The sequence below is a fragment of the Haliotis rubra genome, unplaced genomic scaffold (genome assembly GCF_003918875.1).
Source record: "Haliotis rubra isolate DU_JTF1 unplaced genomic scaffold, ASM391887v1 Scf1997, whole genome shotgun sequence".
Lineage (NCBI taxonomy): Eukaryota > Metazoa > Mollusca > Gastropoda > Lepetellida > Haliotidae > Haliotis > Haliotis rubra.
Genome location: NW_025765999.1, coordinates 1 through 72,089, shown reverse-complemented (window position 1 = coordinate 72,089; position 72,089 = coordinate 1). Strand labels below are relative to the sequence as shown.

General features: G+C 41.0%; 2 protein-coding genes across 3 annotated transcripts; both read right to left on the bottom strand.

Annotated features, from left to right (window-relative positions):
* Positions 1-16,065: 16,065 nt before the first annotated feature.
* LOC124275207 lies at positions 16,066-23,071 on the bottom strand. 2 transcript variants are annotated; one of them, XM_046710695.1, is made up of 11 exons: positions 22,690-23,071; positions 21,918-22,168; positions 21,347-21,611; positions 20,886-20,948; positions 20,434-20,484; positions 20,074-20,141; positions 19,879-19,928; positions 19,209-19,311; positions 16,736-16,800; positions 16,391-16,477; positions 16,066-16,249 (listed from the first exon to the last, which is right to left on the bottom strand). In XM_046710695.1, exons 1-11 carry the CDS (start codon positions 22,964-22,966, stop codon positions 16,129-16,131), a joined length of 1,401 nt encoding a protein of 466 aa, XP_046566651.1. In that variant the 5' UTR covers positions 22,967-23,071; the 3' UTR covers positions 16,066-16,128. The 2 variants fall into 2 exon arrangements, with proteins under 2 accessions (XP_046566651.1, XP_046566652.1); XM_046710696.1 differs by lacking the exon at positions 16,736-16,800 and having other exon boundaries at positions 16,088-16,249.
* Positions 23,072-40,613: 17,542 nt separating this feature from the next.
* LOC124275208 (protein-glutamine gamma-glutamyltransferase K-like) lies at positions 40,614-65,021 on the bottom strand. Its single transcript, XM_046710697.1, has 17 exons — positions 64,832-65,021; positions 59,791-59,891; positions 58,758-58,927; positions 58,076-58,333; positions 56,398-56,667; positions 55,177-55,295; positions 49,063-49,176; positions 48,365-48,539; positions 47,290-47,434; positions 46,639-46,742; positions 45,886-46,051; positions 45,286-45,380; positions 44,514-44,608; positions 43,939-44,134; positions 42,336-42,496; positions 41,758-41,903; positions 40,614-41,251 (listed from the first exon to the last, which is right to left on the bottom strand). The coding sequence occupies exons 2-17, from the start codon at positions 59,814-59,816 to the stop codon at positions 41,101-41,103; spliced, it is 2,391 nt and encodes a 796-aa protein (XP_046566653.1). The 5' UTR covers positions 59,817-59,891; positions 64,832-65,021; the 3' UTR covers positions 40,614-41,100.
* Between the last annotated feature and the right edge of the window lie 7,068 nt (positions 65,022-72,089).

Sequence of the window (72,089 nt, the reverse complement as noted above, 5' to 3'; positions counted from 1 at the left end):
CACCAACACACTGGCTCAAAGTCAATAACATTCCCACATCTTTGCCGAATGGAAACTGCGCCGACGAGCTTTCGCACCGACAGTAAACAATATTCACGCGCCACCGGCGATCATGTTAGCAATAGCGAATTAATCGAAACCACCATTCGATGGCAAGTTCAAAACAAAATGCGAGAAGACGAATAAAATGCCTGCTTTAAATGCTCTGCCGCATTAAAGATGACCATTCACCAAAGCGACGATTTCAAAACATGCAGCCCATGACGCCGGTTCTTCAGCCTATTTCATTGCTTCAACATCAAAGAGCCGAAGAAAGCGCATACAGTCAGCGCATTACATCATGCGGCGACGATGATGCAGTAAATTATCGTTAGTAAACAAACAGAATTACGCATCATCATTGAACAATAGCCATCATCGATTCGTTAAAACCATCGACAATCCGTTAAAATCGCGTCATACCGCCCAGCGTTGTTTACCGTTATCATAAGCATGCCAACAATATCAACGAAAGTAAAGTCACGATAAGTCACGCCATATATGACCGATCGAAGTGAAAATAAGTATCAGCACTTCGAAACTGGTTCCCCAGTAGTCCCATTTTGCCATCTTTCATAGCATGGTGGGTAGGAATGCTAAACACACGATCATAATGAAGCTTCCACCAAAGCACGATACCAACCGTTACGTATAATATTCACGACCGCACCAGCCTGATCGACAAAATCACGTGCGAATCAGTCTTCACAAACCAAAACGATCGATCAGTAACGACACCAAGATTCTTTAAAGGTGTTATTTCGTTCGTTCCTCAACATCATCAAAGAACATGATATGGTCGTTGAAAGTCAACCGATGATCATCGTCTTCAGTCATTAACCAATGGCAATCGCTATCATTTATCATCATTAAAACCTTCATCTGGTCGTCCGTCCATTAAAACATATGCCGCACAAGGTTCGCAACCAGATCATTGACCGAGTTCATTTCATATCACCGCCGGAAAGTCGACAATGACTTAGTTATTACATTATTCAATCAAACCGACTGATTTGCCGCCAATAAAGCATTATTATCTTCCATCAAAACCATGAAGTTGAACACCTGCTCAAATAACAGAAACAGCCTGTGGTCAAAGTCCTTTCGAATTGCTATACCGAATAGATGCGCGCAGATTCGGTCAATGAACAGCAAAGGTCAGAAAGAGTCAATGATACATGTTTATGGAAGTTGCGACCATCAGTGCCAATAGAAACAACGAAATCTTCAGCTTAACCAGAATTTCGGTTCAATTCTGTTCGAAGCGTCACCAACCAAAGATGGACGGCCATTTAAATTACGTCGCGATCGAACAATCATCCTCGTATTTAATGTTCAGTCGACGATATTAGCCGATATTTTCAAAATCAATCGTTGTGAAAGAAGAATATTTAGCGAATTCGTGTTCATGTCGCCATATGATTCCATCGAATACGAACAGAGAAATTTTCTCCAACGGGTTATTGGCGGTTATCCGCAGTAACGTGAGAATGGTTCTGTATAATGACACTGCCGATATCGAATATGTTGGCGAAAGCATTTTCTTGGTGGGGATGATTCTTTCGTTACAGCCAATCATCATAAAATAAACCATCACCCGTTTCATCAAAAGTCAGTTTGTCATGGCGTACATCAAATGTAAGAAACGCCATAAACAATTTTCGATGTCCAGAATATATTTGTATTAAAGCATTGCGGTTAACTAAATTAAATGTAGCGCAGCAAAGTTAAATCCCGATATACATTGTCATCTAAACCAAACCGATGACCATGAAATCCGCCATTCGCGTTTACAGCCGTAAACACCGCATCAGCAGCCATCGTCATGTCATAACGAACGTGCCTTCAATCACCGAATCAAAGTTGCGAATCGCCGCGCTCTCCCTTCGTCACGTCAGTTATTCTCCTTCACATCTCAGCAGCAAACAAGTGTTCAATCGGTACTGTTGCCGAACACTAACAGCGTGATTCGGCATAAAATCAAACTATCAATCGTCGACAGCAATAAAGTTTTCTTTTCTTCAAGAAACGTCGTTGCGATATTGGCGTTGTTCTGATCGAAGTCTCGAAAACCGGTGCGCAGAAGAAGAAGAATACCTCGAATCGCATCGCAGTAATAACTGTCATCGACCGCGCCGTGGGTCATCAACTTCGTTACCAGGTTAGCGCTTTGTCAGACAGCCCATCGTCACAATATTTCCCGGAGAAGCGACGCCGTACACTTACATATTTGCAATTTATAATAGTTATCGTATCATCTCCGGCCGAGGGCGATATATAAAAACCGGCCCAGTTTACTTCCGTGTTTGTTCGATGAGTTGCCGATATATACCTATTTCAGATGCAGACCTGGTCACAGAACGAGTCAGTGATAGTAAAGAGCGACGATCGAACTTACCGCATTCTCACAACGATTTGAAGCAACACAAGACAAATAATCATAGTCCAGAAATGAAAGGAGACGAGAATCACCAACCCCGAAGGATAATCGTTAACTTCAAACAAAACAGACAAACACGCGTTGACCAGCGAATCATATGCCGAGCAAGAGAGAAATCTATCTTCAACATAATGAAAATTTCCGATGACGCCGAATATTTCAGCGGAAACATTTGGCGAAAGCCAGAACAATGTAAATGTCAGAAAGTAGCAAGAAGAAAACCTTAAAGTATATGAATGCGTCATCGCTACCATCGGCCCGAAGAGTACGGTCATGAAACATGACGTTGATGGAATTCACCAGAATCGAAGAAACAAACATGAAGCACGTGCGACAACAAAATCACAAATTCATTAGCGGGGAACGTACGGCAACCGATGAATGGTTCACGGAACAGCCGAAGTAATCAACACCGAAAGATAAAAATGAAATAGCTAATATCGTCCGAAATCGGCGAATCTGTTACGCCGATACGGCGAACGAATACAGCGATATTAACAGATTATCTGATTTTCACTATAAAATAACATGCCGTTATCGATTTGCAAAATAGTCAATGCAATCAAACGATCGAAATGTCATTAAAGATGCACCAAATTGCCCAAGCGTGAACATAACATTATTCATAAACCGTCCTTTCGGTATTGTGTCGTCGAAGGGCGCTAACTGCAGTTTAAATCACTTTGCACCAGTCACTATCAGACAGTGCCGTAATACGACAGATACCAGTATTACCCGGCATTGTATCAGCGGGTGATTAGCCCGTTCGCAGCTTCGATCGGCAAGCGCTGTGAAGGTGTTTTGACATAAAATCACAGCATCACCGGTGAAAATCGATTAATAAATACCATAAGAATATCGTATGGAAGAAAGAAACGCATTCTTTGTTTCGTACCAAACCTTCAAAGTACATGGCGTCAGATCGACGGGGACAATATCATATATTTTCGGCGTTATCACCATACCTGTTTTCGGTATAAGTGGTCTTCGACAAATGCGCCATAAAGTCTGTGACGAATAAACCATGCCATTGCCATATTGAAAATCAACGAATGCTTCAGCCCTTATTGAGCCTATCATGTAAAAGTGAACAATAACATATCGACAATAATCGAAAATAGCACAAATAAAGACGTCATTCTTTCGAGCCAAAGCGAAAGGGTCCCAAATACGCGGTCATCGAAGTTAAATTCTTTCCTTCCTTCAGACGCAGCTAAAACAGAAGCTTCACACCAGCTTTCCGCAGCATCATACAGCGAAAGCCATATTCACAGCCCGGCATTACGTTGAAAACCGAAGAACATAGTCCTTGAACCAAAGATATTCACACCAGTTTCGGTGAAACAGTCAGAGAATACGCGTCAAACGACGGGCGGAGTTCATTGAACTCAATATTCAAAGAGGCCGAATAAAGAGTTCAAATAACGTTACGCCCGCATAGTATAGACCAACCTTCCAAAATAAGGCACTCCTTACCCGCTGAAAGTTAACAGTTCGACTTCGCAGATAGCACAGAAATCAAGAGCTATTTCAGTTACCCATACCGACGTTTTTCTGTAGTTTTCTTTATGGTTAGCCACTGGCGTGACAAACATCACAGAAAGCGCCGTTGTGCGTTTATGCAGACGGAATATCAGCAATGGCGTATTCCAAATTAATCCGAACAGTGCTTAAAGTTTACGATCACCTGCCCGGTCATTCACAGTTCAGAAAGCGCAATAGTTCGTTCAATAATAACAGGCAGAAAGCCCGTTTCTCTCGGCCGTAAGTTTAATGCTCGGCATGGTGTCCTTATGATTTCGTAGTATGGACCCGCCCGATAACTTACGGCTGCGGGGCGGGCAAGTGCACGGATAAAATGACGTCAATGAGGACAGTCGCTCGTAAATGATGAAACAAATAATGGAACTGAACCTTCAATATCTTCAGCGAAGCCTTCGCGATAAAGCAAACTTCCATCACCGAACGATGCATGATGAAGCCCACATATCATCAGCATACGTACCGCGAATCATCATCGTCAGCGATGATAACAGTGCGAAAGGTGATAAAGCGGCATCTTTCGCACCATTGGTGAAGCGTTCGCTCAAGCCGTTAAATTACGGGAACAGCGACAAAGTCAAAATAGGTATTGCTATTTTATCGTCAGATCGCCAGCGAAAGCCTTTAATGAAGAAAGATATTTTCAAACAGCAAACGAATTTTCATACTCAGATGAAATGTCATTAGAGCGTGGAGTTGAGCCAGCGCCGCGTATCTTCAGCAATGAGATATCGTAAACAGCCCGACACGACACACGCATTCGGTCAACTCAGCACTGGCAAGATATTTTGTTTACCCACGTCTTCATCCCCACGTGTCACTTCCGAAACGTATCGGCAAAGCGTGCTTAAACTGCATGGGGATGCCACAGCCATCTCCATTCAACAGCGACAATGGTGAGAAAGCATGATGATTACGTGAAGTTATAACGGCATCAGTAAAACTGGCCGTTAAATATCTGAAGTATCGAATCGTATTACAGCGGTATGCAGGCGATACGGCATGGCAGCAGATGGTTTGAAAGCATCTTATATGCCAGCGTTACAGCATGGCATTACAGCGGTGTTGATGCAGCATGCAGCGGCATGATGGGCACAGCATTTGTGGCGCGAAAGTGGTGGTATGCAGCATAAGATGGAGTTGGCGATAGCGGCATTATTACATTACGGCATGGCATAAGCGGGCGATATGGTATATGGCATTACGGCATGGCATGTAGGCATTGCAGAGGTAAGCGGTGGTTGGCATGACATGATAAGATACATACGAGCTACAGCATACATGGGCGAGCGGCAGTATGGGTATTGTATCGCACATGGCAGTATTGTGGCGGCATGCAGTGGCGAGCGTATGTAAGACAGGCGGTGAAGTGGCATGCAGCATTACATGGTATGTTATAGCGGCATGGCATGGCGATGGTATAAGCATGATATGGCATGGCATGACATGACATGGGGAGCGGCATTACATAGCGGTGGCGTGGTGCATGGCATTACATGCAGTATGCAGCGGCATACATGGCATGGCATATGATATGGCATGGCATATGCATGGCGGTGGCGGTATTAGCGCCGCATGTATGGCAGGAAGCGGTTATTAAGATAGCCGCAGGCAATATTTGCTGGCGATAGTGGTATGATAGCGATAGTTACATGGCAGTAAAAGCATTGCATGGTATGGCACATATGAGTTGCGTTACGACAGGTATGGCATATGATACGCAGCAAGCGATGGCGGTATGGTGGCGAAGTGCGCGGTTATTGGCAGGACATGAGCGCACGCATGGCTTATGATGGTGCGGCATAATATAGCGGCATGCTGGCGCTGGCGGTATGAGCAACATATGGCATGTCATATGTCGGGACGTGGGTGGTTGTGCGCTTGGAAGACAACATGCCAGCCACAGACGGCGCTTCATGCCAAGATCACTGGATACCCGGTTCACACCAGACCAGTTTGACGCCAGCATAAAGCTGGAATAGTTGCCGAAAAGCGTAAAATTCAAACTGTCACTGGTCATCACCATATGCAGTGGTCATAATATGCGTAGTGGTTGCAGGCGGTATGGTATATGGTATGTAAATATGGGCGGTATGCAGCACGGTATGGCATACGGTAGCGGGGAAGCATATGTATGGTGGCGGCATATGATAGCAGCGGTACATGGTATGTAGTAGTATGAAGTAGCGCAGGTATGGAGCAGCGGTGGTACGGCATATGGCGAGATAGTGGTTATGGCATATGATGCGGTATGGTGGCTGGCATATGCAGGCGGTAGGCGAAATGGCATGGTGAGCGCAGCAGCCGAGCGGCGTAGGCGTAGCTGGTTATTTGCGATAGCATGGTGTTGCAATGGTGGCGGTAAAGATGTATGAACAATATTAAGATGGTATGATTGAGCGTAGTATATGTTACCGGTATGGCGGCGATGCATTTTACGTACGGTTCATTCATTAGGTTATAGTGAATCCAAACGAAGAACCGCAAGATATCATATAGCGTCCGGCTTCATTGATGCCGGTTCGAACTATAGCGAAAGCAACCAACGATTTTAACATCATTGCAAAGCGTTAAAATGAAAGCAGTGTTCGAAAGGTTCATTGCTTCGTTCGCCCCGAAATCTCCGACATAACAGATATTCATTATATCGGAACAGTTATTCGCCAAAACAAATGACTGTTAATTGTTCATGATCGTCTTCCAGAAATCAGAAGATCGAAGCCCAGAAACGAAACCGCATGTCTTCGTCCCTCGAGTTTATCAGATTACCGCGTGCTTAACTTCCGAAATTTAGTCGCCTGGACAGATACCAGTCATTCGAGATCATCGACCGACAAAACATTGACGTTTTGCAGAAAACGAAGACCATTTCATCAGTATGACAAAGTGCAGTTTTGTATGACACGTCATCTGTTCGAGCAAGTTCGTTTGATTCGCGACATATGATTCGGGGACTAGAGATGTGGTTTCACCATTTCGTCAACGATAACAGATTTGGAGGTTCGTAGATATGAATACCGCGACGTCAATCGGTCAGCAGTATTAAAACCGTCTGGCGAGTCTTTAAATAATAACACGATATTTTGCATTACGAGACGAGCGAACAATCAATTTATCAGTTTCAACCGCAACAACAGCAAAACATGGAATATCGTTTCTTCGTCGATGAAGTTATCACTAAAGTTTCCGGTGCCGCACATTCAGCCGACACCGAGGTAATCATCACATCGAAACATAAACACCAGTAAACGAGCGTTGAATGTATCATATCGTTCGAATGAACCAGGTGAAGCGAAATTGACAGATAATCATCAATTACAAACAATTTTCAAATATGAATCGTTGAAGATCAGCGGAAGCCGATCAGTCATGACAAATATCAGTGATCCCCTGATAACATAGTTGAAGGAACTATTCAATGTGGAAACTGATGTTTTCGACAAAATAACGGCGTCAAAAATTGCATGCATCGATCATTATATCATATTATCGAACACAACGCAGCGTTCATGGCTTCCGAATATCGTTTCTGGAATATTACCAGAATACTAGTTAATTGTCTTTAATATCGCCTGCTCAAACATCTCTCTTCATGACAAAGTTTTCGTAGGACGTTCACCATCGCTGTACCACGCGATCAACATTAATGGCATATCTATTAATGCAGTACTTCAGGAATGTCCTTCAACCCTCACAGTGCAAGGGAATCGTTGTAGCATCGAAGACGATTACGCCCGCATGCAGCAATCGTGTTAAATCACTTCCTCGTCAGCGTTCAACATATTGGGGTTATCTGCTCGAAATATTAATCATTATCGTTGAAGACGCATTTTCCACAATCGCATGCGCAATCATTGTAATGGCAGTTGGTTCGACCATATTGTTTTCTTTCGTTACGAACATTATTATGAATTCGCCTCGCAATCGTTGGTTAATATGTCATTCATAAAGTATCATCAAAGATCGGTTACGGTAGCGACATTCATTATATTGCCGAGTGACAGTTAAAGATGAAATAGAAAGACGACAACATGTGACCGTCGACGTTGGTCGGGTTCATTCCCGGAAAGTCGTCGAAGACGAACTTTCATTCACGAAGATAACGAAGCTTTATGCTTCGAATCCTACGACTGCCGCCTGGTTATGTAAGATATTCTGATGGAGTTACCATCATAAATTCCAAAGTACAATATTACCAAGCGATTCTTTGAGAAGAGGCAGCAATAAATGATATATTTGATATCGATTTGGTTTCATAATATTTGAAGATACCGCAAGCGAGTCCACAATAACCGGTTTAGTATTACATTTCTTTCAGAGATCTGTTCGACGTGATAGCGAATTCCGACTAGAAATCAGGCAAGAATGTATCGTTCGTTCATATCCAATTACGTGATTTCAACTAGCCAACCTGAAAGTCAATACATTTAGGCGTTAAAAATAACCCATATTGATGAAGTCATCCATTGCAACGGTAATTGCCATTCCTGTATATTCCATGTACGACTTCATTGTCCATGCCTTCAAAGAAAGTCTACAGTGTGGTATGTCCACGCAGATACAAGGTGGTCGGTTCATGTTAAAATATGAATAGAAAAATGGGTATGTTAGTTGAATTTTGCTCCATCGTCACAGGACGAAGTTCGTATCGACACATGTCGTTGCATCTTCTGAATAGCAGATCATGTCGATGATCACGAATTACCAGTCCAGACTCGAATATTGAAGATCAATCAATCAGCTGGCGGCCAGAATATGTTGAATGCAAAGCATTAAATAGTATTACGATAGAATAGGAGAGAGGTTATCGAATAATGTCGTTAGATCAAGATCGAAGATGATGAAGGCAGTACGCAGCGAAGTCATTATCAGTAGAGGTATCCGCAGTAATGATACGCGCCATTAAGTTTATCGTTGATTGAGAAGTTCATTAAATACGATGATAGCTGCACAACGAAACATCCAAACAGACACACACCCACCGGGTCGTCATCGACTTCACCTCCATTAACAACCACACCCAATAATCAATAATCACCACAACCACACCATCCATACCTCAAATGCCCATCATTCAATTCATCCACAAATCATTGTTCCATGACCAATACCCCTCATTCATCAATCACACCACCATGTCAATAACACCCACCAATAAATCACTATTCATGCCGAACTGTCACTATTCACCATCATCACAACCACATTTATCATTCATCCGTCAATTGTTCAACACCATCCACACCAATATCCAATAATCATCGAAATTATTCAATAACTATCAATAACACACCAATACCAGCCAATCCGAATCATCAACTCAATTACGCCCGTCACCATCAACAGGCCGATTCGGTACACTCATCTACAATCATAATTAATAATTAGCCCAGTTCGATACCATATCCACACCAGTCGAATCACCAGTCATCCATCAACTGCTCATTCAGACCAGTTCAACCGTTGATTCAATTGTTCATTTACGCCATATCCGTCTTCACCACTTCACCATTCATTAATATCAATACCATACATTCGTCATCATCACTGTTCATCAATCAAAAGATACCAGATCATGCCAAACACCGCCCACCACGACTTCATCCACTGTCGTAATCATCAATACTATCAAATACCGTACCAGATCACGCCGACATCAACAGAACCGGTCATTCAGTATATTCAGCCACAATCAATTCGTCAGCATTGTCAATAATCGCGTTCAGACCACGCCCACTTCCGTCATTCAGTATTCACCATCATTGGTTCATCAATAGCCACCACAACAACATCCGTCTGTTACCAACTCAATACCCGTCATCATTGGTCAGTCGTTCATTCACAATCATCACCACCGTTACCACACACCACACCATTCAGACACCATACCATTCCGTTCGTATTCGCATTCACGTTACCATATCGAATTAATAACCATACTTCCGGCAATAACACAATTACTCATGCTCGTCATTCCGTCATTCACCGTCACCATTCAGCATTTCGCCATACCGTTCATCATGTCACTACAATATTCGTCACCATTACCAGTTCATTGTTCGTTCACATTCCACCAGACCATGTTCACAGCCCACACCACCAATCTGTACCACATTAATTCAATAACCAATTCAGCATTGCCGGTCATCCACATCCGGTCATTCAGCACCATACCAGCCACACCTTCACCATTCATTCACTCAATACTTCCACCATTACCGTCACCATTGTTCCACAACATACCACAATATTCAGCCATTAACACCATTCACAACATTCATATCTGTTCACACCACCATACACCATTACCACCAGTCCACAACATTACCACACATCTGTACCACACAATACCATTCGTCCAGGTTCACGTTCGTTCGGTTTGACAGACTGCCACACTGGAACAGACATCATTCATTTCGCCACAGCCCGTCAAATCAGCGCCAGCCTTCGTTCACACCACACTACTGTTCAGCCACCAGCAATACCACCACACCAGTGCCTAACATACATAACATGAGACGTTTAGCCTTGAATGCAGTTTATGGATACCGAAAGGGTTGAAACCGTTATCGCCGCAGTTCAAACACAGCAGTTGTTATTGGTTCAGCGACAAGCAAAATCAGTATAATTTATCGCTTAGCGATTCAGCCTTCGCCACATCTCTACGAACAGTTACGAAAATTAATCATCACTTATATCATTAATTATTTCATTTATTCAATGGCATACAAACATGAACATTAATGGGCTTTAAGACATGTGCCAGTACAGCCCTACAAGCCAGATCATCAAGCCTGATGCATTACGTGGGCTTACAACTAAAGAACTGACTTCAAAGCGTTACGTGGTAATAGAGAAATATTACCTTCACGTCAATTTTATAAAACAGTACAGGGTTATTTCGAATGCCTTTATGTAGTTAATGCAAACAGCGGTATGTTGAGGCCATGGTCTTTCGTTTTTGCCAGCGTAACACTGTTGCGCTTATGGGGCAGTGAAGAGGCATTAAAATGAGAAACTGTCGTACCAACTACGGATGTCGGAATAGAGTGCACTGAAATGGAGTTCCAGAGAGAAAGAGAGAGCAGAGAGAGGAGAGAGAGACGAGAGAGAGAGACAGAGACAGAGAGAGAGAGAGAAGAAAGCGGTGAGAGAAGAGAAAAGAGAGAAGACAGAGAGAGCATCTACAAAGGTGCAAAGGTACAGTTACGGTTTAAATTCACGAGTTGTTTATTTCAAAGTTTGTCAACTAAAAATTTGGCTTGCCTCAATTGGCTTGCTTGTGCCTTTGATGGTGTTGTTACGATATTGGCCGACTGCAGTCGAGGCAATTTTTGGGGTACCTGTAGGGTCAATGAAAGTCAATAATTATATTTCATTATTATTGCTGTTTCCGCCTTTTTTGTCAGAAGGGGATTTTCAAAATCCCAGCATTTATGGAATTTAAAAGAAATGCTTAAGCGATGATAGAAATAAGCATTAAATCTCGCTGCTAAACATTAATGGTATTGGGTCAATAATTGCTCGGTAGTTCATTATTAGGTGAATCAATTTATTTGAACAGTGGGGATGGGTCGTCTGGAACCCGAAGTTTATGGAATTAGTTATGCTGTCAGCGCCGATGATGAGACAAGATTTTGCTCATATCGTATCGTCATGTCGCATATTTTAACCATAATTACATCACTGTATTTTCACCAGAAAGTTACACGCCTTAACCTGCCAGTTTGCAGAAATTCAACAGCGCTTTTCGGCTGATGACAGGTCAGCATTTCAACCAAAATATGAATATACGGTCACCAATGGCAACAGAGGTTTTTAATCATTAATCACGCAGTTTCGGACCGGCAGTCGGGATATCTTCAAACCCAGCTTGTTAGTTTCAAGACAGTTATTCGGGCCGAAAATAAAGACAAACACGTTTAAATTATGAATGTAGCTCGTCAATCGGTTTTTCAGAAGATTTTCGGTCGCTTGCTGGTTCATTGGCGCATTTTCGACCAGAAAGGGATGCATCCTTCAAACCCGGTTTGGCGGAATTTCAAAGAAAGCTTTTCGGCCGATGATAAATACATTTCAAACCTGCCAGCAAACATTGGTCGACTGGGTCATTTTACAGAGATCCATTACACGACATGCTCACAGCCGAATTGCTTTGCCGATTATCGGTTTTCGCCATTAATGTATCAAGTCAATAATCAACAACCAGCATTTTAACGTTATTACCAATACGCATTTGACCAGAAGCGATAATGCCTTTAAAACCAGTAGTTTATGAGCGTTCAACAGTTTTCGATGACAGGAAAGGGTTATTTCAACTCAGGCAACAATGAACAGAGGTTTTATCTATTATTATGAATATGCCTGACCAGAAGTGGGGTCATCGTTCAAACCTGTTATTTGCGCGAATTGCAGATGTTATCAGTTCACAGCAAGCTCGCGAATACGGTCACACCGTCTTCAGAGCATTTTAACCATTATTATTAATCACGCAAGTTTCGACCGAGAAATGATTAATGTTCAAAATTACAGTTTATGGAATTTCAATGAGTCATCAGGCTTTATTTATTGGTGTCAGCAGCCAAACAGAAAGCAAAGTTCATGAATGTATTGCCTTTACCCTATTTACGATATATTTAACCATTATTAGTTAATCACGCGTATTCGACCAGAAGTGCCAAACTCACAGTTTGGCGGAATTGTGTCGTTATTTCAAACTGTTGGCAACATGAATGTAATAAGTCACATTCAACACCAAAGTTTCACCATTATTATCACGCAAGCCTGACTTAAAGTAGACAACAGAAACCTGGCGCTGGTGAATTTTGTAGATATTGCGCCGATGAAATAATATTTCAAATCTGCTACAAATTATGAATGTACGTCGCCACCACCGCCAGAGATTTAACCATTATTAATTACGCATTTGACCAGAAGTGGGACACGTTTCAAACCTGCCAGTTTGGCGGAATTTCAAGATATCAGATGATAGCTGCGGTTTCAGCCCCGCGGCCGGGTCACACCAAATTTCAGCCTTCAACTAAGAAAGTTGACACGTTTTAAACTCCGTAGTTTATGCTCAAGAGCGATTATACAGAGTGAATGTATCATTTATTTACAGAGATTTTTAACTATTATTTCTGACTATGTGTATTTGACGAGAAGTGATTAATGTTAACCTACAGTTTATGATTTCTTGAAATAAGATTAAATCTCATGGCTGTCAATAATTAACAATGCTATTTCCAATCATCAGCCCAGATAGCATCTTGAAATTCCTTAAACTGTAGGTTTTAAAGACATTATCCCACTTCTGGTCAAAGGCACGTGATTAATAATAATAGTTAAAAATCTCTGAACATTTGAATTAGTGACCCAGTACATTCATAATTTACTTGTAAGTTTGAAATGCTATTTCCTATCATCAGCCAAGAAAACTTCTTGAAATTCCATAAACTGTAGGTTTGAAAAGCATTATCCCACTTCTGGTCAAATGCACGTGATTAATAATAATAGTTAAAAATCTCTGTAAAATAGAATTATAGACCCAGTACATTCATAATTTGCTCACAGGTTTGAAATGCTATTTCCTATCATCAGCCAAGAAAGCTTCTTGAAATTCCATAAACTGTAGGTTTTAAAGGCATTATCCCACTTCTGGTCAAATGCACGTGATTAATAATAATAGTTAAAATCTCTGAAAATTTGAATTAGTGACCCAGTACATTCATAATTTACTTGTAAGTTTGAAATGCTATTTGCTATCATCAGCCCTGATAATATCTTGAAATTCCATAAACTGTAGGTTTGAAAGGCATTATCCACTTCTGGTCAAATGCACGTGATTAATAATAATAGTTAAAATCTCTGAAAAATTGAATTAGTGACCCAGTACATTCATAATTTGCTTGTAAGTTTGAAATGCTATTTACAATCATCAACCCAAATAGCATCTACAAATTCCTTAAACTGTAGGTTTTAAAGACATTGTCCCACTTCTGGTCAAAGGCACGTGATTCATAATAATAGGTAAAAACCTCTGAACATTTGAATTAGTGACCCAGTACATTCATAATTTACTTGTAAGTTTGAAATGCTATTTCCTATCATCAGCCAAGAAAACTTCTTGAAATTCCATAAACTGTAGGTTTGAAAAGCATTATCCCACTTCTGGTCAAATTGCGTGATTAATAATAATAGTTAAATATATCTGTAAAATAGAATTAAAGACCCAGTACATTCATAATTTGCTCACATGTTTGAAATGCTATTTACTATCATCAGCCCTGATAATATCTTGAAATTCCATAAACTGTAGGTTTTAAAGACATTATCCCATTTCTGGTCAAAGGCACGTGATTAATAATAATAGTTAAAAATCTCTGAAAATTTGAATTAGTGACCCAGTACATTCATAATTTGCTTTGTAAGTTTGAAATGCTATTTACAATCATCAGCCCAAATAGCATCTACAAATTCCTTAAACTGTAGGTTTTAAAGACATTGTCCCACTTCTGGTCAAAGGCATGTGATTCATAATAATAGGTAAAACCTCTGAACATTTGAATTAGTGACCCAGTACATTCATAATTTTACTTGTAAGTTTGAAATGCTATTTCCTATCATCAGCCAAGAAAACTTCTTGAACTTCCATAAACTATAGGTTTTAAAGGCATTATCCACTTCTGGTCAAATGCATGTGATTAATAATAATAGTTAAAAATCTCTGAACATTTGGATTATTGACCCAGTACATTAATAATTTGTTAACTTGCAGCTTGGAAATGCTATTTCCTGTCATCAGCCAAGAAAACTTCTTGAAATTCCATAAACTGTAGGTTTGAAAGGCATTATCCCACTTCTGGTCAAAGGCATGTGATTAATAATAATAGTTAAAAATCTCTGTAAAATAGAACTATTGACCCAGTCCATTAATAATTTACTTGTAGGTTTGAAATGCTATTTACTATCATCAGCCAAGAAAACTTCTTGAAATTCCATAAACTGTAGGTTTGAAAGAGATTATCCCACTTCTGGTCAAATGCATGTGATTAATAATAATAGTTAAAAATCTCTGAAAAATTGAATTATTGACCCAGTACATTCATAATTTGCTCACATGTTTGAAATGCTATTTCCTATCATCAGCCCAGATAGCATCTTGAAATTCCATAAACTGTAGGTTTTAAAGGCATTATCCCACTTCTGGTCAAAGGCACGTGATTAATAATAATAGTTAAAACCTCTGAACATATTAATTAGTGACCCAGTATATTCATAATTTACTTGTAAGTTTGAAATACTATTTCCTATCATCAGCCAAGAAAACTTCTTGAAATTCCTTAAACTGTAGGTTTTAAAGGCATTATGCAACTTCTGGTGAAATGCAAGTGATTAATAATAATAGTTAAAAATCTCTGTAAAATAGAACTATTGACCCAGTACATTCATAATTTACTTGTAGGTTTGAAATGCTAATCTATATCATCAGCCCAGATAGCTTCTTGAAATTCCATAAACTGTAGGTTTGAAAGGCATTATCCCACTTCTGGTCAAATGCACGTGATTAATAATAATAGGTAAAACCTCTGAAATTTGAATTAGTGACCCAGTATATTACAATTTCACTAATTTACTTTGTAAGTTTGAAATGCTATTTCCTATCATCAGCCAAGAAAACTTCTTTTCATTGAAATTCCATAAACTGTAGGTTTGAAAGGCATTATCCTACTTCTGGTAAAAGGCACGTGATTAATAATAATAGTAAAAATCTCTGAAAATTAGAATTATTGACTCAGTACATTCCTAGGTTTTAAAGGGTGCTTATCTCATTTCTGGTCAATGGCATCTGCCCAATAACAATGCTCTTCCATAATGCAGAAAACAAAACAAAATTGAAGATGAATTTAAAGTAAATTTAATTTTTAAAGTTACAGTAAACTGAGAAAATCGCACTTCAGTAGATTTAAACCATGCTAATACAACACTTTGTAGATACTCTCTCTCTCTGTCTCTCTCTCTCTCTCTCTCGCTTTCTCTCTCTCTCTCTCTCTGTCTCTGTCTCTCTCTCTCTCTCTCTCTCTCTCTCTCTCTCTCTCTCTCTCTCTCTAAGACTCCATTTCAGTGCACTCTCTATTGACATCCATGTAGTTGAGTTTTGTGGATTTCTCAGTGAGGTACAAGCACGCCTCTTTCACTGCTACATAAAAAATGTAGTGTGTTGTTGCACTGTAAAAGAAACAGAAAGACATAATCAACATACCATGTTTGCATTAGGTAGCTACATAAAGAAACATTCAGAAGAAAATGCCCTCTAACCACTGTTTTATAAAATTGACATTAGAGAAACAAATTGTGAATATATATTACCACATGTACTGCAGAGTCAGTTCTTTGAGTTTGTCGTCCACATTGTGCACATCCAAGACAGTGGTCATTGAGCTGGTGTAGGGGCAGCTGAAATAAACAGGTTCTTGATAGTAGTAGTACATGTCTTAAAATTGCATTAATGTCATGTTTAACTTTAATGAATGAATCAGTGAATGAATTAATGAAATATAAATTGATGAAGTTAAAATTTTTCATGAAGACAATTCATAACAACAGTAGGATGTGTATTGAAACTCATCTTGGCAAGAACAGGATCAAGCAAAGCACATTCATTATATACTGATTACTGTATGTTGTTGTCACTGTCACTGGATAATAACTAACCTTTTGTCTTTTGGGATACGACGTGTAAAGTTGGTTTCAAGCCACTTCAGGAGGTGTCCATAGAGCTGCAGATTCAAAATTCAAACATTCTCATGAAACATGTATATGTTCATTTTTGGGTGTGGCTGTGGGTGTGGGGTGGTGTGGGTGTGAAATTGTGGGTGTGGTTGTGGGTGAAGGTGAGCGTATTGGTATGGTTGTGGATGAGTGTTGGTGTGGGTGTGGGAATGGGTCTGGATGGGTGTCGTTGTGGATGGGTGTTGGTGTGGGCATGGGTCTGGATGGGTGTGGGTGTGGATGGGTGTTGGTGTGGGCATGGGTCTGGATGGGTGTAGGTGTGGATGGGATGTGGGTGGGTGGATGTGGATTGGTGTGGGCATGGATGTGGGTGTGGTTGTGTGATGGGTGTGGGCATGGGTCTGGGTGTGGTGTGGATATGTGGTGTAGGCCGGGTCTGGATAGGTGTGGGTGTGGGTCTGGATGGGTGTGGATGTGGATGGGTGTTGGTGTGGGCATGGATGTGGGTATGGTTGTGGATGGGTGTGGGCATGGCTCTGGAGTGGTGTGGATATGGGTGTGGGTTGTGGATAGGTGTGGGTGTGGGTCTGGATGGGTGTGGATGTGGGCATGGATGGATGGGGTTGGGTGTGGGCATGGGTCTGGATGGGTGTGGATGTGGTTGTGGATGGGTGTGGGTGTGGCTCTGGATTGGTGTGGATGTGGATGGTGTAGGTGTGGCATGGGTCTGGATTGGTGTGGGTGTGGGTCTGGATGGGTGGGGCATGTGGATGGGTGTGGGTGTGGATGGGGTGGGTGTGGGCATGGGTCTGGATGGGTGGTGGTTGTGGATGGTGGGTGTGGGCATGGGTCTGGATGGGTGTGGATAGGTGTAGCATGGGTCTGGATGGGTGTGGTTGTGGATGGTGTAGGTGTGTGGGCATGGGTCTGGATGGGTGTGGTTGTGGATGGTGTAGGTGTGGGCATGGGTCTGGATGGGTGTGGTTGTGGATGGTGTAGGTGTGGGCATGGGTCTGGATGGGGTTGGGTGTGGGCATGGGTCTGGATGGGTGTGGTTGTGGATGGTGTAGGTGTGGGCATGGGTCTGGATTGGTGTGGATGTGGTTGTGGATGGGTGTGGGTGTCAGCATGGGTCTGGATTGGTGTGGATGTGGATGGTGTAGGTGTGGGCATGGGTCTGGATTGGTGTGGATGTGGTTGTGGATGGGGTTGGGTGTGGGCATGGGTCTGGATGGGTGTGGTTGTGGATGGTGTAGGTGTGGGAATGGTCTGGATTGGTGTGGATGTGGTTGTGGATGGGTGTGGGTGTGGTGTGGTTGTGGATGGGTGTGGGTGTGGGTCTGGATTGGTGAGGGTGTGGAAGTGGACGGGTGTTGGCATGGGTCTGGATGTTTTGATTGTGGATGGGTGTGGGTGTGGATATGGGTGTGGTGCGGTTGTGGATGGGTGTGGGCATGGGTCTGGATGGGTGTGGATATGGTTGTGGATGGGTGTGAGTGTCAGCATGGGTCTGGATTGGTGTGGATGTGGTTGTGGATGGGTGTGGGTGTGGTGTGGTTGTGGATGGGTGTGGGTGTGGGTCTGGATGGGTGAGGGTGTGGAAGTGGACGGGTGTTGGCATGGGTCTGGATGTTTTGATTGTGGATGGGTGTGGGTGTGGGCATGGGTGTGGATATGGGTGTGGTGCGGTTGTGGATGGGTGAGGGTGTGGAAGTGGATGTGTGTGGGCATGGGTCTGGATGGGTGTGGATGTGGTTGTGGATGGGTGAGGGTGTGGGCATGGGTCTGGATGGGTGAGGTTGTGGAAGTGGATGGGTGTGGATGTGGGCATGGGTCTAGATGGGTGTGGATGTGGATGGGTGTGGGCATGGGTCTGGATGGGTGTGGGTGTGGTTGTAGATGGGTGTAGGTGTGGTTGTGGATGGGTGTAGGTGTGGGCATGGGTCTGGATGGGTGTGGTTGTGGTTGTGGCTGGGTGTGGATGTGGGTGTGGTTGTGAATAGGTGTGGGCATGGGTGTGGATGAGTGTGGATGTGGGTGTGGATGGGTGTGGGCATGGGTGTGGATGGGTGTTAATGTGGTTGTCGATGTGGATGGGTCTGGATGGGTGTGGTTGTGGGCATGGGTCTGGATGGGAATGGGTGTGGTTGTGGATGGGTGTGAGCATGGGTCTGGATGGGTGTGATTGTGGGTGAGGGTGTGGTCATGGGTGTGGTTGTGGATGGAGGTGGGTGTGGGCATTTGAGTGGATGGGTGTGGTTGTGGGTGAGGGTGTGGGTGTGGTTGTTAATGGGTGGAGGTGAGTGTTGGTATTGGTGGGTGTGTGTCTGTTTGGGTCTTTTCATTATTACAATATCATCAAATACGTACCAAATTGGTATGAAGGAGGCTCTCAAGTGTAACATTAAACTAAACATCATCATTTAAGCACTGTATCATTTACTACTTTAGTTACCTCTACTGGTATGTAACTTGCTGCAAAGCCTGCCTTCATGTCCTGATACGGATATCTTTGCAGAAACATTGTGTGCCTCTCTCCTCGCCCATCTCTGTCGCCACTGTAAGGAGAGTACATTGAATGTTTGTTTGTTGTTTAATGCTGCACTCAGCAATATTCTAGCCATATGTTGGTGGTCTGTAAATATTCAAGTCTGGACCAGACAATTCAGTGATCATCAACATGAGTGTCGATCTGCCCAACCAGGATACAATGACATATGTCTATTTACCAAGCCATCGAGCCTGACCACCCGATGCCGTCAGTCGCTTCTTATGACAAGAATGGGTAAAGGTATACCGGGTATTCAATAACACTACTATTTTTTCTATTCATATTTTAACACTGGAGTTATTACATATGCAATATCACCATGGACATACACTGTAGATAATGTTTTCTTTGAAGAAACATGGACCAGAAGTTATTTTGTGGGGCTTATATATAGGAATGGCAATTGCATTTACAGTAGTTATTTTGACTTCATCAATAATATAGGTTATTTTTTTCTAACACCCATTTAACATTCATGCTGTTGAGAACTTTCTTAGGTTTAGTTTAGTTAGTAAAAATCACATGGAACAAGGATATAGGAACAAGCTAGACACATTACATTACATTTTCTTACCTGAAGTTTCCCTGAATCAGATTCCGCAGATACGTGGCAAGATTGTCCTCCTAGAGAAATAATAATGAACTCTCTGTATAAATGCATCATCTAAACTGTGGACAATGTGAGACTCACTTACTGTCAGTTTCTTTCATATGCTAAAATATTATAAAATAAATGTAATATAAATATATATTCTAATTTAACACTTACCTCTTTCTCAAAGAATGCCTTTGAAACTTGCATAGTTTCTGGTAGATGAATATTGCTACTTTCTGGAACTGAATCAAAATATATTGTAAAGTTGATGAAATTTAACTCCATACATAGAATATCTTACATATTAGGCAGAAGAAATTTAGTCAGTGCACAGTTCAGAGCATAAAGCTTGTTAATGTTGTGATAGAAATTGATTCATTATTTTCTGACACCCTGTCCCTGTAGGTAACTCCAGGAATGTTATTAAGCATCATAATCATTGGTGTCTGCTTTATGGTCAATCAGTCTTTTCCTATTTCATCTCTAACTTTATCCTCAGCAATAATGAATGTGTTTGATCTAAGGTATCCTCACCTGTGTCCTCTTCACTACCATAACCAGGTGTGGATGATCTTGTGTCACTTGCTGGGTGAATGGAAGTAAAGATGACATAGTATGTTAACAGTTGCAGGGGAAGATAAATACTGGTACATTCATAATAATGTTTCATAACCTACATTTTACAGCAAAAGAATAAAAAAGAAAACAAATAATATGAATGAACCAACTGCCATGGTTACAATGAATTTACTTTATGCATGACGATGATTGTAGAAGAAATGCATGCTTCTAACAATAATGGTGCTAATATAGTAGATGCTAATATGTGTACTGACAGGGAAAGTGTTTGGGACAGTCTGTGTTCAGTGATTTAACACATTATACCACATACAGGTATCACTATGTACTGTCACTACAACAGTTCCCTTGCACTGTAAGGGGTTGAAGAGGGACATTAATACAAAGTACCATTAATAGAGTCTCACCATTAATGTTGTCCACGCATTGGCACAACGACAACTCCAAGTGACAATCCCTGCAAAACTGTCCTGAGAAAATGAAGATATTTGAGCAAATCAAGGCCGATATTAAGACTAATTAACTAAATATTAATTCCTAATTAATATTCCAAAGTATTTATGATATTCCAAACCATAGACACTTGCACATTTAATGATATCTTATGCAATATAAGTAATCAATTACACATACAGAGTAACAGGTACATGAACTGGCCGCCATTGTACTTGTCAAAAACATGAATTTACATTGAATCGTTTGCCTAACTATGGTGAATAAAAAGAAGTCCTCAGTAATTCATGATCTGATGGTATTTGTACATTATTGATCATAGCTGTCAACCACTTGTTTACTCATCTGCTGGTGTAATTCATATCATTTGAAAATAATTGTTTATGGTGTGGTTAATCTATTAATTTGTACTTACCTAGTTCATTCAGGCTCACATAATGGAACTCAGAGATATGTCCCAGGAATAGCTTCTTGGTTTTATCTTGTCTGTTCACTGCCTTGATCGTGACCGGGTGTGTTTCCGATGCTGTTGTGATTACCTCAATGTCAGCTTGGAGGAACTCTGCAGCACCCAGGAGAACTAGGTGATCACCCCAGGTGCCAGGGGCCTCCATGGTTGAAAGGTAATCTTCCCATGACTGCTGTGTGCAGACAAACTGATACAGTGGTGTTCCATCGATCTGCATGTACAAAATGTATCATTAATTATTATTTAAAAAGACTCACAAGTTGGTTTAATACTATAGTGTGATTGGGCAGCATAGTGTTTAAAGCATTCATATCTACAAGCCTCAAATCTAGATTCTGTTATTATCATTGGTAAATGGGTGAAGCCCATGTCTAGTGTCCCCAGGTCATATGTCATGATGTTAAACCAGACTTACTCTCTCAAGGCAAGATAACATGTCATACAAAACCACTGTGTATATAATTAAGTAATAGTCTTATTTGTTTTCTACAAAAAACAAGTTTCAATGCTGGCTTACTATATTTGGGTGTGTCCTCAGATGCTCAACAATGTTGTCCCTAACCTCCAGAGCATTCATTTCCAAGTTAAGCACATGATAAATCTGGTCACTCAGGGACAGAAACATGCAGTTTCCTCCACCTGAGTTGTGTTTCACTACACGGCCCCTTTCCCTTGCCAAGTCTTCTAATTTCTGGAGAAGATGGTCATAAGATAGTGCTGTTGGGGTCGTCATTTGTTTTTGTAGTGCCCTGACATTCATGTAGATATCTGAAAATATATGTCAAATTTCAGAACTGGTAATTAGACAGAAGCACATGGGCAAACAAACATTCTTCAGATTTTCTTTCCTTTCTTGCTTGCAACTTATAGTGGTAAATGTTGGATTTGCTTCCTTTACCTGCGTTCAGACACGCATCAAATAAGTTCCTTAAATTTGTAACTCACACATATGTATTTATGTAAGTGATAACATACATGTGGAAACTCAAACAAGGATTGTAGTACCTGCATGCTTCCAATTAACATAACAGATTATCCTATATAGTCCAAAAAGCATATTTGGTCAGCATGACTGAGCATCTATGTACATATTAAAGTAAACAAAACGTTTGTGAAATGCTGAAATGTTAGCAAAATTAATCTCTTGAGCATTAAGGTTATTTTTAAAGTGAGCAACCTATTGTATTTATGTGCTAACTACTTAATAACATAATGTTTTGTGAAAGTTTAAAGCGTATGGTGATACGTATACTAGCAGTCTTTGAACATATGACCCTAACAGACTGCACCTGCATGTCTACTTTGCCTTCTCTTTTCTCCTTCCTTTTGCCTTGTTAATGCTGTAATCTGGCAAACAGATCGCCATGAAACTTTTTTTCCAATCCGCACCTTGTATTTGTGGAGCTTGTTGTCTACTTGCAAAATCTCACCCTCAACAGCTTTTGGAGAGGTGATCTTCTGCCCACCCCTGGTTACTCCTTTGTCCTTGCCTAGATGACGAACAAGGACAATCTCCCCAACTTCATACTGAGAAGGGGGATTGGTCTTCAAATGTTTATCCACCATTTTCGATGAAGATTTGTCTGATTTTATCAGGACTTCTCTCCTGATATCTTGCAGTTCTTTCAATCTGTTTAGGGTCCCTTCACTAACCTAATAAAATAATAAAATTATAAGACCATACATGCATCCATACCATACCATACCAGATAACATATACCATATCATACCATATCATATGCCAAACCATACCATACCATCTACCATACCATATCACACATGTCATACCTTACCATACCATTTGCAATACCATATATCATAGAATATTGTACCATACCATATCAGATGCCATAGCATACCATGCCATTCCATATACCATACCATATGCCATACCATATACCATATCATATGCCATAACCATATCATATCATATGCCGTACCATAACACTCCATATGCAATGTCATGCCCTGCCATACCATACCATATACCATACCATGTACCATATATCATATACCATACCATACACCATGTCATAAACCATACCATTATGCCATACCATATAGTATACCATACCATATAGTATACCATATACCATACCATATACAATACCATATACCATACCATATAGTATAGTATACCATATAGTGAGTGAGTGAGTGAGTGAGTTTAGTTTTACGCCGCACTCAGCAATATTCCAGCTATATGGCGGCGGTCTGTAAATAGTCTAGTGTGGACCAGACAATCCAGTGATCAACAGCATGAGCATCGATCTGCGCAATTGGGAACCGATGGCATGTGTCAACCAAGTCAGCGAGCCTGACCACCCGATCCCGGTATACCATATAGTATACCATATGATATGTCATACCATAACATAACATACCATATATTATACCACACCATATCATACGCCATGCATTATATCATATGTCCTGCCATACCATACCAAATGCCATACCTTATCATACCATACCATATGCTATACCATATCATATGCCATACCATATCATATGCCATATCATATCATATGTCATACCATACCATACCTCCTACAATGCCCTACTATACCATACCATAGCATACCATATACCATATCATAGCATATGCCATACCATATCATATGTCATGCCATACCATATGCCATAGCCTATCATATGCCATACCATACCATACAAAATGCAATGCCCTAGCATACCATACCATATGCCATGCACCATACCATATGCCATACCATATCATATGCCATACCATATCATATGCCATACCATATCATATGCCATACCATACCATATGTAATGCCATACCATACCATATGTAATGCCATACCATATCATATCATACCATGCCATATCATATGCCATGCACCATACCATATCATATGCCATACCATATCATATGCCATACCATACCATATGTAATGCCATACCATACCATACCAAATGCCATACCTTATCATACCATGCCATATCATATGCCATACTATACCATATGCAATGCAATACCATACCATATGCTATACCATATCATATGCCATACCATATCATATGCCATATCATATCATATGTCATACCATACCATACCTCCTACAATGCCCTACTATACCATACCATAGCATACCATATACCATATCATAGCATATGCCATACCATATCATATGTCATGCCATATCATATGCCATAGCCTATCATATGCCATACCATACCATACAAAATGCAATGCCTAGCATACCATACCATATGCCATGCACCATACCATATCATATGCCATACCATACCATATCATATGCCATACCATACCATATGTAATGCCATACCATACCATATGTAATGCCATACCATATCATAGCATAGCATATCGTACCATACCATATCATATACCATACCATATCATATACCATACCATATGCAATACAATTCCAGTCACCTGGGAATGTTCTTCAACAGTTTCATATTCTGCATTGTCTTCACATGTGTATCCATCCATACTTTTCCCTCCTGCTTTCAACAGCCTGGTGATATGGTGTGGATGGAATCCAAACATGGCTCTGTAAGGACTGCAACCTACAATATATAATGCACAGTATCCCAGAAAACACTTAGAACAAACCACAGACAAAAACAGCTTGTATCAGCATGGACTTGTTACAAAATGTTACAGGTAGACCAGTAGTGGGACTGTGCAATGCAACAGTCATCAGGACTTATTTTCAGAGTATTTTTGTGGGATGAGATAATGCCATGATCAGAGCCATTTTCTTCGCTCTTAAATATCTTACCAATTGCTGAGTTGACCGATTCATTGTGAATGCGGCAATAGTCAGGAAGACTGTCTACCCAGGAGATATCATCCAGGTGCTGAAGGTCATACCGCAAACAGTCCTTCCACACTCTATGTGAACGCTCATCCTGAAATTATGAAAATTACGTTTATGTTTGAAAATATCCTCTTCATTAAAGGCTTCCTTTAATATGCTAGCAGTGAAAATATTGTGTCAAATGCAAATACCTATTTTGACTTTTGTCATATGTTCCCATGTTGTAACAGGTGAGACTTGCCTTCACAAGTGTTTTTGAAGGGTGCCACTGCTCACCTTTTCACCTCTGGTATCATCACTATTTGATGATGATTCATGAACACATACAATCACATGCTGATGATATAGTAGGAAGCATACATTCGACTCATCATACATCCGATTTCTTATTGATGTGGAAAGGTTTTTGTTGCTTTTATCTTGGGAAACATATGTGCAGGGGTGGTGAGGTAGCTTTTGACAGTTTTCTTATGAATATCAAAGGGGTTTAGTTCCATTATTTGTTTTCATCTGTATTTACAGATATATCACGACTGTCCTCCGTGGCAATCATTTTTATCCATTACACACACCCCACCCACCCCAGCCATAAGTTATGAACGGTCCCTTACTACAAATATAAGGACCTACATGCAACATGCAGCTTGGCTGGAAACAGGCTCTACCTGTTATTATTGAAGACAATTTCTTACCTTTCCTTGAGACTGTGGGTGGTAGGCTTGAGAATGGATGAGCCTGACTCCAAGTTTTTCACAGAGTGAATTCATCATGCCCTTAAACTCGCCACCCTGATCTGTTTGGATAATTTTGGGAGCACCCCATTGCTGATCTAAGTACATCTGCACTAAACTTTTAACAACACTCTGTGATGTTTTGTCACATAGTGGCCTAAGCCATAAAAACCTAGAAAAAACGTCCAGTATAGACAACACAAAGCGATAGGTGATCCCATCTTTGGTTTCTAATGTGCTGCTGAAATCTACTAAGTCAATTTGGTGTCTTTCAAAAGGTACACATGCTCTCACAGGTTTTAAGGGTGCCTTATTTTGGAAGGTTGGATGCAACTTTGTCAAACTGCTGCTGCTCTGGACGTAACGTTCTATTTGGGGCCTGCTTATTCCATGGAAATGCTGAGATATTGTGGAATATAGACGTCGTGCTCTCCCTGCCCCCCTTTTGTCATTTGACAAAAGGCTTCTACAATATTCTCTATTTCATCAGTTTTGGGGACAATTTTACCCAGTGAAAGGATTCTCTTTTCTTTTTCACCAGAAACTGGGTTGTGAATATCTTTGAGACAAAGTTTATATTTGCTAATTTTCTTATATGCTAATTTTTGAATTAAAGATCTCTTTTCACTGGAACATTGATGCTTGCAGAAAGTATGGCTTCCACTGAATTGTAGAGCTCTGGTGACAAGCATGGTGGAGGCATTGTGTCCTGAAGGAAGGAAAAGAATATTTAACTATTGTTATATTTGGGATTACACTTCCTTTGTAAAAGAATATTGATCTTGTGACATATTTTTCAATTAACTGTATCAGATATGTTATTGATCATACTTTTATGATAGAGCTCAATAAATTTTAAACATTCAGTATTTATTGTTAAGTTGATTATAATTATACTCTTAGTAAACATAATTTATTCATCTAGATGTGCAGCTTTTTTATAACATTTGTGAAAAGTTACTGCCTGAGAAAGGTAAAATACTGATATGAGCAAATGCTATAGAAAATATATAATATATTATCCCATCGATGACATTATGTACTTGGAGGTTTGGTACAGAGTAAGAATACATGAATTGCATCTCTTTCTCCACTTTCTGATGTCTTATTAGTATTTATTAGTATTTTCCTGGTATTTAGTAGTGATATGTACTGTAATTTTATGTCAAACATAATTCCTAGCACTTACCTTACCAGTCAAGGGGAAAGCACGAACAGATTTTAATAGAACTACCCACTGATACAATACAGATAATACAAGTCTAGTCAATGTTAACTTATTAATCTTGACATGTTATGAAATAAGTAATAGTTGCAAAGTTGATTTTAAACTTTCTTCTGAGTTATACAGAATTTTGTATATGCCTTCAATAAATTGACCTAATACAAAAGGATATTTATGAAATAATGGTATTATAATTTCCCTTAGACTTGAATTTGGAATACATGTAATGACATTTCAGTCATTTGGTTGTTATTGTTTATATCCTTGATGTACCTGTAAATCCATATTTCTATGTATCTTTAATATGTTAAACATTTCTCTTCAGTGAAAATCAAGACTCAATCTGTTAATATTATATATTCATTCTGCCATATCAATGGCTAGATTGTAATTTCAGTTGTGTAAGCTATTCTTCATTTTTATATTATCTTCAGTATTTAAAATAACAGTTAAAAATAATATTTCAGTAGACATTTGATATCAGTTTACCATCACATTTTCCCCTTCTGTGTTGCTGATTTTGTGGTGATGTCACACATTACTTCATGTTTGTTTCTCATTCTACAATTGAATTCCATGTGATATCTGTTTTCCATGTTATTTTCTGTTGATATTTTTAAAGCCTTGATGACATACCTTCACTTATACTAAGGAAGTTTTCTCTTATACTTTCTGTATTTATTATTTCTAGCTCACCAAATGTTTCCTTTAAATGGCTCAATAAATCATCAAATTTTCACATTATATTTGAAAAGTCATTTTCCATCTTACTCACATCAGGATCAGTAACATATAATTCCTTGGTCAACTTATATATGTTTTACTCTACTGTTTTGTTTAAGTTCTCTTTTCAATTCTCTTCAAGGTTGGGCTGAGGTTATAAATATCTACTTCATTTCTAGGTTCTGGATTGTTTATGCAATAATGTAATTGCCTAAATCAGTTATGGGGTCACAAACTAAAGTTCAATCATTATGCTACTATACTGACTCATTCTCAGATTCTTGAAAACAAATAGGGTCACCATTTGTAAGAGTTAATCTAAAAAATACAAAACCTTCCTCATATGTGCTTTTAATTGTGTTCAAAGCAGTTATTCTTGAATGGCCTCATCAAGATAAACACAAGGGTAAATAAACTTCATTGTCATAGTTTCTCTCATATAATTAATTAAGAATGATGACAATAATAATATATAGAATTACAATAATAAGTATACCAATAACATTCCTTCTCAAGAATGTATGACAGTGTAGAACAATCTAACCAAAGCACTAACTGAAAGTTAACTTTGTAAGTTGATATTACAGCACAGTGCAGTCAGTGGCAGATTAACTTACCTGTTTGTGTGAGCATTCAGGTGATGTTGACCATTCTTCTTCTTCTACTTTGAAGTTTTTCAGAGACTTGTTTCTGTATCAGTGCCTGTACTATAACAACTGTTCTTGAAAGAAAACTTTGTACTGTCTGATAAAGGTATTGAATAGTCTTTGGTTTTATACCCAGAGGTCAAATTTCTTTACACTGTTAATTAATTTCAACAACCTCCAACTAGTTACCAGTTAGACACTGACACTGACACTGGGGATGGGTAGAGAAGGGAGGGGTGTCTTGGCATGTGAGGGAGGAAGGGGTGCAAGCAGTTCACAGCATAACTTGGTGGCATTTTAGGCAGCTGTGATTCAGTGATTGAGAAGGCACATTCATTTGTGACATGACAGTATCTGTGCAAGTATTTACAGCAAACACAAGTGTAGTTCCCATAGGTCATCAGTTTGGTTTAGATGTGTCATGTATATGCAGGATTTAACTTTGCTACTAAAGTTGTTTGCATACATTTAATTTAGTTAACCACAAGTTTAATACTTTGTAAATATATTCTGGACATAGAAAAGTATTTTATGAATAACATCAGGTTTGCTACATTTGAAATGTACACCATAATAGGCTTGAGCTTTTGGTGAAGAGCAAGGTGTGAGATGAATATATTACCTATTACCTATTGGTATAACCTTGCACAGTACATGATGGTGTATAACAAAGAATCATACCCCACCAAAGAAAATGCTTTCCTTAAACATGAATGCTGTAAGTGACATTTCATTATTATCAACAAGTATCATTACATATCTAGGATGCATTTCTCACATTTACTGCAAACATCAAGTTGTATATAATATGTATTGGAGAAAGAAAATTCCTCTCTATTTAATAATCCAATGATTATATGTAACATGAACATTTCACTTAATTCATACATGTATATAACTCTAACAGTTGATTTTAAGAAAATATCAAGTATGTCAATCTGATGACATTATGCAAAGGATGATTATGACCTATGATCACCGTGTATAGACAAATCGCCATTATCTTTGGATGTGAGTGTTTGTCTCTTCTAGACTTGCTTGAGCTAAATTGTTAAAAGTGGAAATTCCTAGTTAAAACAGAAAGGTTCATTGGTCTGTTAATGGCTGAAGCAACTGAATACAGGCTAGCTAGTGCAGCACTGACAGTGCAGACTTCCCATAAACATATCAACTGATACTTCCCTAATTGCTACTGAGTAGCTGTCTGTTCAGATCTGCTGCTGCTCACTGGATTGTTGATATATGAATTCCAAGGAGAAACTGACTCCCTGGAAGCTGTGAGAACCTCTGTTAATTTGAGCAAGGTGATTAGCTCATGTAGGGAATTTTGTGGGAGAAATAATAATACTTTGTGAAAAGATTTGTAAATCTGTGAATCAGTTTTGAGTGGAATGTATATGCCTAAGTCATTTCGTAACTTTAGCAGTGAATGTAAATAGATAGTGTGTCTAAGTTTTGACCCTTGTACAACATATATTTTAATGTTAAAGTTGGACCCATTAAAGCATTAGGTGTGAGGTTTAATGAATGTGTCTACTGTTGGACAAGTGATCTGCTTGATTGCCATTTTAGAAGTTAATAATAAGAAAGGTATGATAGTCTATGGATAACAACTTCTTTATTATATCATATTCTTATTTGACAAGTAATTTAGGAATGACTTTTGAGTAAGCTCTTACCTTTAAAAGTTTGGGTGATAGACTAGCATGTTCAGCAATCCAGTGATTTTAGTTTGTAAATTTGATAAAAGGAACTGGAATATATGTTAGGTGTGTGTTATTTTATGATTTTGTGTCAAGAACAGATTTTGAGTCATGAATAATATACATGTAGTTACAGGTATGCAGTAGTAACTGAAGATGGGAAAGCTCATTATGATCAGTAATGTTTGCCAGTTCCTAACCTACCATACAAATGAGGATGCCAAAAAAAATCTTAATAGGTTCTAGGAATAGGTTTCAAGTACTGAGCTCTCTTATTTACCTCCTCAGTCCGAAGTCACATATATGGCATGACTATCATGGCCTTTACTTTTCATTGATATTGGTATAGCATACTTATGATGCAGATTCCTAAACAAACACCTTTGACTTGTTGCAAGTAGCAGTATTTAACGAATTGTCATAATGAACAACAATGTTATGTGCTGTGTGTTCAATGACAACAATTACGCAAAATTCTGTTTGTTTTCTGCCTGTGGAAAGAACCTGCATATCATTATATACATGATGTTATATGCATACAGATGTATACCTGCTTTCTTCGAAACATCTGTGTTAAGGCAAAATGAAAATAGAACAAGAACAAGATGTTTATTCAGCATCATAGGCCACATGGCAAAGAGTACAAATCATCCTTTGTGCACAAGGGTAGGTGTTATCTTAATGCAATGAAAATATAGAGCATTTAAAATAAGGCATTTTATCATCTTCATTCACATTTTGTTTTACAATTTACCAATGTGCAGGATTTAAATTATGGAAGAAGGATCGGTTTCAGTTAAATTCATATTACTGCTATATAGTCATAATTACTTGCAGACAGTACTATATGACAATGAATAATAAAATATTTACTAATCAGACACAGAAACAATAAATCAACACAGGTTTCCATTCAATAAAGAATGTAGAATGTGTAACTTGTTAGTGGCTCAGCTTTACAATCTCTTGAGAGGTACACATGGCCCTGTCATCCAAGTCATGCAATTAACTCTGCATTGTTATGTGACTGAGGCATTTCAGGCATAAAGAAGAAAAACAAAAACACATGCATGCACGCACGCACGCATGTACGTTACTTGTGAAGGTCCGAGTTAGATTTGGCTTTCAGTAACCCATGCTTGACATAAGAGGCGACTAACGCCTGGTCAGGCTTGCTGACTTGGTTGACACATGTCATTGGTTCCCAATTGCGCAGATTGATGCTCATGCTGTTGACCACTGGACTGTCTGATCCAGACATATAGCTTATTGCTGAGTGTGGCGTAAACTAAACTTACTCACTCCCATGTATATCTGGAAATATATAGGATATCAAACTGGGAGCCAGAGCAAATCATCAACCATTGGATTGTTCAATAATAGACTGTAGAATATACCTAAAATTGGTTCATTATTAAACACATTCATAACAATGGATGCAAATGTGGCCCAGCATGTTGTAGACCATTTGCTAGTGTAAGCTATTTCTGCAGTTGTTTATTGGTGGCATAGAATTATGAAATCAACAGTACACATTTTAAGAGATTGGGATTTTTTTCTTATTGCTCATGTTCAGTCAACAAAAAAACAAAAATTTGATAACACCCTTAAAATAAGAATTTTGCATGTGATAGTAGATAACATTTCAACTTGTGAGCAGAATCAGAAATCAATGGATCCATAGTGCATGTACTAATTATAAGCCTTTTGACTCTATTATATGGAATCTTAACATATCCATTTCTGGCAGGTGATAGTAAATCACATTTTACACTTGTGAACAGAATCTGAGCGCACAAGATCAACTGTTGATTATGACAGATCTGTGACTATATTATTACACATATTCCCTCCACTATAGCTAGCCATGGGATAATGCTTTTCAAATCTACAGCCTCAATCAATAATGCTACATTGGTGTCATTTGCCCAGCATCCACTGGTAACATAACATTGATATTATACTGCCCAGCATCCACTGGTAACATAACATTGATATCATACTGCCCAGCATCCACTGGTAACATAACATTGATATCATACTGCCCAGCATCCACTGGTAACATAACATTGATATCATACTGCCCAGCTTCCAGTGGTAACATAACATTGATATCATTTGCCCGCTATCAGTGGTAACATAACATTGATATCATTTGCCCCGCTTCCAGTGGTAACATGACATTGATATCATTTGCCCCGCTTCCAGTGGTAACATAACATTGATGTCATACTACCCAGCTTCCAGTGGTAACATAACATTGATGTGATACTGCCCAGCTTCCAGTGGTAACATAACATTGATGTAACACTGCCCAGCTTCCAGTGGTATCATAACATTGATGTCACACTGCCCAGCTTCCAGCAGTAAATGACATTGATGTCATACTGCACAGCTTCCAGTGGTAACATAACATTGATGTCATACTGCCCAGCTTCCAGTGGTAACATGACATTAATGTCACACTGCCCATCTTCCAATGGTAACATAACATTGATGTCATACTGACCAGCTTCCAGTGGTAACATGACATTAATGTCACACTGCCCAGCTTCCAATGGTAACATAACATTGATGTCATACTGACCAGCTTCCAATGGTAACATGACATTAATGTCACACTGCCCAGCTTCCAATGGTAACATAACATTGATGTCATACTGCCCAGCTTCCAGTGGTAACATAACATTGATGTCATACTGCCCAGCTTCCAGTGGTAACATAACATTGATGTAACACTGCCCAGCTTCCAGTGGTATCATAACATTGATGTCATACTGCACAGCTTCCAGTGGTAACATAACATTGATGTCATACTGCCCAGCTTCCAGTGGTAACATAACATTGATGTCATACTGCCCAGCTTCCAGTGGTAACATGACATTAATGTCACACTGCCCATCTTCCAATGGTAACATAACATTGATGTCATACTGACCAGCTTCCAGTGGTAACATGACATTAATGTCACACTGCCCAGCTTCCAATGGTAACATAACATTGATGTCATACTGACCAGCTTCCAGTGGTAACATGACATTAATGTCACACTGCCCAGCTTCCAATGGTAACATAACATTGATGTCATACTGCACAGCTTCCAGTGGTAACATAACATTGATGTCATACTGCCCAGCTTCCAATGGTAACATGACATTAATGTCATTGCCCAGCTTCCAATGGTAACATAACATTGATGTCATACTGACCAGCTTCCAGTGGTAACATAACATTGATGTCATACTGCACAGCTTCCAGTGGTAACATAACATTGATGTCATACTGCCCAGCTTCCAGTGGTAACATAACATTGATGTCATACTGCCCAGCTTCCAGTGGTAACATAACATTGATGTCATACTGCCCAGCTTCCAGTGGTAACATAACATTGATGTCATACTGCCCAGCTTCCAGTGGTAACATAACATTGATGGCATACTGACCAGCTTCCAGTGGTAACATAACATTGATGTCATACTGCACAGCTTCCAGTGGTAAATAACATTGATGTCATACTGCCGAGCTTCCAGTGGTAAATAACATTGATGTCATACTGCACAGCTTCCAGTGGTATCATAACATTGATGTCATACTGCCCAGCTTCCAGTGGTAACATAACATTGATGTCATACTGCCCAGCTTCCACTGGTAACATAACATTGATGTCATACTGCACAGCTTCCAGTGGTAACATAACATTGATGTCATACTGCACAGCTTCCAGTGGTAACATGACATTGATGTCATACTGCCCAGCTTCCAGTGGTAACATAACATTGATGTCATACTGCACAGCTTCCAGTGGTAACATAACATTGATGTCACACTGCCCAGCTTCCAGTGGTAACATAACATTGATGTCATACTGCCCAGCTTCCAGTGGTAACATAACATTGATGTCATACTGACCAGCTTCCAGTGGTAACATAACATTGATGTCATACTGCACAGCTTCCAGTGGTAAATAACATTGATGTCATACTGCCGAGCTTCCAGTGGTAAATAACATTGATGTCATACTGCACAGCTTCCAGTGGTATCATAACATTGATGTCATACTGCCCAGCTTCCAGTGGTAACATAACATTGATGTCATACTGCCCAGCTTCCACTGGTAACATGACATTGATGTCATACTGCACAGCTTCCAGTGGTAACATAACATTGGTGTCATACTGCACAGCTTCCAGTGGTAACATGACATTGATGTCATACTGCCCAGCTTCCAGTGGTAACATAACATTGATGTCATACTGACCAGCTTCCAGTGGTAACATAACATTGATGTCACACTGCCCAGCTTCCAGTGGTAACATAACATTGATGTCATACTGCCCAGCTTCCAGTGGTAACATAACATTGATGTCATACTGCACAGCTTCCAGTGGTAACATAACATTGATGTCACACTGCCCAGCTTCCAGTGGTAACATAACATTGATGTCATACTGCACAGCTTCCAGTGGTAATAGACCCGTGAAGATCCGGGCTAGAATTTATCTTCAGCAACCCATGCTTGTCGTAAGGGGCAACTAACGGGATCGGGTGGTGAAGCTGCTGAAGTGTTGACACATGTCATCCTATCAAAAGTGCGTAGATCGATGCTCATGCTGTTAAGCACTGGATTGTCTGGTCCAGACTCGATTATTAGACCGACGCCGTGTAGCTGAAATATTGCTGAGCGCTGGCCTAAAAATGAACTCCCCATTGGTAATATTACATTTATTAATTTTATGTCATACTGTTCAGCGGTATTCCCGTACATAGGGGTGAAGTGAAATAGAATGTAAGTTTGCGTGAAGATTAATGCACTTGTAGCGAGGTGTGTGTGCATGCGTGAGTTGGTTGTCTCAAACAATAAGAAACAACACAAACATGTAAATCAGTGCAGCCCGCTTAGATTTATATTAGTTAAACTACGAGGCTGACTCTGTACCCATGTAAACCAACAGTCACTGAAAGTACCATCCAACAATAAAGATGTGATATAGGTGATATTGTCATTATCTCGTTATTTCGTAAGAGGTAACTGAAAACATCTGGTGGTAAACATTTGGTTTGTTGGTTGATTGCGACTCATCGTCTCTGTGAAATGTCCGAGACGATATTCAACTACTCCATGGCCAGGCTTTGATAACTTGGTAACATTGATGCAGCATTCCAATGTCACCAAGTATGGCCATGTCTAGTCGCCCCACACCACTGTGACTACAGTCTCACCTGTGTGCAGCGTTGTTATACACACTGCAGTGTCAATGGATCATAAGAGGTTTAGGCTAAATCTATACATATACTATCAACTGGGTTCCACAATATTAGTTCCTCCAACAGACTTATTGCGGTATCGTTTGGGAACATATATCACACCTATTGTTTCATATCTACATATTTGTAGATATGTTCGGAATAATAGTGCAACTTCCACTCACGGTCTCTGCTTTCTAAACCACTATGATGTAACTACGGATATAAATAAGGTGTCATTTGACGTTTCTTGTACATGAATGTTTGAGCAGTTATATAACAGTCTTCCTGCTCTGATAGTTTAGTTCACGTTTGTACAGGAAACTCCAAATCTTGCATTAATTGCATCAATAATATATGATACGGCTTTTAAGCTGCTATGGGGATACATGTGTCTTAAATCTGTAGCATTCTGAAGAACGTATGATACCCCGATACCCCTCCTGTGTATATGGATCTGAGAGCTGTACTGAACACTTACGGACAAACCCCAACCCCAACCACCACACACACACACACACACACACACACAGAGAGAGAGAGAGAGAGAGAGAGAGAGAGAGAGAGAGAGAGAGAGAGAGAGAGAGAGAGAGAGAGAGAGAGAGAGAGAGAGAGAGAGAGAGAGAGAGAGAGAGAGAGAGAGAGAGAGAGAGAGTTCTGATTCCAGATACAGACCCTTCCCGCCTTCTTTCTGGGACCCGTGAAGATCCGGGTGGTCAGGCTCGCTGACTTGGTTGACACATGTCATAGTATCCCAATTGTGTATATCGATCCTCATGCCATTGACCACTGGATTGTCAGGTGCAGACTTGATTATTTACAGACCGTCTCTGTGTACCTGGAATATTGCTGAGTGTGGTGTAAAACTCACGATTTCTTTCTGTGAGGTGAAAGTGATATATCTGATATACACCCTCTATGCCGCTCTGTGTGGATTATATATATAGGGAGGAGAGGGGAGAGGTGTATAATGGTTATATATTTTTCCAGTGTGGTTTCCACATTTTGCTAGCCAGTCGGGCTAGCTATGCCTGAAAATGTATAGTCTACAAAATAATTCACTATCCCGAAATTTGAATGTAGAAACTAAGCAAAAGATAGACGGGAATAATATGTTGTCGGCATGACACGGGTTTCACCATTAAGCTGCTAATATCGTGAACATTTTATTAGGCCATAATCTTGCATGATCTAAAAGTGTATTATAACTTAACAAGTCGGAGAGAGGTATATTTATGACCCTTGAAAATTCACTTTTTTTTGTAGTGACTGTGAAGATTTACTGGCCCGACTGGATTTTTGGTAGCCACGGGCTAGCGGGCCAGTGGCTATTTAACGGTGTGGTTCTGGGAAGGCTAAAATTTATTTTTCAGATGTCCCGGGGAAGGCTAAAATGTATATTTCGGATTTCCCGGGAGAGCTAATTTCCACGGTGTAGGGGAGTACCGCCAAAGCTAAAGATACGGTGCCGGGAAGCATAATCCATGTCGGAATAAATAGATTTCTTATCAAAACAATTCGTTAATTACCGTTATCTGTACTCTGTACTGTATAATAATATTTTTATAAATTGCACTTTTCGATGAGTTGCACAGATCACTAAAGATAAACTCAATAGCCTGATCATTTTTTCTTTGTTTTATAACTATTAGATAATCTAGTGGTAATTCCTGCCTTAACCATATTCAGTTAATCCAATGTTCGCCAAAATACCTTTAACCTGATACGCCCATTTTCTTACACCACAGGTCTCCGCCTCCTCATACAAATACTCACAACAACCCTGTAAAATGCTATTTTCAGACACAAGAAGCGTACACCAATATTTAATCATGCTATATTGCCTTTTACATATGAGCGGATAACGACCTAACTCGGCATAAACCATGGAATTACATGCTTACTTCTTAACTCCTGAAAACCTTTTGCAAAAATCCAAATGCAACCTTTCAAAATTTAAGCCTTTATTATATCCCCCATATCTCAGACGCATAAGATAGTATACTACCAACATAACGATCAAAGACAAATAAAATACATTCCAGGTTGAGAGAGAGCGACCTGATATTATTGCAAATTGAAAAGGGGGGCCATCCTACCCTGGTCAGACAACTGCAGCTGTGCCTTTGAGAATCGGTTATTATAATTAAAACCTATTCCTAAATGTAAAGGTATCGACAACCTCTAGGACACAACCATTATATATAACCAACGTTCTGACTATTTAACTTTACCAACTCTTCCGAAGACCATTATCTTTGTTTTAGCAATATTTACTTCAAGTTCCCACCGTGTGGAATAAGCTGACAACGATTTCCACTGTGTTTGCAACCTTTCAACAGATTCAGAAAAATAACAAGATCTTCAGCATACATAAGCAGAAACATATTTAAAGATTTAAACTCGTGAGGTATACATTTATCTTTTAGGAAAGACTCCTCAAAATGAACTATCTAATGTCGAATTAAAGAAAATGTGTAATGGAGAATAGACGTGAAAATGTGTACATAACTTTATTTATATTTTTATATGTGTTCAAATTAAAGAGCGTCCCTGTTAATCCTATTTTCTCTGTACTTTTATCAGAGCCTCCGAGTGAGGCGCGCTGTGTTCATTCAGCCATAACATTGTATTGCAAGTACCGCAAAGGCTACACTCATTGAACCGAAAAGCGTGACGATTTTAGCCTTATATATAACACCTCTCCTGTCTTTCATTCTGTGTGGAGTTCTGTGTGATGTTCATCCATCCTAGTATTTTGTTCTCAAAACTTTATTTCATGTAATTTGTTTGGTCTCAACCCTGAGCCGCATTCAGTTGAACGACGCAAGTCATTTAGAAAATAGACACAGGTATAAGTGCAGCAAATTGGTTGACAAACACCCGAATATGGAAAAAAATATTCATACCTAATTACAATCAAAATTATTTCAGAAACACAAATTAGTGTTTGAAATATTTTAAATAATGTATACGATTCTGTGGTATTATTGTGACCACAAAGTGATGAAGAAACAGAATTCATTTCAGATAATCCTTTTCAAACAGGATGACATTTTGTTTCCATTTTAAAATAACACAATTAATCGTCCCATATATGCAAATGAATAATACGGTTGACAAGTATAAAATAATTAAGAAAACCAAAGATTTTTTTCCAAATTATAGTGGAGAAACAATTAGGGTTACATATTCGAAAATGAATCTGGAAATGGTAAATGTTAATTTGTATTTCTTCTAAAAAAACAAGAAGCAAATCATATTCCGCACATCAGTGGCTTTAAGTTTTAGCGTTAGCCGGGAGCAGTACCGCAGCAAATCGGGTTTCACGAAATTGTGGACTGTTTATCCCAGTTCTGGTCGTATCCCAGTTCTGGTCGCTACAGGCGTCCACGTTTCATCCGTAGAAAGTCTTGACAGAACGCACAAAACGTGTCAAAACCTTGATCAAAACGTGAGATACGTGAGGGAACCCATCAGGACGCGACAGGACAGGAGGAAACATAATGGCATCTGTAGTGGACTGCTGGCCTAACCGTAGAGCGCCTTTAAGCTTCCAGGACTCAGGATACCGTGATAAACCGTGAGAAAACTTGGCAGGACCTAACAAAACTTGACTTTGGAGGAAAGAAATGGCCAAAATCGCACGGCGCACTACTTTTCGGAGAAACGGGGCTGCCGCGGCCCCAGGAACATAGCGTAACCCCAGCATTAGAATTGGTCGTCAGCAACCCATGTTTGTCGTAAGAGGCGACTAACGACTAAGGTGGTCAGACTCGATGACTTTGCTGGCGCAAGTCATCGTATTCCAATTGCGTTGATCCTCATGCTGTTGAAGTCTGAATTGTCTGGTCCAGACTCAATATTGCTGAGTGCGTCGCTAAACAACCAATCAACCATTAGGATGTACTCAATCAATGCAGTACGGCGGGTAGCTGATGCGGTACACAGCAAGTGACAAATGTCTCGCCATATAGCTGGAATATTGCTGAGTGCGGCGTTAAGCAACAAACATACTCGATGCAAATGGATACCGTGGTAACATGAAGCAGTCTTTGGTACATCTTGTTTGCTGACATGCTACATGTATGTGTACGACAGCTCTAGGAATTACTATTCACAGGACCAGGTTTGCCACAAATGCAAACCATATATAGTTTCTGGCAATTGTTAACCCATTTCCTGAAATCATGCATATTTCGAGGCCAAATATATTTTTCATTGTTTATTAAAATCCAGTTTTCATCATTTCAAGCCGTCGCTGACATTCTCCTTTTAATTTAAGTAAGCTGGTTTGTATATAAATGTGAATCAAAAACAAATAATGTCAAGAATAGAAAATAAATCTATAATTCATATTTTGTGTGAAAACAAAGAGACAATATGTAACATGTAATACGGGGGAGTACTATGCAGTACTTGACGTCAAACAATGCAAAATGGTGTATACTGTATAGCTGGAAGCAAATGTTGAAATATGCTACATCTGTCACACAATCATATTTGATGCCACTTGTCTCATATTCGATAATACAGTCATGTGTTGATGCTTGCTGCCTGAAAACCGACACAATTCTGCATATCCAGCAATATATACCAACAAAACAAACACAGAGGCATGGAGACCTGAAGTCTCTGGGCAATGGGCAAGTCAAAATATTTATGTGTAATCATTAACGTTGCGTACAAACTAGTAAGCATGAATATTTTGATATAACAAACTGTAGGGTAAACCACGATGCTGCACTGGCGTTTGGGCTAACGTGCCACCGGGTGTTCTGGAGATTACCAATGAAGCTTTTGGGCCGCCTCGCTGAAGCTCCTAGGGTGTCGGAGCTTTTACCATCATGCATTTGGACCAACTATTGCACCAGAGTTTACCATTTTGCATTTTGGCCAATTGTAGTACCTCGGTTACCAGAGCCTTCCATCATGCATTTCGAATACGTGGGCAAGAGAGTTTACCATATTGTATTTGGGCCCATTGTAGTGCCTCGGTTGCCTTTCATTATGCATTTTGGATATGTGGGTAACCGGCGCCTAACATCTTTCTCATCTGGACCAACTGTGGCACCAGAGTTTACCGTTTTGTATTTGGGCCAATTGTAGTGCCTAGGTTACCAAAGCCTACCATCATGCATTTTAGGCACAGGGGAACCGGAGTCTGCTATCATAATTTTCCATTTTGGTAAACTGCAGTACCAGAGTTTACCATCATGCATTTGGGCGAAGCGTGGCACCTTGGATACTGTAAGACTTACTGTGATGCTTAATGAGCTTACTATGATGCATTTGAGACACACGTGCCACCTTATGCTCAAGGTTAGCTTGTGTTGCCTGGAGACATATAGCACTGAACTATCTGGTTTAAGCTAGGATTACAGGCATATGATCAAGTCAAAATGTTGATTAAACTCCTACCGAACGATGCATTATTGCCATAGACATAGATATAAGTGTATTATATGCAGTTTCACCACGGGATTGTGCAGTCAATCCGCCAAAATAGAGGAGAGGACAGAGATACTGCCACTTGCTGTAATACTGCTAATCTATGGAATAAGGAAGCGGGGAAGGTTGTACTACCACGTGTAATTATGAACGTGGACTCTTTAGGTGAGTTTCACGCTGTAGGACCCTCTGACATCCCCGAGCTGCTCCGACTCCAGACCAAAGCTGGCCTCTCTCTTCTTCTGGGTTCGAGGAAAGACTGTAGGCCACATCTTGATCGTCTTCTTCCAAGTCTGTCCAGGAGAGATGCTTCTGAAAAACAGCATGAGCGAGCCAGTCAGTGACGTGTTCAATGTGAGTCCGTCAGTGTTAGTCCCTTATTTGGTCAATGTTAGAGGCTCAGGTAATGTTAGTGGGTCAGGGCAAAAAGGTGAGACGATAGAGGGTCTTTCAATGTCAGTCTGAAAATTGGTCAGTGTGAGTCGATAGCGGGTCTTTCAATGTGAGCTTGAGAATGAACCAATGTGAGTCGATAGCGGGTCTTTCAATGTGAATTTGTGAATAGGTCAATGTGTGTCGATAGCGGGTCTTTCAATGTGAGTTTGTGAATAGGTCAACGTGTGTCGATATAATGTGTGTCTATATAATGTGCGTGAGAGTATATGTATCAAAGACCAAGAAATTATTGAATCTGGGCCAGTTAGTCCAGTGACAAAATCTGACCCCATTTCAATCGGCGCTTCACGCATGAGGTATTTCCGTCCCGAACCCTAACAAAGTTGGGGTTTAAAATTAAGAAAGAATTAAATATTACTGACCCTATTGTGATTTTGTCCATCAGTGGTGCCACCGTTTTCATGTTGCCTTCAATCTCCACCTCGCATTTGGTCATCGAGACGGGGAGCGGGTTGGTGAAGGAGATGTCCACCTCTGTTGCCTCCCCGGCTTTAACAGTGGAAGGACCCTATATAACACAGGACATGGGGCAGTATATATACATATATATTGATGGGAGCGGGTTTGTGAAGGAGATGTCCACCTCTATTGTCTCCACGGCTTTAACGGTGGAAGGACCCTATATAACACAGGACATGGGGCAGTATATAAACATATATATTGATGGGAGCGGGTTTGTGAAGGAGATGTCCACCTATGTTGCCTCCCCGGCTTTAACAGTGGAAGGACCCTATATAACACAGGACATGGGGCAGTATATATACATATATATTGATGGGAGCGGGTTGATGAAGGAGATGTCCACGTCTACTGTCTCCCCGGCTTTAACAGTGGAAGGACCCTATATAACACAGCATGTGAATTTCACATTAGAAACACATTTCCAGAACTACTACCGTTGTCTATTAACGGTCTTATATATCAATCAATGAAATCCCACCTTTATAACAAGGTCAGGGCGGCGCAGCTGAACGTTGTAGAGTTGTGTGAACAGACTTCCGGTTTCCTTGACCTTCGTTAAAACCTGGATCTGGAAGTTGAAGCCTTCCTGTGGGCGCATCATTGCTTGCTGGGGTGACACACTCAAGGTGAAAGTCTGGCCTGTAAACACAATACCCATTGGGTCATGTTCCACACAGGTATCGTAGAGCTTTCGCTCGTTTGATACCAAATCATTAACGCGTTAAATAAAAATGGTATTCCACGGAAGATCGATTAGTATCGTCTATTTATGTCTCACGAATATGACCACAATGGTACACCTACTCTCCTCCGCCTGTGATAGCTTAGTAGAATCTACTTTTAGTGTCTTCTGTGTTAACATTGTTGCCTCTTCACACCTGCCTGTAATGAATACGATATATGTCTCCCGTTGCTACAACGTTAAATCAACTCCACCGTATGTAATACGTATGAGGATTACTAAACGACCTTCCGTGTAATCCCATTTTTATTAAACGGGTAAATGATTTGGTATCAAACGAGCGAAAGCGACTTTGAAACACAATCATTCACGACTTTAATAAAAATGGTATTTCACGGAAGCGAGTTTGGTATTCTGTTTTTTCTCTCCAACATAAACTGATAGAAACTGCCTACAGTGTGATGACTGTCAGCTTTCCGCGAGTCAAGCAAACTCTAATACCGTTGTGACAGAGGTAATAACATTGTGACCTCATAACTGTACCATTATGACGTTATTACACTAGTGTAATATTGTCGTAAAGTTATTACACTGCAGTATCTTGCACGGGCGAGTAATAAGTCAGTTTATTATATAAGCATATTTTTCCGGCTACCTGATTGGTCTAGAGGGTCACTGTCGACAGAAAAGCATATTGACTCCCACCCAGGTCCGACCAAAAGTATTATTGTCTTGAGGTTTTTTTCGGTAATTACATAATAAAACAATTATGGACTGGGGAATTCGATCAATACCTGTTTTTATGGACCCACGAAAGGCAATATTGATCTCGGTCTTCGTCCTCTGTCAATACTGCTTTTCGTGGGTCCCTAAATAGAGAATACTACACGAGGTCTTATTACATACGAAATAATACGAAACGAGTGTCCTTCCTATGGTATCTGACCGAGCGAAATGCATTTAAGTTGTAGAGTGAATGAATTCACGTGTTTGTTATGAATGAAAAAATAGTTACGTCAGAATGTGACCTAACTGAAAGGTCATCGGTTATCCAATCAAATCGTTAGAATCTCAGGTCAAGTCGTTACGACACAGGTCAACGCGATGTGACACTCGTGTGACGTACGATATTAGTATGCAACTACCCATACGTTGGCCACGTGAGTAATAATTAAGAATATTTCACTCATATATGACGACGTCCATGCGTGTGTATGTGTGGCGTCTTGTACTTGCCCTGACCATTAATGCCGAGCGCCCGGCAGGGACATACAAGTACCATATGTTAACGTTACCAATACGTTGACCTCGTGGGTAATAAAAACAGGTATTTGACCTCATCACCAGTCTATAATTGTATAATATATCACGTCTCTTACGACTCCAATGTTACACCTACTTTGCCCTGCTTGTAATGTCTCCATCTTTTCAGACTGGGCAGCCGTCCCCGTCGTGACGCCGTGGTAGGTACTGTGAAAGATGTCGATAAACAAGGTAACGGTGCGGGCCACGTTGTCGTTGTTGCGGGCGTGTATCTTTACCGAGAAGCCCATTCCCACCATGACATCGATATTGTCCATACTCAGTCCAATGGCCTGAGTTAAGAAATTGAAAATATAACCCCTCCTTGGTTAAAACGTTCACCATATTTAAGAATCAACAGAACGTTTTAACCCATCAAGCCTGTCCATAGCACCATGTGTTACAATACGAATATGTATAGACTAACATCTAGTCTCTGAAGTGAGCATATTTCACAGAGAATTTCAAAATTAAAATAATTACAATTAAAAGAAGCCCATAGACTTCCTCCATTATCAGAAACCGTGGTAATCTGGACTTGCCACACATTCTAGACTTGCATGTGCTGGATTGGGGATATGTGTTTTATGGTCTGAGTGACAGACAAGAATATGTATAAATGCACCACATATTTAATACTAGCACTATCTAGTGTTAAACTCTCGCCCTCACCTGTGACATCGGCAGCTCATCCTCATCGTCATCCAGATTGTCCTTTCTGAACATCGCCTGGGCCTGTCGGAGCACATCTCTTGCTTTCGCGGAACCTGTGAGAAGACAGAGTAACTGAAATAACGACATCAGTTGGCAATAGGCCTGGGCCCCATTTAACAAAGCTCTCGTAAGCCTAACATCTCGTAATGTTTCTTCTCGTAGCATTTGTACCTCCTATACTGTAGGACTCGTAAGCCTAACATCCCGTAACCGTTCTCGTAGCGTTCGTACCTCCTATACCGTAACATAGAAGGTACGAATGCTACGAGAAAAGTTACGAGATGTTAGGCTTACGAGAGCTTTGTGAAACGGGGTACTGGTCTAGTTTCAGTGACCATCAGCTTTCCTTCCTGGGTGCTGTAGTGCTTTTACTAAGGCTCCGGGCAGTAAGACTACCTTCAAGGTGCGTGTAGTGCTTTTACCAAGGCTCCGGGCAGTAAGACTACCTTCAAGGTGCGTGTAATGCTTTTACCAAGGATCCGGGCAGTAAGACTACCTTCAAGGTGCGTGTAGTGTTTCTACCAAAGCTCCGGGCAGAAAGACTACCTTCAAGGTGCGTGTAGTGCTTTTACTAAGGCTCCGGGCAGTAAGACTACCTTCAAGGTGCGTGTTGTGCTTTTACCAAGGCTCCGGGCAGTAAGACTACCTTCACGGTGCGTGTAGTGTTTTTACCAAGTGTCAATAAGGTGTGTGTTGTGCTCTGTCCAGTGGTCATTGACAGTGGGCCTACCTTGCGGATACTTATACTGGTCAGTTACATCCAGTCGCTGCAGCCCGACCTGTGACTCACGGGATGGACTGTGGGTGCTGATATTCTTGCCAATACTGCAGAAACACGCGGAATAATTAGGAAACGGACGTCAAGGACGCATCATGTTCTAGTCAAGGACATAGGCAACACGGGGACATATACAATAAGGGGAATTGTGCTTGTCAGGAACATATGCGTGAGTGAGCGAGTGAGTTTAGTTTTCCGCCGCTTTTAGCAATATTCCAGCAATATCACGTCGGGGGACACCAGAAATTGGCTTCACACATTGTGTCCATGTGGGGAATCGACCCTGGGTCTTGGGCGTGACGAGCGAACGCTTTAACCACTAGGCTACCCCCACCGCCCCCATATGCGTGAGGTGGAAGTGCTTGTCCTGAACACATATGTGACAAAGACTAGTGTTAGTCAGAGACCTATACCAATTTGGAACCTACCATTATCTGGGACAGTCGTACCAGTCGGGGAACCTATTCTATTCATATATACTGTATAATATATTGCAATTAGGAACGGACTAATGCGATGACTGTCGACTTCACCCACCAGAGTGTTACTCACATGTTCCTGATCCGCTTCACTTGTTTGAGTTTTCTGGTCACTGAATCCTCTTCCCAAGTCACTAAGTCCGCATTGACCTCCGCGAACACGAAGGGCGTGTCATGGCCGATGTAGATAAGCCCTTCCTTGATGGCCTTCAATGGGGCGGGACCACAACAGAACGCGCCTGTAAATGCATGAAAGAGACAAGGCAATAGGTGAGTGAAAAGGATACAAGTTCTCTAACAATATATGTGTGCGTTTTAGGTGTACTGTATGTCAAGTAACATTGGTTGTTATCATATGTAATGTATTATTGGGCGTTATTGTATGTCAAGCATTAACAGCTGGTAACATATGTCAAGTATCACTCATTATTATTGCATATCAGGCATCAATGGTTGTTATTGTGCTTCAAATATCAATGGTTATTTTTGTGCATCAAGTATCAATGGTTATTATTTCGCGTCAAGTATCAATGGTTGTTTTTGTATGCCAAGAATCAATGGTTGTTATTTTGGTGGCAAGTCTCAATGGTTATTATTTTGCGTCAAGTATCAATGGTTATTATTGTGCATCAAGTATCAATGGTTATTATTGTGCATCAAGTACCAATGGTTGTTATTGTGTATCAAGTATGAATGGTTGTTATTGTGTATCAATTATCAATGGTTGTTATTGTGTATCAAGTATCAGTGGTTATGATTGTGTATCAAGTATCAGTGGTTATGATTGTGTGTCAAGTATCAATGCTTATGTCGGTGTCCCTCCCACCTTCACTTTCCTCCTGGGGCGTGGCATCAATGGCCTGCCACCCGTCAAACTGTTTCCCCAAGTCTGGGCGACTCATCCATACCTCGTTCCATACATGAAAGTTCCTGGGAAATTCAAACGTTCTTTGTCATACGTAAATGGGCTAAAACTGAATAAAACACGACAGTCAGCAATACTATTGTAGATATGTACGCTTTTCCCTGAACACGCAGTCTCTTATCAAATAGGCTCGTACATCAACCTGGGCGATGGGGTAGCCATATGGTTAAAGCGTTCGCCCGGGTTCGATCCCCCACATGGGTACAATGTGTGAAGAGCATTTCTGGTGTCCCCCGTCGTGAAATTGCTAGAATATTGCTAAAAGCGGCGTAAACCTTAACTCACTCACTCTTACATCTACCATGAGATACTGGCTACTTGCTACCCATGCAAATGACTATATGATAGTAAAACACGAACAATTATTCTAGGCTTTCTTATTTTTTAAATAACTTAAAATATTGTTTTTCCAAACAATAATTGAAAAATATCAATAGATGTCACAAAACATCAGAAAACAATATCGTTTTAGTCTATTAATTCCATAAATTTGTCAAGAACAGCATTGGCACCATCTTCCAACTGTCCTCGGACATGAACCCCCATACTTACCATTTCCTGTCGCCGGAGACGTTGACATAGCCACCCGTATGGTTGGGTCGGTATATTTCGTCTAAGCTTAGACGTTCCTTGTCAGTGTTGTGAGAAGATTCATAGTTGGTGACACTCCTACAGGGCAGTCCTATCGCTCGGCACACTGTGGATACAGCGAGCAATGTATTATTAATTACGGTGATATTCAAATTCATAAACATAACTTTCAGCCCAGAAAATACATGACTATAGCATGTGAGCGTTGTCACGACGCGTCAGCTTAATCTGACGCAGGTCTCAGACGTGTACCACTGTGGTGGAACCCACGAACACGGGTTTGGTGCTGGCAAACCTAGAAATATAATCGGGGAAATCGGGATTCGAACCAACAACCATAGGTTTTTGTGTACCCGGAGGGCGCATCACTGCAAAGATAATTGCGGCGCGATAGACGATTTGGCAGTCGTGTCCACTAACTTGTTGCATGTATGTCAGAAGGATAATTGTTCTCTATATTAATGATAGAATTGTTCGCCTATACTGATAACAATGATATTGACAGTTTTCCTTTGCTGATAATGACAATACTGAGTATTTCCTACTCATACGACCCGACCCACCCCACCCATGCCACTCCACCCCATCCCTACCCGCGCCCACAAGTAGTGCTAAACAACCATACTCATTTAGCCCTCTACTGCAAAGTAAAAACACCGATTGTTTGTCCACACTGTTAAACAACAATTCGGATTGTTTATCTATACCGTTACACAACAATAGATTGTTCATCCACACAAGTACTGTAAGACAACAATACGGATTGTTCATCCTCATTGTTAGACAACAATACGGAAACTCCCCATTCTTAAACAACAATTCTGCATGTTCTTCTCCATGGTTAACAACAATACTGATTGTTCATCCACACTGTTAAGCAACAATACGGATTGTTCATCCACACAAGTACTGTAAGACAACAATACGGATTGTTCATCCTCACTGTTAGACAACAATACGGAAACTCCCCATTCTTAAACAACAATTCTGCATGTTCTTCTCCATGGTTAACAACAATACTGATTGTTCTCCCCACCTGTTACGAGGACCCCTGAGAAGACCCAGCACTGTCCGAACTTGACCGGTTTGGCGGTGGACATGTACTGCTTCAGGATCTTCACACTCCCTGTCCAAGTGTTAGGATGCGTGCCGCCGTCGAAACCGCCATTCCATTTCCCATACAGGACGCCGTTGTCATCGTTGAAGTTCACCTGAGCATTAATAAATATGACAGTGTGGCAGTGCACAATTTACAATTGGATGCTTTACATTTGTATATTTATGTGTATGTATATATTTGTATATATTTGCCACACACTTCACGTTCATTCTAAACAATGCACAATTTACGATTAGATGCTTTACATTTGTATATTTATGTGTATGTATATATTTTGTATATATTTTCCACACATTTCACGTTCATTCGAAACAGTTACTAATGTGTCACTTTAGTTATCCTTCATGCCAAAGGTCAAGCTGACATAAGGCACTTTGCAAAGGTAATTAACATCAACCATAAACCATTTGAAGTGTCTACTTCAAATTCAATCTATTATCAAACTAAAAGTGTGTTGACACTGATGTTAACGTTAAGTTTGATGACGGTGTAATACTATCATTGGTCTCATCTGGATCCTTACAGGGAATGTCTCAAGATCGAAGTGAGTGCACCTTCTAGACAAATGAAGTAAGAATATGGAATAATCCATGGTCACTGGCGTGAGTACTCACTATCTTGGAGAGCATCCTGGCAACCTTGCTGGCGTTCCCCATGGATCGTGTCATCTTGAAGTTGAAGCCTTTCCTAAGAAGATGGAGAGCGGCGTGCAGGATGCCGTCCTCAAACTGGCCAACAGATTGGTTCAAATTATTTACAGGTTAAACCTGGTCCTCAAACGAGTGTGTGTCCAACTAAGGGTTAAAATTATTATCAGATTAAAAACAGGCCCTGAAACGAGTGGGTGTCCACTAACAGGTACATATCTACAACAGATTAAACAGGTCCTGAAATGAGTTGCTGTCCACCAAAGGGTTCATGTCTACAACAGATTAAACAGGACCTGAAATGACTGGGTGTCCACCAAAGGGTTCATATCTACAACAGATTAAACAGGACCTGAAATGACTGGGTGTCCACCAAAGGGTTCATATCTACAACAGATTAAACAGGACCTGAAATGACTGGGTGTCCACCAAAGGGTTCATATCTACAACAGATTTAACAGGTCCTGAAATGACTGGGTGTCCACCAAAGGGTTCATGTCTACAACAGATTAAACAGGACCTGAAATGACTGGGTGTCCACCAAAGGGTTCATATCTACAACAGATTAAACAGGACCTGAAATGACTGGGTGTCCACCAAAGGGTTCATATCTACAACAGATTAAACAGGACCTGAAATGACTGGGTGTCCACCAAAGGGTTCATATCTACAACAGATTAAACAGGTCCTAAAATACCAATGAGGGTTCAAAGGGTTCATATCTACAACAGATTAAACAGGTCCTAAAATGAGTTGGTGTCCACCAAAGGGTTCATATCTACAACAGATTAAACAGGTCCTAAAATGACTGGGTGTCCACCAAAGGGTTCATATCTACAACAGATTAAACAGGTCCTGAAATGACTGGGTGTCCACCAAAGGATTCATATCTACAACAGATTAAACAGGTCCTGAAATGAGTTGCTGTCCACCAAAGGGTTCATATCTACAACAGATTAAACAGGTCCTAAAATGAGTTGGTGTCCACCAAAGGGTTCATATCTACAACAGATTAAATAGGTCCTAAAATGAGTTGCTGTCCACCAAAGGATTCATGTTAACAACAGATTAAACAGGTCCTGAAATTAGTTGGTGTCCACCAAAGGGTTCATATCTACAACAGATTAAACAGGTCCTGAAATGACTGGGTGTCCACCAAAGGGTTCATATCTACAACAGATTTAACAGGTCCTGAAATGAGTTGGTGTCCACCAAAGGATTCATGTCAACAACAGATAAAACAGGTCCTGAAATGAGTTGGTGTCCACCAAAGGGTTCATATCTACAACAGATTAAACAGGACCTGAAATGACTGGGTGTCCACCAAAGGATTCATATCTACAACAGATTAAACAGGACCTGAAATGACTGGGTGTCCACCAAAGGGTTCATATCTACAACAGATTAAACAGGTCCTAAAATGAGTTGGTGTCCACCAAAGGGTTCGTATCAAGCGAAGCAGTAGCAAAAAGCGGGTTCAGATGCATTAACATATTAACCCTAGTCCTCAAACGAGTCAAAAACAACACAAAGTCTCAAATCCAGACCACGCTAAACCTGGTCATGACATCAACTAAAATTGCAAAGTCTTTTACAAATTCTGCACAATGCCGACTTATTTATTTATCGGCTAGGTAATGAAATACTATATGTCTTCAGAAAGATAGTTCTGTGGATAAAGTGTATTGAAAACGATAAAAAGTATGGACTTCATACTGAATATGACGCCTTCAACTACTTTACAAAGCAGAATCTCACGATTTGATATAACTGTAAATCACTTATTACTTTGAATTTTTTTTTATACATTTTGTTGAATAGACAAATCAAAAACTACAGAAAAAAAAGCTCGAATTAATGTGTGAGCAAGTTATGATACAAATGTTTCACTCTGCATTGTTATTTTGACAGTGTCTGACAATACAAAAAGCTCATTGTGTCGTCCGTGAACTTGAACCATTTCTGATTGAAGTGGACATGGGTGATCGTGTCCATACATGCGAATGTTGTCATGAATTGCGACCTGTTAACGCCATCTTGTCAGTGGGTATGCGTGCGTACTTCATACAAGAACAGTTAAAAATAGTCTTGTTCTTTATGTATGCATTTCTAAGAAGGGACATCGTAGCATGGTCGCATTGTCGTGTTGTCTCCCTTTAATAAAAAGCAGAAAGTGTCAAAATTAGCCAACGCGCGACAATGCGACATCGTGACAATATCCTTTAAGTGATTCCATAGTTATTAGGGCTGCACGGTATATCGCCATCCTTTCATTGACGACAAATGTTTACGATCGTTATTCAATCACAAAACTGCATACTGTATTATTATAAATTGTATAAAAAAGAAAATAGCATCTATGACTATGCAACCTAATTTTGAGATTGCTGTTATCAGAGCCATGACATGTATATTTGGGGACTTGTAATGTAGAAAATAGGATTGACATGCACAATTAGCGTCACTCACTGTTAGGGCTACACAATATAACCGTTTAACGGTATTTACCGGTTCAGACATGAAAATTATACGTATTGCGATACACTGATCGAAAACCGGTATTTTTTACATGCAATCGGAAAACTTCGCAACACTCAGAAATCTTCGGATATTTCCGTGTTTCACACCGGAAGTCATGTGTTTGTTGTGAAATGGCGACCCTCAACAACGATCAATTTATTGTGGTGCCAAATACTAGGGCAAAGGCTTCACTAGGGCAGCATTTGGGGTTGAACCACTGTGTTGATGTTAAATTGTTCTTTCGCATCACAATGGATAACAATATGAAAATTCTCTGCAATACCCACCCCTACTCACTGTCAAAATCTTAAGGTCCCAACATATCGAAATACGGGTATCTGAATCGCAATATATTGCAATACAATTTATTTGCCAATACACAGCCCAAATAGTTATGACCTATTTTTAGAACTGAGTCAGACGAATCAAATGACTGTTGCCTTGGTAACAAGAGTGTGTTTTGTTACTTATAGTATTTATATTCGTTCTTCGTTCAAACCTTAAAGTTTTGAAGCGTAAACTATTGCAGCTATGTACCTTGGAACGGTATTTATACAAACCACTTGGGCCTGTTAACCCACCTCAGCCACGTCAACTTGAATACAATATGTTGAATTGATAAAATTTACTGGACGAAGCTAGGTCACCATGACCAAACGATAACAAAACACCGCTAAAAAAACAATGAAGTTTAGTTCGAAAACCTGTCTCTTCACAGGGCGTACAATACACAATATTTATTGGCGGCTGTAATTTAAGAGGTAGTGGTTATAAAAAAAGGATATTTGTCTAGCTTGAACTACAAAGATATACTCTCCCCAAAACCGCATATAGGTATTTCTACTGTATTTTTATGTTTATTTTGAAACATCTTGTAGGCTTTATCAGTCAATGAAATAAAGCGGAATTGCACACTGGGAATGCAGAGTTATCTGTCTTTGGTACCAACTCGAAGAAAGTCAGTTTGAGTGTCACATGGAGACTTGTGGTGGCGCTGAAGTCAATACCTCGTGTGACCACCGTGGGCATCCAGAACTGCACGACATCGCCTCGGCATCGAACGAATAAGTCTCAGAATCTCGTGTTGCCCAATCGCAGCCCACTCTGCCTGTAGTGCCTGTGCGAGTTGCTGAAGTGTCTGGGGCTGAGGGTTACGGCGTCGTACCCGTCTGTCCAGGGCATCCTACAGATGTTCGATCGGGTTTAAGTCCGGTGATCTTGAGGGCCAGGGGAGCACATTGATGTCGTGGTTCTGGGGGAAGTCTCTAGTGTGACGTGCTGTGTGGGGCCTGGCATTGTCCTGTTGAAACAACTCCCTCTGGCGATCAAGGATTAGAAGGAGGTGTGGGCTTAGGATTTCGTTACAGTACCGTTGAGCTGTCAGGTTGCCCTGGATCATCACCAAATCACTTCTGGCAGGTGATCGTTCCCCACATCATAACACTTACCCGGCCGAATCTGTCCACCTGGGGAACGCAAGTGTCGGCGAAACGTTCACGTCGACGTCTGTACACCCGCATTCTTCTATCGCGTCTTTCCAATAGAAATCGTGATTCATCAGATTCTACGCCAATTCGGTAGGTTCCAGGCCTGAACGTTGGTGCACCATTGAACTCGATGTCGACGATGTTGTTGTCGAAGCTCAGGGCCAAAATAAGGTCTTCTGGCACGTAAACCAGCCTCTCTCAACCGATTCATGACGGTCTGTGCAGAAAGCCTCCTCAATCCGGGTATTTGTCGAGCGGTACTGGTCGCCGTAGCTGTTCGATGACGCAGGTGATGTACCCGGATGTAGCGATCGAGGCTCGAGGTCGCCCACTACGAGGGGCATCTGCTTCCGCATTCTGCCGGCGATATCTCTCCCAGAGCCGTGAAATGGTGCTTTGGTGAACATTCATGCGTCGGGCAACTGCACGTTGAGACTGGCCAGCTTCAAGCAAACCAATGGCGATATGACGGTTGGCTTCACTTAGACGTGGCATTTTGCGTTCGTCAACAATATTCCAAATACAGTGAATAATCGACAGCCAGCGATCAACCTTTTATACCCATCATTGAGACTATCTGATCCCCAACTTTCACATCCCCGAGATTGAAAATCATGCTGTTAAATACGGGTATTTTACGGATGGTGCGTTTTGTTGTGATGTTTCAAAACATAAACACCATAGGACTCAGTTTTAATTCATTGCTACATGAAATTGCTATTTTCATGATGCGTTTCTTTTTTGGGAGAGTATATTTACAAGCTGTAAATGAGAACGTAATATTACAACTGTACATCTGGTGGTATTACTGACACCTGGCTGGTATCCATTGAATATAAACAGAATCACATTATGTAATGTGATGTTATTGTGGTGAGTTAGTGAGTGAATGAGTTCTTCTGACAATATTCCAGCAAAAGTACGGCGGGCCACACCAGAAACGGGCTTCGCACATTGTACTAATATTGCGCATCAAACTCAGGCCTTCTGAGTGACGAGAGAATGATTTAACCGCTGGGCTACCCCCACTACCCCTAGTGACTATCGTCCTGTCAATGCATGCAGCTTTGTTGTGTCGTGTATCGAAAATTTTCATCACTGTCTGGGCTGTCTGAGCTGTGTGACCAGACTTGGAACTTCTCACTTTACGTAGAGGGCCGGGGCACATTATTTTTAAGGAATGGAGAGTTACGAGGATATTACCCTACTTAAATTACATTCGAAGTATTGGGAATGTTGCTGTTATCAAAATTAAATGTCAAAATGACAAAATGAAGGTTTTATTTTGAAACTGGTACACATCGCTCCATTCCTAAAAAGTAATGGAGCGAACAGACAATGGAATGACGTCACAAATGTAATTTAATTTGTTGTCAAACGCTGCACTAAGCAACGTCACAGCTGGCTGTAAATAATCGAGTCGTGACCAGAAAATATCTCCCTTCAAGTGTAAGCTATTAGTAGTATAGTAAGGGTCCGCCGATGCTCCTTTGGGGGGATCAGGTGGTTAAGATGTTCATTGGCTAATCAAAGTCACGTCATCATAGTGTAAGCTATTAGATTTGGGTACGTTCTGAGGGGAAATGTTTAACAATGTGATTTGTACCATCTGCTTGGACAGGATACTATTTCAGAATTTCAACACTACAAGCAACTAATTACACTACTAATCACAACTGGACTGACATCTAGTCCCTAGAAATAGTTTATTTTATACACATCTGCAAAGAAAAAAATATTAAATAAAATCCGAAGAGAACCCAGAAAAACAAGATCTTCAGACTTGGGGCAAGCTAGACCTACCAAATAATTCTGGATAAAAGGGTATGGGATATAAACTAGGGCTCTACATTAACTATATAATCACACTGGGGCACTAAAAACTCAGAAACTCTTCACATCCGGGCATTACAAACTCAGTAACCCCAATAGCACCTCCTCTGACCGAGCTGGCAGTAACTCACCAGACCCCAACAGTAACTCACCAACCCGAGCTGCCAGTAACTCACCAGACCCCAACAGTAACTCACCTGACAGATCTGCCATTAACTCATCAGACATGGCATCAACTCACCTGACCGAAGTACCAGGGCTTGCCGTTAATGTTATCGTAATCTCCCTGGTACAACACTCCCGAGTCGTTTTCCACAGCCTCCGCTAGCCACTCTGGGTCAGGCAGATAAACCACATCATCTGTCCCGACAGAACGTACATTTCATCAGCCTGAATCCCTGCAGATTCATCCTAGTGTTCATTAAACAATTGTCATATATCCATGTACCGTACACATGCATGGTCAAACAAGTGAAAAATATTACAAACAAGCACTAGGCTCACATTTAGTCCAAGAAATAGAAAGGAGTCCAGACGATCACTTTCTTCAGACAGAGGGCAATTTAGAGTTACCGAATAATTCTAGAAAAGGCTTGGAGCACTATTCAATCCCAGAAATATAAACATCTTGTCACAATAGATATATCTAAAAAACATTCCAACCAAAAGGAGCCCTGGACATTAAGAGCAGAGCTGTCTAGGCTTGCAAAATTACTCTTGTCTGAGTTGGGCAATTTTCTTTATTTTTTTGTAATCTGGGAGAGGACGACAGAACCTGTAGTGCCAAGGTGAAAATAATTAGTTAGTTTTACAGATGTTTCACTTAGCAGTACATCAAGACCTGTCTGTTAATATGTTTAGTAGTTTTATTACATAATAATTACAATGTTAAAGAAATTATTATGTAATAAAACTACTAAACATCTAAAGAACTTAAAGTCATTTCTGAATGAATTGTATAAATCGCTTACTAAGTAATATTCAAATGATCATGTCCAGCCACTTGCCATGTATATGTATTTATAGATTCTCATGTACCACCGTTGGTTGGTTGAGAATAAACTTCTCTGTCTGTGTGTCTGTCTGTTAATATGGGGTGGAAGAGCTAACTGCTGTGTTCCACTTTGGTGAAACCAACAAGCAATCTTATGGTCATGACTATCCAGAGATTATGACTACTGTATATCTGAGATTCAAGAGGAGGCAATTCCACACATCGAACTTTATGGCATAAACCACTTTGCTACCGTACACCTGAGAAAAACTATTTCAATATATTCCCTTTCACGTGATATTATTTTGACAGTTGAATTGCTTTTGCTTTTTAATGTGCATTTGTATTAGTTTTCTATTCCCCCGGAGATCTAAAATCAATTTAACAGTTTAAATTCTATTTTTTTTTCGTATTTACCAGTATAACCGGGTGATCTAAAACACTCCATGTTTGAATATTGTGTCTCACCTTTACACCAAGGATTAAAGATGATAATGATGTCGTCATTGTGGTTGTACTGCCAGATGAGGTCTTTGCCGTTCTCGACGTCCACGGTGGTCCTGACAATCAAGTCCCACACTCCAATAGGGGTAGAAGCTGGGGAGAACACTTCTACTGTGAGAGAGTTACCTCCCTTCTTGACGACGGTGGCGCCCCATTTGCGTGGCTTATAGGACGTGTCTTCGTCTTCCGTCACCTTGAAGAGCTCCTCGACTGTGCTGTCGTTTTCTCCAGACGCTGCATGAAGAGTCATGATAAGTGGACAGTGCATCAGAGCATCAGTGAGTGAGTGAGTTTAGTTTTACGCCGCCCTCAGCAATATTCCAGCTATATGGCGGCGATCTATAAATAATCGAGTCTGGACCAGACAATCCAGGGATCAACAGCATGAGCATCGATCTGCGCAATTGGGAACCGATGACATGTGTCAACCAAGTCAGCTAGCCTGACCACCCGATGCCGTTAGTCCCCTTTTACAAGCATACTCGCCTTTTGTGGCAAGCATGGGTTATCAGGGCATCAAGCATCAGTTCCAATTTAACCATCAGTACAGGGTGCGTGACAATGCAGATTATTACCATCACACGGTTCAAAAAGCAAACGCAGCCACCATTCGACAACCTGCCTGTCAGTAAAGTTGTCCTAGACAATTTGCAATACAGTGGAACTTCCTTAACGTGACAGGGAAGAATATATACGGATGCTGGGTGAAATACTTCTGTCTGGAACTACAGTGACGTAATTTTGAATTTTTCGTAGTTTTGAATCCATCGGATAAAAGTGGTATCCGTCAGGGTCATTTGCAATAAAAATATGTACTAAAACAAGAAAACTGACAGGGAAAAGAAAATATACCAAGTTTCTATGTAACTGAGAAAGAAATGTTGTGAGAATTGGCTGTCTTTTTTACCAGCACTAGTACCTACAAAAAAAAGGTATTCTGTGGCTGATTTTGTAGAAACTCAAGTTGGTGCAGTACAAATGGGGTAAAGATGCATTTGTAACCTCTTGATCCATACACAATGTTCAAAATGTTGTAACTCTGAGTCTTAAAAGATCAAATCTATTGGTTTTCAATCTGTCTGTATATTGCGAAAGATTATATTTTAATATTTAAAAGCATTAAATCAAATTGTATTTTTAAAAATAACACTACGTAGAAAAAATGACTTGATTGCTAACTAACTTCAATTGAAAAACAAAATTAATATAAGTAGTTGAAGATTGGTGAAGAAATTAAAGGGGACAATGTTTATCATTATCGATTCAATTATAGATACCGAAACGGCTAGCAGCATCCGTTTCCATACATGTGCTGTGGACTTCTGCGGCTTGGGATAATATCTAGTATTTTAAACATGTTTGACCGTAATATTTCGTTTTGCTGCAGTATGGATAATTTATTAGCGTAATGAAAATGCAATTACCCAGCAAGCACAAAACAGCCTGTATTACAACCTAGAGTAGCCTTCCTTTGTGAATCACTGTATTGTCCGGTCCACACTCAACTATTTGCATACCTGAGTCAAATACTTGAATATTGCTTAGTGGAATGTTACTTGTTTGCATGTGTTTTTGTTGGCTTCTTTGCGGAGAGTTAGTGGAATGCGAAATGGGGTCTAAATAATATATGGTACACACGTACCTAAGCTGAACAAAAGCGTGATGTCGTTCTTGTCGATGTCGTAAGGTCTGTCGAAGGTGATGGTGATGAGGAAGGGCTGACCTCTCCTGACCACCAGCTCGGCTCCCTTATGACCCCTGACCTCTGTGCACTCATACATGTCTGTGTGGTGCTGCTTGGTGTTCTCCGATATGTTAAGGTCAAGGTTGGTCACGTGCAGTTTTGAGGCCAAATCGTCTCCTGTAATCTCCGATCGTTCATCCACCCTTTCCTTGTCTCCTGTTTAAGAAACATAAAATGGTTATTTGTTTACCTTTGAAAGTCAAAAATGTCTTAAATATTCCATTGTCCATTCTACATATTCTGTTCTGGAAACCTCATTCATTTTAACGTGTTTTAAACATTCAAGCACACGTGGATACAATGCGTAACGCCCATTTCTCGTGTTCAAGCCTGGTAAAGCGGGTTTTATACACTAACTCATTAGAATTTCTTAATTTCAGGCATATAACCACTATCAGCCTCTTTGTACCCACGATTGTCTTATCAAAGACCACATTAAACAGATTCTTATGAAAGTAATAGCCATGTACTTTGTAAGTCATTTCATAAATTATATATTTGTAACGCCTGCCTCTTGGACAGATAAGTAAGCGGCTAACAGCCACATCCCGGGGCTACCATGGAGTGAAACCAACAGCACCTGCCACATCCTGACCAAAGCTTTCTTGGTGCCTCGTGGTTATCTCCCTTTCCCCCAGGTCGTCTCTCCACCTGTTCCGGAAGTGGCTGTCGAGTTCCAGCATAGTGGGCCGTGTTCTCCCAAAGGAGTACCATGATTCGCTGAACCGACTTCTCACTATTCGAGTGGAACTGTAACATATTGTCATGTGGTTATTTTATGCTCTGGCCATATCCTTTAGCCTCAAAACGTTATATTATTGTAGGTTCACAGTAGGTCAAGTCTAGGCAAGACCTCAATTGCGCCAAAAGTCGCCGCCCTTGGTTACGTCCCTTAGTTGAATGCCGTAGACCCTGACCATGGCTTCGAATTCCGTTTCACACCATAACTATGTTGGTAGCCTTCACCCAGGTGTTAGACTCCTAAGTCAACGTGAGGTGAGGTGAGGTGAAATTGGGTTTAACGTCGTGCTTGAGAACATTTCCCTCATATGACGACGAGCATGCGTGTGTATGTGTAGGTGCGGCTGCTTGTACTAGCCTAGACTTAAGCTGGTTTTATAGTGCTAGCTCACTGAGATACCAAGCCGCAGTGAAGCATGAATACCCCACTCAGACGGATTATACTGACTCCGAGCCGACCAGTCCTTGTTGTACCCATTAATGCCGAGCGCTAGGCAGGGACCAACAAGTACCATATTTTAACGTCTTTTGGGTATGACGCGGTCGGGGATCGAACCCACGACCTTCAGCTCTCCGTCTAAGTCATGCATCACTTAGGGATATTCAATAAAGTAATACGATTAGTTCCGCGAACCCAACTAACTCGCAAAGGAGTTGGGCTTCAGTTCTAACTTAGTACAGGTGCTTTATAACATATTTGGCTTAGACTGAAACTACACCATTACACCGTATAATGGTCGTTATTTTAATATGATATTCCTTTTTCATTCTTTACAATACAGTGGGTGACATACACCTATTTCCAACGAACGAAGAACTTATTTACGACAATTATATCAGTTCACATTGAAGGTGATGAAGGTGAGTCTGACCTGAAGTTGAAGCTCCGGAAAGACATCGTCGTTGTTGGCGTCAGTGTATGATGTTGAAGTTGTTGCTAGAAACAACGCCTCTCAAACACCTGGCGTTGTATCTGCATAAGTAAAGTGGACAGTTAGACACATGCATTTCCTTCTATGTTCTATCATCTAAGGATACACTTAGACTGGAAATCTTAGATTTCAATAACATTACCTCTGATCTAAGTACCCTGATCTAAGTACCCGCAAGACTTCGGCTCAAAATTCATTATTAATTTCTCTGAATCCTGCTCTGAAGCAGTTTCTGCTACTTTTTGTGTACATGGTCTGGAGACCAAGACAGAGAGATACGGTATATTTGAGTGAGTGAGGGGTTTGGTTTTATCCCATGAATATCACGGCGTGGGCACCAGAAATTGTCTTTGTACATTGTACCCATATGGGGAATCAAACCGGGTATTCGGGTATTCGGTGTGACGAGCGAACGCTTTAACCGCTAGGCTACCCCACCGCTCCCGGTATCCTTGAATCCCCGTTTGTATTCGAGACATAAGGTGTATGTCCACCACTGTTTGTGAAGTCGCATGTATTTTGACACTATGCTAAGACTGCATGGAAATAGTTCTGTTACAAGTGAAGAGAGAACTGCAACATTATTACTGCAAAGTTGCTCATTTAGTCACTATAATTATTCATCAATTAAGCAAAAGATTGAACTGGTTTATGTATGCAACATACAAAACCAATTCGCCATCACAGCGCCCTTCTTTGACATTATGCGAGGTCGATCACGAGCTTTAAGCCTCGTATAGGGTGAGTGAGTTTAATTTTATGCCGCACTATTCAAGCTATATGGCGGCGGTCTGTAAATAATTTAGTCTGGACCAGACAATCCAGGGATCAACAGCATGAGCATCGATCTATAATCCCAAAACACGAACTGTGATACGATGACGTGTCAAAAACAAGTCAGCTATTTGCAGCGCTGACCACATGATCCCGTTAGCCGCCTCTTACGACAAGCATGGGTTACTCTGTAAAGATCAATAGACAATCTAACCCGGTTCTTTACGGGTGACCTCGTATAGAAGTACTTGTTGGCCTTTACGACAACGGGTTACTAGAAGATATAACCCGGTTCTTTACGCCACACAGTGCTCGCTCAGATATTTTGGATGTGACTTGTGACTAAAGCGCGCAGGGCTCTCTAACATCAACTCCGTCCAAGAACGTAAAGAATCAAAACAGTTTTAAATAGTTAAAGATTTGTTTCTTTCTGTATAAATAATCCCAAAACACGAACTGTGTGCTTTCTTTTGTATGTCAGTTTGGTTATGGAAAAACTAAATCTATCGGGGCTATTTGCACCATGCGCACGTAAAGAAGAGCATGATCCATAGCCCATTTATCCATTACTTCATGTGACACATAGTCACTGCGTTGCATATACACGTATACAAATTGTAGAGTAACATCACGTGCTTGCCGCACCAAGGTGTCTAATATAGTGTCAGGTGGCCTACAAACAATATTAAGACTGAAGTGAGGAGCATGCAGAGATGTACATTGTATACATGACTCGTGTCGACACCCAGGCATCTCAGCGTGTTAATACAACCACGCAATGAGTCCAGGTCGTTTAATTAACTTTATTGCGGTGAGCACTTAATCTGGACAAAGTATTTAGGTTATATCAGGTTAGGTTATTTAGGATATGACATCATGATGGTAGACAAAGTACTTTGGTATCGGGTTGTTAACAACTTTGAACGAATTTCATTATTTTGGCGTCACATCATGTTAGCATGCAGTGTAAACAAAGGGTTGTTTAAACCTACATTTTGAATTAGCATTAGAGGATATCTGTAAACCAAATCGTCCTGCTCCGTGGGTGGTGGTGGGAAGAGTGACAGAGTGAGTGATGTTGGAAAGAATGGAGTGAGTGAGTGATAATGTGTAGGCGAGAAGGGAGAAAGTGTGTGAGAGTGATGTAGGCGAGAACGGAGAAAGTGAGTGAGAGTGATGTAGGTGAGAAGGGAGAAAGTGAGAGAGGGTGATGTAGGCGAGAACGGAGAAAGTGAGAGAGAGTGATGTAGGAGAGAAGGGAGAAAGTGAGAGAGAGTGATGTAGGCGAGAAGGGAGAAAGAGAGAGAGAGTGATGTAGGCGAGAAGGGAGAAAGTGAGAGAGAGTGATGTAGGAGAGAAGGAGAAAGTGAGAGAGAGTGATGTAGGAGAGAAGGGAGAAAGTGAGAGAGAGTGATGTAGGCGAGAAGGGAGAAAGTGAGAGAGAGTGATGTAGGCGAGAAGGGAGAAAGTGAGAGGAGTGATGTAGGCGAGAAGGGAGAAAGTAAGAGGGAGTGATGTAGGCGAGAAGGGAGAAGTGAGAGGAGGATGTAGGCGAGAAGGAGGGAGAAGTGAGAGAGAGTGATGTAGGCGAGAAGGAAGAAAGTGAGAGAGAGTGATGTAGGCGAGAAGGGAGAAAGTGAGAGGGAATGATGTAGGCAAGAAGGGAGAAAGTGAGAGAGAGTGATGTAGGCGAGAAGGGAGAAAGTGAGAGAGAGTGATGTAGGCGAGAAGGGAGAAAGTGAGAGGGAGTGATGTAGGCAAGACGGGAGAAAGTGAGAGGGAGTGATGTAGGCAAGAAGGGAGAAAGTAAGTGAGAGTGATGTTGGTTGGAATATTTCTGGGAATACGGTTGGAATATTTCTGGGAATACGAATGGAATATACCTGGTATACAGTTGTGATATTGCTGGAATACTGATGGAATATTCCTAGGAATTCTGAAATACGGTTGCGATGTTATTGAAATACGAATGAAATATTGCTGGAATTTGAATATTGATGATGCGTGGTTTGAGTGGCCAAGTTAAAGTGTTCGCTCGTCACGTCGAAGACCCGGGTTCGATTTCCCACATGGATACAATGTGTGAAAACCACATGTTGCTGGAATATTGCTAAAACTGTATTCAGTCATTGCTGGTGTATTACCAATGCTGCGTTGAAACCCTAACCACTCATCCTTAGAAAATAACATCGCACTAGCTCCCCATCAGGATAAATACTCATCTATTCGGGACCAGAGGTAATATACTCTCCCAAAAACGCAAAGGTTTTGCTCTGTTTTATGAGTCCTATGGTGTTTATGTTTTGAAACATGACAACAAAACGCACCATCCGTAAAATACCCGTATTTAACAGCATGATTTTCAATTTCGGCGTGTAGTGTCACAGAATACCCAGTTCACATGCAATGCATGTGAAAGTTGGGGATCAGATAGTCTCAATGATGGGTATAAAAGGTTGATCGTTGTCTGTCGATTATTCACTGTATTTGGAATATTGTTGACGAACGCAAAATGCCACGTCTAAGTGAAGCCAACCGTCATATCGCCATTGGTTTGCTTGAAGCTGGCCAGTCTCAACGCGCAGTTGCCCGACGCATGAATATTCACCTAAGCACCATTTCACGGCTCTGGGAGAGATATTGCCGGCAGAATGCGGTAGCAGATGCCCCACAGTGGGGCAGTGGGCGACCTCGAGCGACCACTGCGGCGCAGGATCGCTACATCCCGGTACATCACCTGCGTCATCGAACAGCTACGGCGACCAGTACCGCTCGACAAATACCCGGATTGAGGAGGCTTTCTGCACAGACCGTCATGAATCGGTTGAGAGAGGCTGGTTTACGTGCCAGAAGACCTTATTTTGGCCCTGTGCTTCGACAACAACATCGTCGACATCGAGTTCAATGGTGCACCAACGTTCAGGCCTGGAACCTACCGAATTGGCGTAGAATCTGATTCAGTGATGAATCACGATTTCTATTGAGAACGACGCGATGGAAGAATGCGGGTGCACAGACGTCGACGTGAACGTTTCGCCGACGCTTGCGTTCCCAAGGTAGTGGTCAGATTCGGCCGGGAAAGTGTTATGATGTGGGGAGCGATCACCCGCCATAGGAGAAGTGATTTGGTGATGATCCAGGGCAACCTGACAGCTCAACGGTACTGTGACGAAATCCTAAGCCCACACCTCCTTCCAATCATTGATCGCCAGAGGGAGTTGTTTCAACAGGACAATGCAAGGCCCCACACAGCACGTCACACTAGAGACTTCCTCCAGAACCACAACATCAATGTGCTCCCCTGGCCCTCAAGATCACCGAACTCAAACCCGATCGAACATCTGTGGGATGCCCTGGTCACAGCGCCACCACACGTCTCCATGTGACACTCAAACTGACTTTCCTCGAGTTGGTGCCAAAGACGGATAACTCTGCATTCCCAGTGTGCAATTTCGCTATATTTCATTGACTGATAAAGCCTACAAGATGTTTCAAAATAAACATAAAAATACAGTTGAATTCCTATATGCGTTTCTTCTTGGGAGAGTATATCATATTTAAGGTGACGTCATGTCCTTATTTCGACTCTGCTTTTAAACTACTAGAGTCGAAACGACCCGTGTTGGCTGTTTAAGAGCTCTGTAAACATTGATTGAAAAACGCAGAGTAAAGGTGTGCACATATACACAACTGTTCAAACATACCAGGTTGTCTCGCTCACACATGCACAGTTCGGTAGTGGTGTGTTGCTGTCGGAGTAGGCATATTCCTCTATACAATTGCTTAAAATGATCAGGTGAAATGATGCCCCATATTCCACACAAAGAATGTTACACATAGTTTTGATTTTGAGCTGCATTGTACATGCGAAAAAGGAACTGACAGAAACGTATTAAAATCATCTGAATAAAACAAACATCAACAATTTAAAAGGGCATGTAACGACATAACATTACCGTAGTCTACATAAGTTACATATAATAATAATAATAATCCATTTATCATGCGCATCGCTCCATGCACAGTGATGCTCGAAGCGCCCAAGCAATTTGATTATCATTACCCTGGACATATAGCTGGAGTATTGCTGAGTGCGACGTTAGACACCAAACAAACAAATACAAACATTTGCTGGGTCAGCCTTTGAAGGATCAAAGTGACATAAATGGATGATATGTGTTTGATCAACAATAATATGCGATCCTACCTGAAGATGCAGACGAAGCTACAGGTAAATCTTCACCAACAGGTCAGGTATGTAGACGCCTGGTTTTCTTTAGACTGTTCCCCTACTGACTGTGATGACTCACCCGAAACACCGATGCACTTATGCGAAGATATATTTCACAGCGGCAGACCACTTGGACAAAAGGAACCGACAAACGGTCGTTCATAGGAACGTGGGCTCGGCTGTCGTAGATATAGTGTGTCCTTATATAGGTGTGTTGTGGCCTACTTTACTGATGGAGGGGGTTGTAGAGGCTGATAGGCCGCTGGGAATGAATGGGTTTAATCTTGTTAAAACATGTGAAACGTTCGTGACGTGTCATGTTTTACAGCTGAAAGGAGAATGCAGCAAAAAGAATTCGGGTGATCCTGACACTGTTAGACTGCTAAGGCTCAACGTCAGCTCAGGTACACCTGTCCCCTCTACACGCAACCCAGACAGCGAATTAGTGGAGCGGCTTAACAGATAAATTGTGCATTTAATGATAAAAGCATAAAACTTTGCACATTTATTGACTGATGCATACTGAACATTTTCAGATATGGAGACCCTCAAAATAATTTCATTTCGCGCATGCGCATAGGGGTTTTGTTTGTTTTGCCTCCTGATATATGGGAGCGGTCTGTAAATAATTGACTCTGGACAAGACAATCAAGTGATCGACAGTATGAGCATCAATCTAAGCAGTTGAGATACAATGACATGTCAGCTAAGTCAGCGAGCATGACCACCCGATCCCGTTGCCTTACCCGAATCTTCATGGGTCTAAACTTTGACATCAGCCTTCCACACACCCTCGAGTTACACAAGCGAGAGGGGGGCGTGGTTGACGAGCTGTCGGAGCTGGCTAAGGCGTCAGGCTAGTGATCCAGCGAGCTTGGGGTGCCGGGATCGAGCCCACCTGTGACCGGGTGTAAAAATCCTGGAGTCGACTTTGTGTGCAGACCCTTTCACTGTTGTCACAACCCCTAGTGTACAGTACACAACCATATGCACTTAAAAGAATCCACGAATCCGTTGGTATATGACCAGATGGTGGCCACATGAATACGTGAAAACACCTAGTTGCGGGTACAGCAACGTGCAGTAAACGTGGACAAAGTACTGTGTCTATGTGTCCCAGTCCACCCAGCTGTGAATGGGTACCTCCTGAGGATGGGAAAGCCTAGTGGCTGCAAGAGTTGCATGATCCCCAGGGAGTTCAGATAATAAGATGTGCCATTTGAGATTGACATCCAATGAGCGAGGGAAAAACAAAGTGTCTTTAAACAGCTGAGTTGGATATTGGCGCTATACAAATATCAGCATACAAATAAGGAACAATATAAGGAAACGCGCTGTGTTCGCTGTAAGAGGGTGTGTATTGCTGTAGAGTGCTTGCCTGACCACCCGATTCCATGAGTCGCCTCTTACGACAAGCATGGATTCCAGAAGACCAATTCAAACTCACATCTTCACGGGCGTCTGCAGAAGGTAAATACTACTTTGCGTGTTCTCGCTACAGTTTTAGCTTTGGAAAGGCCATCAATGCATTACATGTTAACCAAAATAATATTTACCCACATATTCTGGTTAAATGTCTTGAGAGTCCAGTGTATTTAAGTGAGGACTGTTTGCACTTACATATGTTGTTACATCCCTTTCTGCAGCCACAAGAGACCACCTCCTGACAAGACGTTGAATCTGTGTTGAAGTGTCATCCATTAGGGATTATATTTACCACTTTCTTGCTGTATCCAGAGTAAAGGCTGTGGAAGAAGTGACTTACCCCATATATGTCCTGCCTGGTCAGTTGGTTTTCACATGCTGTACAGAGCTGCATGCGTTGGTGGGATGGCATGTTTTGAACGTTACTGCAAGCACTACCACATCTGCAGCTACTATTCGTAACATAATCCTTTCATGGCCATGTTTAGCAGCATGAGCAACATGAATTATGGCGTCAGTATCGGATTCTTGATGACTGCAAGGGACAAGTGAAGACATATCCATCAAATGTTTTGACAGTACCAGGTTTCAACTTTGAACAGTGACACCTCCGGCAATGATTAAAGTGGTAACAGTTGGCTCTTCTGATATTGCTGTAACGTAATATTATGCTTCTATATACGCCAACGAATCACGTTTTTGCACCAGCGCGAAAGCATCCATTTTCTGAAAGGGATGGTGTCTGCTTTTCATACTGATCAGAATCACCTAAATTTCCCCACGTGACTGAATCCATATATACACTCTGATAAGAGTTCTATATCACTCTACGTTGTTTCCAGCTCTTCTTTACCCCTTTGTACGGCCATATTAATCAACGAAAGTTAAAATAATACATAAAGAAACATACTGTTACTCGGCTTTGTTCTGTCCACAGACTTTCCTTTGTAAAGGTCTCAAACTGCTCTTTTCCTATGGGTCCCATTTTCACATAATTTTCATATATAGTGAAGCCCCGTTAGTCCGGACTCCGATAATCCGGATGTCTCACCTCCCGGATGATTTCAGCTTGTTACCAATCTATGCCTATATAATTTGCCCCGATAATCCGGAAATTCGGTTTCCGGAACCGGACGGTAAGTAGCTGTCACCAATCAGTAAAATAAACAGTAAATTGCTTCACAGTCCGGACGCTGTAAGTCGTGTTCACGAACAGTAACAACACCACCCGGCGATGTTTACTTAATTAACTGGCCAACTGGGTTGTTGTTTTAATTAGACATTAAAAGCTCCCGACTGAAGATCCTGTACATTTACACTTTGATTGACACCACAATACAAAGGCGTGGATGTTTTGTGATTGGTTAATGTAGTGATTTTGCTTTACGACAATGCTGCAAGTCACAAGTGTGCTTCGCTAACTTTGCGAAATGTGACCAAATACCACGTCTCATATACAACCGATGGATGCAGGAATAATTAAGACATTCAAGGCATACTACAATAGATCGCTTGTTAGACATTACCTCACCTGTGCTGAGGAAGGACGTGATTAGACACGTCGGATCAACATGCAGATGTCACTCGGTAAAATTATTGATGTGATGAATTAAGCTTTACATTAAATGCTTATTTGTTTTATCCAGATTCGTGTCGTTTTTGTAATAGTTAGGGAAGCAACTTGGGTCTTGATTCAGTAGTCCGGACTATTCGCAATCCGGACGAATTTACTGAGAAACGCAACCGTCCGGATTAAATTACAAATTGCAGTTTGTGCGCTACAATTTCCTGAAATGAGAACACGACAGTACTTTTTGACAAGACAAGACACAGACGTTCAGAAAATACATGATGGCAAGCTATTGGCTTAAATGATGCAGGGATGTTCTGTCGCAACATTGTACGCTAACCACATGGCTATAAGTCACCTTAAGGGGAATCTTGTGGCCACCGGTGAAGTACAATGTCGTCCAAGTCCTGGCAGACTGGGGAACACCAATGATCTTGATGATCGCGTCCAAATTCGTCTTGCATGACATCACTAAGACAAACCAGGCCGAAGAACTGCAATGGGGAGTGGGGGTCTCTTAGACTCTCCATCAGAAGGAGTCTGCGACGTCAAAGGGTGCGTCGTCCGATCAGACGTCCCTTCGTCACAGATAGGACCAGGCAGAAACGCCTGGGGTGGTGCAAATGGTCTCTTGAAAGTCGCTTTCTATAACATGTTACCCACGGCCGTTGTCAGGCATAGAGACGTCGTATCATCAGGAGATGATCTATGCAGCTGAGCCCAACACTGTTTCGTATGGCTGCAAGTTGCATCTCATTACAGTACCTGGGAAACACAAAGGTCAACGTTTTCAACAGGAAGTACTAGATGCCGCCATAGGGCCACATTTTTTTTAACTTTGCCAATCGTCAGATATTCAATAATGACAACGCTAGGCCGTCTCGTGCCGTCATCACCCATTTTAGGGAACAATTCCATCGAAGCATTACCATGGCCCGTAAGGAGCCCCAATAGATACCTCATTGAACATCTTTCGGACTATGTTAGATGCTGGGCCTTATCCTGTTCAAAGTGAAGAATTGAGGCATACACTGTATCGGGTATAATACGATGCTTGATTGGCTGAATAAAGAGGAGACTGCACAGATGTTATAAGTCCGAAGGATGGTTACACAAGGAACTGGTGTGGTCACCTTTGGTGGTTCATACAATCAGAACAACCATTGTTTATAAACTGTGCGACAATCAGATTTGTGGGGTAGTCATGGTGACCATAGTTTCCATCATTGTTGATGTTCACGTTTTTGTGTATTCCTCTCAGATTGCAGTAATGTGTAACTATGTCTCAATTTCAGTTTTGTTTGTTTTGGGTTTTTTGAAATCAGAGTAATATGTGTTGCAGTTACCATTTTAATCCGTGTAATTTTGGTTTTCAATGCATATGCTCCAACGTGTGTCTTCGTACTCATCTTTAAAAAGCGGGTTATTGCATGATTTATGCTCGTGGATAGATTTCATTATGGCCTTGAGCATGAAGTCAAAATTCAATGTGGTAACTTGTCAATTTTAGTATAACTGCCACGGGGCCTGTAAGCGAAGACGATTAATGTGTCACCATGAGTTTTTAATTTCTAACAGAACATTTTATGAACATAAACTTAGTGCATCATCATCAACCATCCTGGAAACCCAAACAACTTAGTTATTCTGAAATCCCGGTTTAGTCGATGTACTCCCCTTTGTCGTCCAAAATGTTATCCGCAAACATGCTGAACATCACGCACCACCTGTATTAGTTTGGATTTCCAAGAGCATAAATGAGCATCGGTGTAAATTTTACATACTTTTGTAGTCCAATGATTGGTAAAGAAAAGAAACAAGAACCAATCCAGCAAAACAGTGAAGTTTTAATTCAGCTGACCATGAAAGAAAGATGGAGTCAAATTGGAAAGTCAGTAACGTGTATGACCACCGTTAGCAGCAACACAAGCTGTGCAACGTCTCCTCATTGAACTGATAAGTCTCTGAATAATGTTTTGAGGCAATGCATTCCACTCTTGTTGCAAGGCATTCTCAAGTTCTCCAAGGTTGTTGATCTGTGGGCGACGTGAGAGGCGTTGGCCGATGTAATCCCACAAGTGTTCAATGGGAGACAAATCTGGTGACAATGCAAGCCATGGAAGTAGTGAAATGTTGTTGTTTGCCAGAAACTGTTTTGCAACACGTGAAATGTGCGCTCGAGAATTGTCCTGCTGGCATGTGTGCAGATCTTGATGTTGGTTAAAGAAGGGAACGACGTTGTTCTGAAGAATAGTGTCACGGTAGTAAAGGGCATTCACTCTGCCACGACAAACTACCAGAGCGCTTTTGTGATGATAACTGATCCCTCTCCACACCATAATGCTTCCTCCACCCCACCGATCTGTTTGCACAACACAGTCCTGATGGTAACGTTCTCCCCGTCGACGCCATACCCGAAAACGCCCGTCAGCATTTCGCAAGTGAAAACGTGACTCGTCGGAGAACACAACACCATGCCAACGTCTTAACAACCACAAACGATGCTGTTCAGCCCATCGTCGGCGTTCACGGCGATGTCTATCAGTCAGGATGGGTCCAACATAAGGGCGTCGACACCGTGGAAGCACTGATCAAACCACGTCGGCCTTGGACAGCGTTGGCGGTTCTGGCAGCCGGCAACGTACGATTCCGAATATGGCGCCGAACAATGTCTCGATCTTGGCGAGGGGTGGTAACACGTGCCTGGCCAGAACGTTGGCGGTCTCTGGTGGTTCCTGTTTGTTGGTACCTGTTGGCAAGTCTTATGATGGTGGAATGATGGCAACCAAATCGTCTGGCAATAATCCTGCTTGATGTGCCAACCTGCAACATGCCATGCGCCGTTCTCGTTCCTCTGGTGACAATCTTGGCATTGCAAAATAAACTTTACTTGCGGAGGTACAGCTAAAATGAGAACGGTGTTTTGCCGACGGTCATTTATACCCCTAATCAGCATGTTTTTCGTGTGTGTTGTGCATGAATTTTGTTGTTGTCATGTGATGTGTTCCATGATGTGTTCGGGCAATCCGTTCTTTACTGTACAGCATTATTTATTGTCTTTTGTGTTATTAACAACATTTCCAACGTTCATTTCCACTCTCAAAACAATCCTATTACCATATTTCAAAATTTACAGGTGGTACATTCTCAATGATGTTCAGTATATTAGGACGTCGAGTAGAAAGGGCTTTGATTAAAGTGTTTTTAATGGGATGCAAGTCTGACCGTGACAGATATGGAATCAAAGAAGGGTGGTGAAAGGAGTCCACAAGTGGACTGAACACTTGATAATGACTTACTGGTACACCAATGTATTCATGCGCATTGCGCTGATAGCAGCTTCCAACGTCTGTCAGTGTTAATTTTATCCCGTACATACCTAAACTACAGCATTATGTGCTTCGTTTATTTTTTGGTCTTTGGAAACTTGCCTACCATGATAGCATCCGGATGGGGCCATTATCTCTCCAGCTGATGGGACGGTCTTTGTCGTCTTTTGTCGTTGTGATGTCAAATGTTTGCTCTCGTTTCATTGTTGTTTGGATTCAGGATGGAAGTGATAATTCCAGGCTTCATCCATAACCACAACTTGTTGCAAGAACCTTTCTGGGCCATGTTCAAACAGAGTTAGATTATCACGAGATATTTTGTGCCTGGTGCCTTTTTTATCACGTGTCAAAATCTTTAGAACCTAGAGAGCTGATACTTTCGTCATTTCCAGTCTTTGTAGTGGCTGATGTCAAAGGTCTGTCAGAAAGGGGATCGTCCTCAGGCTCTATGATTACACTCAGATGTTTCGAAATTCACACAAGCTGCTCAACTGGCTGAAATTCTTGTGGAGATACCTGTCATCATCTAATGCCCACAACACACTATTGCTTATTACGCAGTTCCGTCTCAGATCTGATAAAATTAAATCCAAATAAAATTAAAGTATAAATTAACTCCAATACTATAGTTCAGGTAACCCTCCACTTAACTGTCCGTACAAGGGATTTTATTTAAAAAAACTATATTTATTGTCCCAGAAAATTTAGAAACATTATAATTTATATAGCATATCTTGCCAATGTCTGAAGCATATTTAAAAAACTGTCAAGATTTTAACAGCAGTCATCGGAGCTTTCGAGAGTTTACAGAGTTACATGCCGTTATAGCATACACGTACATGACAGGTTTGATCATTCGAGACGTTTCTGGGACTTTCTGAAAGACTAGCAGAAAGAATACGTGGGTGTC

Coding starts and splice junctions, on each gene's coding strand:
- LOC124275207 (XM_046710695.1), bottom strand. CDS start 22,966: ATGGTGGATAAACATTTGAAGACCAATCCCCCTTCTCAGTATGAAGTT. Junction 19,929..20,073: donor AGGCATTCTTTGAGAAAGAG/GTAAGTGTTAAA, acceptor TTATTTCTCTAG/GAGGACAATCTTGCCACGTA. Junction 19,312..19,878: donor CTGATTCAGGGAAACTTCAG/GTAAGAAAATGT, acceptor CTCTCCTTACAG/TGGCGACAGAGATGGGCGAG.
- LOC124275208 (XM_046710697.1), bottom strand. CDS start 59,816: ATGTCTTTCCGGAGCTTCAACTTCAG. Junction 49,177..55,176: donor AGCCCTGGTACTTCGGTCAG/GTGAGTTGATGC, acceptor TCTGTTGGCCAG/TTTGAGGACGGCATCCTGCA. Junction 42,497..43,938: donor GACATTACAAGCAGGGCAAA/GTAGGTGTAACA, acceptor TTGTGTTTACAG/GCCAGACTTTCACCTTGAGT.